Source organism: Rhinatrema bivittatum, chromosome 10 (genome assembly GCF_901001135.1).
Source record: "Rhinatrema bivittatum chromosome 10, aRhiBiv1.1, whole genome shotgun sequence".
NCBI lineage: Eukaryota > Metazoa > Chordata > Amphibia > Gymnophiona > Rhinatrematidae > Rhinatrema > Rhinatrema bivittatum.
Genome location: NC_042624.1, coordinates 120,451,762 through 120,523,193, shown reverse-complemented (window position 1 = coordinate 120,523,193; position 71,432 = coordinate 120,451,762). Strand labels below are relative to the sequence as shown.

The window sequence follows — 71,432 nt, the reverse complement described above, 5'->3', positions numbered from 1 at the left end:
TGACCAGCAGGATCGTCCACCGCCTTCTGTACCAGCACTGGCAGGGATTTATGAATAAGAAGACTCCCCGTCCAAATGCAGCTTTAAGTGCTCTTGGTCTGGAAGGGGCGTTTCCTGAACAAATCTGGGCCCCTCCTTCAAAAGCTCTTGGGCTTAATGGGCGAAGGAATGCCCCACATTTTAAGGACGCCATTTTGATGTTCAAGTCACCCCTAACCACATACGTTAACTTGGTTATAGAACACGCTACTAACCGGTAAAACGTGCAAGCTTGGACTACAAACTCTTTGAAACCTTGAGATAAACTCTACCCACCCTCCGCTGCCCGGTGAATAAATGGAGAGTAACAGCAACTCTCCGTCACCCTTAAATCCACCACCAAGCCGATCACAGCCCACCCACAAGCTTCCTAGCTTTTTATGTATTTCGATTGCTATTTTTGCTGTTTTGTAAGCTGCTCTGGATCCTTTTTGGAAGAAGGTGATGCATAAATTGAAGATTATGATGTAACAAAAATTACTGGACCAACTTTCATGCAAGGAAAGACCCAAAAAACTAAGGTCCTTCAGCTTGGAAAAGAACGAACTGAACGCAGCCAGGATGAACGAGAGAGAGTGCAGGACGTAAGCAGGGGATGATTGTTCCCTGCGTCTCATAAAACACAGAATGGGGAGGGGGCAGGTTTCTTCTCACCACGCAGGCTGCCAGAGGAGGGGGTGGAGGCAAAGGCTACAAGCAGCTCTGAAAGGGAGGCGAGGGGAGTATGAAAGCTGGATCAGCCAGAGGCTGTCACCCCAGGCTTAGGGTGTCCCTAAACCATGACCGCTCACGTCCTCTGCTGGAGGAGCCTGGCAGCTGTCCAGGGCTGGCAGAAAAAGGAACAGGGGATAATGAGACTGGACACCAATTTTTCTTTTTTTAAATTATCTATTTTTAGCCAGCAGATTCCTCCTGCTCCTTTGCGGTTCCAGCTTAATTGGAACAAGTCTCCACTGGGCTACAATGAGCCTTCATGCACAATGCCCCTTGATTTTTCCCCTACTTATAGAGTCACTGCACAGGGGGCTACTTGGCTGGGGGCCGTGCACCATGACGTCCTCTGGGATCCTACAATCACAGGCCCTACCCTCTGGCGATGACTCGGAGTCCCTCCCAAGGACTGGCTAGCATGGGGTGCAGAAAAGAGTAGCCCGAGCAGCATGGAGTGCTGACTTCTCAGCCCAGGGCAGGCCCTAGCTATTTTGTTTTTCCATTTGATCCATTAAAAGGTTTTGTGGCATCTATGTAAAAAGCCCAGAGCTGAGAGACAGCTCTGTGTGCTCCCTAACCAGCCAGCAGCTCGACGTGATGAGACAGCCCTCTGCGCACTCCCCATCCCCTGGCTGCTTCTAGATCCCTACTACAAGGCTGTGTTATGGGGGCTCACCTCGTACCCAAGCATCTTTGTGAATCCCTTTTATACCTGCTCTGTAAAAGGAAGCACCCCAGCATAACCTGAAAGGGGCCTTACCAGTACCTAAAGTTTGCACCGTAAACCTTCCTCAGCCTAATGAGGGCAGATTGTGAAGGTGTTCCTGAGCTCTCTGTGAATGCGCCAGCAACAAGAACGCCGAAAGACTGGGGGAGACAGCGAGGGACAGGACACAGCGCATGTGGAAGCCAAGGCTCTCGTTTTCATACTGACAGTCACAGTGCAGAGCAATAAGTGAAAGATAAACCAGTGGAGACAGGGACGTGAAGCTCAAGAGCTTTAAGCACAGGAGGGAAAACACAGCACTGACAAATCACAGTCAAGTTGTTATCAGCAGTGCCACAGCGCCAAAGCCCATGGCATCTGCACAGAGTGCACTGTTTCCCTGCCTCGGGGTGCGGAGGCCTGGATTGGTTCTCTTTTTGGAAAACAATGAGTCACATTTAGCGCTGGAGATGGAGGAACGGCTTAAACCACTGCTTCTTCTGATCCCCGTGACACGAATTTGCTTTTCCATGTGCAGGGTTGTGTGTACAGGAGCCAGCACATTCCAGAAGGACGGGCCTGGCAGCCCTTCAAAGCCAGGGCCACAGATAGGTTTCAGCGCGGCGGGAGGAAAAAACAAGAGAGAAACAGGCAGACTTATTCTTGAGCCGGCCTCTCTCTCAGCAGTGCAAGGTCCCCGCGTCTGTTTGCCACTAGAAATGCACAGCAGGGCTCCCTGTTATTCCCAGCTGTACTGCTCGTGGGGGCACTGTGAGCCGAAGGAATAACAGAAAACCTTGCTTCATCAGACTGAAGGATGCAGCTCAACACCCAACACTGAATCCCTCCTCCGTTGCCCGCAGCCGGGCCAGTGTTGAGGTGATGCGGCCGTCCACTTTGTTATCCTCTTGCGGGTGGGCGTCAGGGCTTTTTTACCTTCTTGATAGAGGATGAGCTGGAGGCAGACTCCCGTCGCTCCTCTGAGATAGGGAAAGGATGGAAAACAGAACATGAGTTATAATCAGGACAAAAAAAACATCATTCCAGGTTCAGTGCTGGCCTGAAGGTACAATCAGAGGGTGGGGGGAAGGCTGGCACTAAGGTGTGATCATTTAAGAGAAACGTCCCAGACATGCACAGGGGTGGGGATCAGAACAAAAGGAATGCTGTATTAAAGGAAAGGAAGCTCTAGGGGCCAGGTACCCTGCTATCTGATGGCCTCGTGTGGCTCACCCAAGGGGACTCACTCAGTACGGACCAAGAAGAGCATTTAGCTTGTAGGGAGGATTAATAAAAAAAGGGTAACATGATAAGACACGCACTCCCCTCTCCCTAAAAGCTGAGTGCTGCAGAGAGCGTAATGGATAGGTAAAGGCCAGGCCGCTGTGCGCCATTTATCTGTGCACTAACGGGAAAGCAATTCCTTACCAGCCATCCCTGGCCCCTGAAACGCACAAAGGGTCAGGACAGAGACCGGGCCGGTGCCGACGGACAGACAACTTTCCTTGCTTCGTTTCGGCACCGATCCTGGTACTGTCGGGGACCCCCCCCCTCCCCTTCAGACGCTCTCTGGCCACATTCACGCTGCTGTGCACCGCACCCTGCTACCCAGTCCCATTCAAACAAGAGATCTCCTAGCAGGGCAAATTCTTCTCAGCATGGAAAGCCACAGAGACAGGGGACGGAAGACATCAGTCTACTAAACTAAAACCCGCTAAGTGATCTCTAAATGCAAAGAACCTCCACCTCCGTCTACAAATTACTGGCAGAGGAGCTGCCCCCATGCCGAGCTGAGGTGTCGGCAGACTTCCTGCCTTCCGCAGGAGTTCCATTCTTCCTAGCAAGGCTGCAAAACAGAACATAATTTGCCAAGATAAAGCGAAAAGGCTTTTTTTTTTTGTTGTTATCAAAACCCTTAGTGGAGTAATCTGATGAGGAACCTATTAGGGAGGGAAGAGAAAATGCAGAGGGCAGGTAACCTGCCGGTTAGTTACAGATGCTGTATACCAGCACAGGATGCTCTCATTACGGAGACAATTATAAATAATGCTGTCTCGCAGCACTCGGGCAAAAACAAGAGAGCGAGCGGCAGCTCTAAGAGAAGAGGGCTCCGGCTGTGTGCGTCTGATAATCTTTATCAGCACAGGGGAGAAGAGAAAAAAAAAAAGAGGAAGGCAGAAAGAGACATCTTTCAGATACGTCGCCCATTCTAATTAAGCACCTTCCCAGCGCCTTCGCATCGATGCCACGGCTGGTGCCCTAGAGGCAAAATTAGAAACTGTCTAGTTAAAAAAAAGAATGTTTTACATTAGAATGCAGGAATCCAAGCCATTCTTCTCTAATAGGGAAGAAAAGACAGACAGAGAGAGAGACTGCACAGAGAGAAATAGAAAAATATATTCCGATTTCATCTGCGAGACAGAATTTTTTGATCTTAACAATGTAACTTCTAGGTTTCAAATAAGCTGCAAACCCAGAAGTCAGCGGGCGTTCGGATGAAGGCGGCTTTTAAAAGTCCAAAGATTCTGACTTCTTACAAGCAAGGGCCTTTTCCTCTGCCTGCTAATGGGCTGACTTCTGAGCCGCACAACAAAGGCTCAGCAGCGTGAGGGATTCTGGGAGACTCGACTCATTAGTCAGCGCTGAGTGGAGTTTGAGTTTCAGAAATCTGGAGCAAGCCGCAAAAAAAAAAAAAACCACACAAAAACCCTCTGCACTCACCTCATCTGCTCACCACCTCTCAACCTTCTCGGGGTCACGGGCAGAAACATGAAAACCATCCAGCCAGTCCATGAACATCCGAGGCAGAGAGGGTGTCAGATCGCCAGTGGCTGCCTCACAACCCGGGCATGAAACTTTTATGGCCCAAAGAGCAGAGGACCTGTAGATCGCCGTCGTCCTGGTTTACTCACGTCACCCTCTCCCAGCGTGTCACGGCAGAAGCTGAATCTCAGATATTGTACTGGATCAATATATTCGGCTAATGGCTCAAATAAAAATCAAGCCAGAACAGCGCCAAAGTGGCAAGTGCTTAGAAGTGCCCTGTGCAGGCAGAGTCCCCGGGGTGAGGGAACCTCAGGCCATCAGTAAGTGGCAGCGGCAGTAGCCAGTTGTAGGGCTGTCATTAGCCCAGGGAGCTGAGGGGGTGGCCCCTAACCAAGGGACCGTCACTGCTAGGACCTGGCTGAGGGACACAAACAGCGACGGAGGCCAGCTCGGAGACAAACCCGCCAGGCCAATGATGCCAGGATTTCAGCATTCAGTGGCTTTCCCAAATTCCTGCTGCTAATAGATCCCCGGCAGCCATCCTCAGGGCTAGTGGGGCCTGGGTGCATGCTCAGACTCCGGTTGGACAGACAACTGCAGCTGTGGTGAACCCTACCGAGTGGTGCCGAGGGTGCCTGTGAGGGCCCCTGAGCTACCTGCAGACAAGTGGGGGGGGGGGGGGGGGAGAAAAAAAGGATTTTTATAACCTTTCCCTCTCTTAAGAATTGGAGACAACATTCAGTGAACGTAGCTCTGTTTAGTGGCAAAAACCACAAATCAGGCAGTCTCCAATTAACCTTCCTTGGTTCTGCCGGAGCTGCAACAAAGACCATCTCTGCTCCTCCAGAGTCTGTGACCAGGCCCGGCCAGGGTCATCAGCCTCCAGCGCGACACACGACCATGGGGTCTGAAAAAGGGGACGAAGGTGACGCAGTGCATGAGATGATGCGCTGCTCAGGCTCAGAGAAAGAGGAGAGCGTTCTGCTTCAGCCCGACCTCGCCACGTAAAGCAGCAACGCTAGGGCAAGGGAAGGAGCCATGAACATGGGGGTAAGAGGAAATAAGGAGAGCGCCAAACACGCATCCCCGCTCTGGGTAATTTCTCTTTCAAGGTAGTGCAAAATGGTCACAGTGTGAATGCGCTTGACCTTTTGTCTTGGACTAATCTAATTGTGTCGTCCTTGTGTAATCAGCCAGTAAAAGGTCAGTGCTGTATTTAACATGGGGCCCTTTAGGTACTGAATTTGCCTTGCAGTGAATTAACTTGATTATATTTCTTTCAAATATGCCAAAAGACCAGGTCATTTTAACCCTTTCGGCTCCGTCTGCACTCACCACTACCTCTTCCAGGCAGGCGCAGCGTTATCTGCCGACGATAAATATTTCACATTATCGCCTTCGAAGGAAGACAGAGCTTCAGACAAAGACCCAAACTGTACTGTGCTGCTGCTGTAATACACCCTGCGCCAGTGTTTCCCAAATAATTATTATTTCTTTTAAGAGTAACATGAAAGCGACTCTGCTCTCCGCCAGAAAGGTGCGCGCCACGCCGGCTCCCAGCTCGGCAGAAGAGACGAAGGCTGACCATCTTCTTTCTCTGTCCTCCAAGCCTGCCTGCCTGCCTGCCTGCCGCTCTCCAGTGTCCTGCACGCGGGTTTTTCTCCTCTCCTGGTTTATTCCCCTGGGTGCTGCAGTGTCAGCCCTGCTCCTGCTGCCTATAAAAGCTAAGGCTGGTCAGGCCATGTGAAAATAAGTCCCGTAACAAGTTAATCAAACTTCTCATTAGACAAAATGGCATTCATAAACAGCATAAACAGGATACATAACAGCTGTCCATTAGATGAATGCTTTATGCTCCTTGTTTCCTCATGAAAGGAGCGGGAAGAGTTGCCCTAACTCGCAAGCGATGAGAATGAGAGTTAATTATGGAAACCTCTCCCCTCCTGAGTACGCAGTCAGAATAAATCCTCCATTTAATGGACAACTATCATGCACTCTGTTTAAAGACGTCAAATTAACTGGTGAAGGGACTATTTTAGGTTAATTTGGTCTGGATACAATTGTCACAGGGCCCACTTGATATCATTAGCTGCTGTGAAAGCTGCTTCCTTGAGCTACTGCCTGGATGACCTCGATGCCGTCAGACTGGTCAGGGATGGTGACGGTGAGGCAGGCTGAAAACAAAGACCTTATGGTTTTATATGAGACTTGTGTGTGTGTGCAAGGGGTAGGAAATGTATCCTTGCTACAGTTTATTCCTAAAAGCTCGGTGCACAAGGGGCACCTGCAAAGTTGGCTTACAGTGATGCAAGGGATCTTCGGCAGCAGAAAGCCGGCTGAAGACGAGGGAGGCCACGCAAGCCAGGGTGAAGGGAAAATGCACTCCAGTGCCTCTGTCAGAGCCCTTCTGCAAGGAAGAGGACACCCAGGCTGATATCAGGTGCGCGGGATGTCTCACATGCTGGAAATGCCAGTGCTACACTAACTGATCCTAACTAAAGCACACATGATACTGCTTTCTGAGCCTTCTTGCACCCCTTCTGCGCAGAAGAGCAGAATCAACCAGACAAGCTGGGTAAGGTGCAGCCTGTGCTCACATAAAGCAGCTCTGCACATCTGCCCTCTCACTGCTGGGTGGTTCTTTTCCTCCGAGGAGGAGACATCCCTCCTGGACCCTCCTCCGTGGATGTCACAGATGACTCTTCAATTACAAGGCAGCTCGTAAATATCCTTTCATCTTTTAATTTCTATTCCAGCCTGATACACGGATGCCCAGTCGTGTCTGTGCGCGCTCCTTCTGGGAAGCCGAGCACCTCTTGTGCTTTTTGTGAAGGTTGCTAATTGGCTGCGCAGTGTGTGTGTAAAATTACAGGTGTATGAAGAGCAGAATCCACAAACTGCATCCTGGGAAAAACCAAAGGGGAAATGCTGGAGTCTTCTCCTGATTCTGACCCAGAAACGCCAGCAGCCAGGGATGGATTCCCATGTCGATTCCTTGCCTACGATGATATATATATATATATATATATATATATATATCATATATATATATATATATCATATATATATATATGATATATATCGGGCACAAATCCGGAGTAAGATTTTCCACCGCCGAGGCGGCTGCATGCATGTTTCTGAAATATTACTGCTGCCATTTACCTAACAAACAGTGTCGACATCCAAGGAATTATCTATACTGCTTCCTACATGTGGGGAAAAGGCAGGGGAGTTTATGGCGAGCCACTTTCAGTCAATTATCTTTCTCAGAAAGATTTCTGCAGGCAGGAGACTGGGAGGAAACCGCACAGATTGGTGCCCACCAGCGAGAACCGCGCCTCCCCGCAGGCGTTCCCATCGGCGCCTCAGCCATGGGAAATGAAGCGTCTGGGAACCGCGCCTCAGCCATGGGAAATGAAGCGTCTGGGAACCGCGCCTCAGCCAGGGGAAATGACGCGTCTGGGAACCGCGCCTCAGCCAGGGGAAATGACGCGTCGGGGAACCGCGCCTCCCCGCAGGCGATCCCATCGGCGCCTCAGCCAGGGGAAATGACGCGTCTGGGAACCGCGCCTCAGCCAGGGGAAATGACGCGTCTGGGAACCGCGCCTCCCCGCAGGCGATCCCATCGGCGCCTCAGCCAGGGGAAATGACGCGTCTGGGAACCGCGCCTCAGCCAGGGGAAATGACGCGTCTGGGAACCGCGCCTCTCCGCAGGCGATCCCATCGGCGCCTCAGCCAGGGGAAATGACGCGTCTGGGAACCGCGCCTCCCCGCAGGCGATCCCATCGGCGCCTCAGCCAGGGGAATTGACGCGTCTGGGAACCGCGCCTCCCCGCAGGCGATCCCATCGGCGCCTCAGCCAGGGGAAATGACGCGTCTGGGAACCGCGCCTCCCGCAGGCGATCCCATCGGCGCCTCAGCCAGGGGAAATGACGCGTCTGGGAACCGCGCCTCCCCGCAGGCGATCCCATCGGTGCCTCAGCCAGGGGGAAATGACGCGTCTGGGAACCGCGCCTCAGCCAGGGGAAATGACGCGTCTGGGAACCGCGCCTCCCCGCAGGCGATCCCATCGGCGCCTCAGCCAGGGGAAATGACGCGTCTGGGAACCGCGCCTCAGCCAGGGGAAATGACGCGTCTGGGAACCGCGCCTCAGCCAGGGGAAATGACGCGTCTGGGAACCGCGCCTCCCCGCAGGCGATCCCATCGGCGCCTCAGCCAGGGGGAAATGACGCGTCTGGGAACCGCGCACTCAGCCAGGGGAAATGACGCGTCTGGGAACCGCGCCTCCCCGCAGGCGATCCCATCGGCGCCTCAGCCAGGGGAAATGACGCGTCTGGGAACCGCGCCTCCCCGCAGGCGCTCCCATCGGCGCCTCAGCCAGGGGAAATGACGCGTCTGGGAACCGCGCCTCCCCGCAGGCGATCCACATCGGCGCCTCAGCCAGGGGAAATGACGCGTCTGGGAACCGCGCCTCCCCGCAGGCGATCCCATCGGCGCCTCAGCCAGGGGAAATGACGCGTCTGGGAACCGCGCCTCCCCGCAGGCGATCCCATCGGCGCCTCAGCCAGGGGAAATGACGCGTCTGGGAACCGCGCCTCCCCGCAGGCGATCCCATCGGCGCCTCAGCCAGGGGAAATGACGCGTCTGGGAACCGCGCCTCCCCGCAGGCGTTCCCATCGGCGCCTCAGCCAGGGGAAATGACGCGTCTGGGAACCGCGCCTCAGCCAGGGGAAATGACGCGTCTGGGAACCGCGCCTCCCCGCAGGCGATCCCATCGGCGCCTCAGCCAGGGGAAATGACGCGTCTGGGAACCGCGCCTCCCCGCAGGCGATCCCATCGGCGCCTCAGCCAGGGGAAATGACGCGTCTGGGAACCGCGCCTCCCCGCAGGCGATCCCATCGGCGCCTCAGCCAGGGGAAATGACGCGTCTGGGAACCGCGCCTCCCCGCAGGCGATCCCATCGGCGCCTCAGCCAGGGGAAATGACGCGTCTGGGAACCGCGCCTCCCCGCAGGCGATCCCATCGGCGCCTCAGCCAGGGGAAATGACGCGTCTGGGAACCGCGCCTCCCCGCAGGCGATCCCATCGGCGCCTCAGCCAGGGGAAATGACGCGTCTGGGAACCGCGCCTCCCCGCAGGCGTTCCCATCGGCGCCTCAGCCAGGGGAAATGACGCGTCTGGGAAACCGCGCCTCAGCCAGGGGAAATGACGCGTCTGGGAACCGCGCCTCCCCGCAGGCGATCCCATCGGCGCCTCAGCCAGGGGAATGACGCGTCTGGGAAACCGCGCCTCTCCGCAGGCGATCCCATCGGCGCCTCAGCCAGGGGAAATGACGCGTCTGGGAACCGCGCCTCAGCCAGGGGGAAATGACGCGTCTGGGAACCGCGCCTCAGCCAGGGGAAATGACGCGTCTGGGAACCGCGCCTCAGCCAGGGGAATTGACGCGTCTGGGAACCGCGCCTCCCCGCAGGCGATCCCATCGGCGCCTCAGCCAGGGGAAATGACGCGTCTGGGAACCGCGCCTCCCCGCAGGCGATCCCATCGGCGCCTCAGCCAGGGGAAATGACGCGTCTGGGAACCGCGCCTCCCCGCAGGCGATCCCATCGGCGCCTCAGCCAGGGGAAATGACGCGTCTGGGAACCGCGCCTCCCCGCAGGCGATCCCATCGGCGCCTCAGCCAGGGGAAATGACGCGTCTGGGAACCGCGCCTCCCCGCAGGCGATCCCATCGGCGCCTCAGCCAGGGGAAATGACGCGTCTGGGAACCGCGCCTCCCCGCAGGCGATCCCATCGGCGCCTCAGCCAGGGGAAATGACGCGTCTGGGAACCGCGCCTCTCTGCAGGCGATCCCATCGGCGCCTCAGCCAGGGGAAATGACGCGTCTGGGAACCGCGCCTCCCCGCAGGCGATCCCATCGGCGCCTCAGCCAGGGGAAATGACGCGTCTGGGAACCGCGCCTCCCCGCAGGCGATCCCATCGGCGCCTCAGCCAGGGGAAATGACGCGTCTGGGAACCGCGCCTCCCCGCAGGCGATCCCATCGGCGCCTCAGCCAGGGGAAATGACGCGTCTGGGAACCGCGCCTCAGCCAGGGGAAATGACGCGTCTGGGAACCGCGCCTCCCCGCAGGCGATCCCATCGGCGCCTCAGCCAGGGGAAATGACGCGTCTGGGAACCGCCCCTCAGCCAGGGGAAATGACGCGTCTGGGAATATTTCACATTGGTTTAGTGAGGCTGTGCACTTTGAGGATATTGTTCACTGGTTTGGGCAATCGATGCAAATTATTGTAAATAAACAGATAAATATGTGAGGGAGTTGGAAGCTCGGCGGGCCACACTGCCAAGGCTGAAATGTGCCTCCAGTTGCAGTGCATTAGTGGAGCTCAGTGAGATTGCCCAGTCCTATTTGTTACCTCAGAGAATTTAGAAGTCCATGTTCAAAAGCATTTAGCCAGTTAACTCAGAAGTTCGCCAGCCAAATGAATATTTGGGCACTTATCTGGCTGGATTCTAGCAGCTAATAAGGTAACGGGTTAGAATTTAGCCGGCTAAGTTAGGGGCGTTGAGTTAGCTGATTAGGTTAGCCGGCTATCTCCGATACTCAGAGTTAGTCGGATAACATAGCCGGCTAAGTCTGGTCAGGCCTAAGAGCTATCCTAAAGGTAGGAGGATAACTTTAAGATAGTGCGGCCTCTCTATTGAATATGCCTCTAAAGTTAGCCAGGTAAGTTTAATTGGCTAACTTTGCTGGCCGGACTGTGTCTGAATATGGGCCTTACATTTAAAGCTGTATACGGCACTTTCTTTCAGAAGGTTGCCCAAAACTGATCCAGTCACACTGAAAACGTTTACATGTCTCTGCTTAAGAGAAACTTACTATTTTATGTCTCTGCTTGAATCCCTTTCCTCTGTGCTGCAGCCACAGAGAAGGGCAAATGAACGCAGGACTTGCCAATATTGTTAACCTGCAGCTGAGTCACTAAATGTTCGTCTTTAGCAGTCCCCAGGGTAGCCCCAGGGAGAGCCAGCTGCTGTGTCCATCTTGACACGTCCCCAGTAATATGATGCCAGGGGCAAGCAGGGAAGCTAGAAACTTCATACTTACAGGACTTTCACTGGCCTAACTTCACAAGGCTGAGGAGGTATCTGATGAGCTCAGATGCATCCTCGCCCGGCACAATCCTGGGATGGATCACAGCCTGCCGGGAATCTCTACTTCTCAGGACCTGCAAGACCGCTAGCATGGAGCATTACTTACAGAGTTCGGGGTCAGGGGCGCTCCCACCACATCAATAATTGGATCCTTGCTGTCTCCCTTGCCTTCCTCCAGGGCAATGCTGGAGTGGCCGTCTGTGCTGGCACCTTCCCCGCTCAGGGGTCCCACACTCCCAGCCTTGGCGAGGGCCTCGTAGCGGTGCCGTAGCATCTGCAGCTCGTACTCGCAGTTAGCAAAGGCCTGCTTGAGTTCGTAGAGCAACACCAGGTCACTGCGCAGTTCGTTGAACATCTGAACAATCTCTTCCGTGGGCATGGGGTTCAAGTCTGCAGAAGACAGGAGGGGAGAGTATGGAAAAAAAAAAAAAAAGAAAAGATTGCTCCTTGATTACAAAGGGATCTCATCTCCCGAGCCCCCCCCCCCCCGCGGCCCTGCTCCAGTGAGCGTCACAGACATTCAAATAGTGACCGGGATGAGCAATGGCGGCGCTGGTGATCACAGAAATGGTCATCAGTTTCTGTTCTTCATCTTCCTAGCAGCCACAAATTGCGGAGGCCCGGCACAGTCCTCGCCTCACTACTTGTGCTGTAACTGGCATGCACGGACATTTACGAGCGGATGATCTCAGGCAACCTCCAAGGCAGGACCCACCGATGGGGCCCACATTTCGGCAGAAAGGGAGCCGGAAGAGAAAGAAGGAAATCTCTCAGTGCTGTTCTTAGCCTGCAGGCATTGAGCTGGGTTATTACCCTGACCCCCGAAACAGCACATTCACCTCGCATCTCTGTCTGCGTTCAGATTTTAGCTTTGTCTTTTGGTTTTATTCCCCATATTTCTGCAGCATCGGCAGGACGACAGAGCTCCACCTGCAAAGCATGCAGCTATCCCGCCCCCCAGCTCAGATGGTCAGTAGAGGGGCCTAGCCTGGCTCTGGGGGGGGGGGGTATCACACACCAGGACCCCCCACATGTTGACAGCATCGTGTAAACATGACGCTAAATTAGACAACACCACTTCCAGGGCTCCCAACATTCGACCACCACTTCACGCTTCCCAGTAGCAGAGTCTTTCTAAAACCTTCGATTTTTTTTTTTTTTAAAGGAAGGAAGAATAATACAGGCATCGTTTATACCAGCCGGAGAAAGTGGCTTTTTTTTTTTTTTTTGAACGTATGAACTATTATTCCAGAAAAAAAAAAAATTCTTGCAGATAAGTCGCTATTTTATGAACAGAGGGAAAGATAAAACAAACAGGCCATCACGAGTACAAAGGCCTCCTCTCTCCGTGCGTGCATTTCTCTGCTTCCACCCCCTTTACTCACCTACTCCCAGTTCCGTCAGCATCTGCTCCAGGGCTTTAATCTTCTTCTGTCCCACAGAGCTGGGCAGCTTCATCTGCAACACAAAGAGAGAGAGAGGCAGGAAGCTGGGAGTTAGCCCTCACTCGTGGCTGCCTAGTTCAAAAGGCAGCAATGGCTTGCTTTTTCTACTTTTCAGGCTGGGTCTGAGTGCATTCACTGACAAAGCAGAGGGGAAAACACTATTGCACAGTTCTCTAGTGTCACTAAATTACCAACAAAACTTCTTCTGACTTCAAACTCCTCTCTCCCGCCGCGGAGAGCAGATCAAAGCTCTCCTTCCTAGCCAAAGCTGAAATGACCTATTTTATTCATTTCCCCCAGCTTTGTTATCCGTCTACACTGACACACTTACTCTCCTTTATTCTTTTGTTATTTTCTTTTTTTTTTTTACCTGATAAGCCCCGGAGCTGTGAGATTCATTTAAACGGGAGCTCTAACAAAGCAGAAAAGAAATTAGGGGTGAGCAGGAAGCAGCCGATGGTGCAGGGAGCTCGCTGGCAGGAAGGTAGTTTAGAAATCTTCAATATGGTGGACACAGGGCAAGGGTGGATGGCAATGGCAGGATCACCGGGCATATTATACCATCTCCCGACTAACCTAATGGCCGCACAAACTCTCACCAAATGCTAATTAGGCAGCAGGGTCCTAAGTTTCTTCAGATGCAGGCAGAACAAACAGAATCATTAAAGGTTTCTCCTTCTTTCTTTCATTTGAAAAAGACGTGAAAACTCCTATTTACTACGTCCCTAACAGAGGGTGCCGCTGTGATGCGTGTCATCAGAACACTATGATTCTTCTAAAGAATGAATGTGGCGCATGCGGTGTGAACAGAGAACACGGGAGACAAGGTAATTTTCAAAAAGGATCTACACATGTAAATCTGCTTTTGAAAATTGCTACTTTTAATGGCGCAACTCCTTTGAAATTTCACCAAATTTTCAAAATATGCATGTAAATGAGCTTTTGAAATTACTACAATATATCCTACTTTTACGTACCTAAATCCCTCTGAAAACTCCCTCTCCTGTGTTCTCTGTTTCCTCTCCATGTAGATATCTCTCTCACTCTGTATAGGAGTGGAGCAGCAGGCTGAGAACCTGGGAAGCACCAGCCATCGCTGCAGGTACAAGCTTACTAAAGGTTCTCTCTCATTTTGGGTCTATGGGAAAAACATGTAATAAATAGGAGGCTTAGGCTGTAAACACTCTAGGGCAGGGAAATATCTTCTGTACCAGAATATAACTTGCCTTGAGTTACCATTTCATTCTCTACACAAAAAGGTAAATATTTATAATATTAAATCATACCTAACTATAATAAAGAAGAAAGTTGCCCTGTGCCTGCATTGTGGGTATGCAAATTGAGTTTTTGCAAGCTCTTCCTACTTAGCCATTTCTAAGGGCATGAATATAAGTGGCACTGCTATGCTATGGACCGGGAGACACAAACACTTCCCTCCCTTAAGACAACAAAAGATGTCCCTCTTAGCCTCTCTCGAAGATATCCTAAAGCTGCTACCTGTACGCGAGGCGAATTGTAGGCCAGTCCCGTTGCAAAAAGGCTAAGATCTTAGAAATGTCCACTTGTAAGGGCTTTAGGCCTTCCACCCAAAAACCACGACTCACTCGGAAAAGTGGCTGGACTGCTAGCCTGGAGAAAAGTAGCAATCACCAGCTCAGAGTACCCCCTTTAAATGAAGCTACAGAGGAGATCTGCCTGATCCAAAGAGATTCGTCCTTGTCACTGCAGCCCTTCAGATGAACCAGACAGGACTGTCTATTGCTAAATGAACTAGAACCGCAAACCACTGACGTTGTGACCCCTCTGGCGCTACAAGGATCACCCATCCAGGATGCTATTCTATGCGATGCAAAAACTAGCCCAACGAGGGGCGACGGCAAACACACATACAAAAGGAGTCTTGCTGGCCAAAGCTGAACTAGAGCGTTGACCTCCTTGGACTCTATCTCCCTCCAGTGGCTGAAGAACCGCCTTGCCTTGGCATTCCCTCGTGACATCAGAAGATCTAGGTGGGGAAGGCCCCACCCAGTTCGAAGAAAGGCCAAAGCCTCTGCGGCCAACTTCCACTCCCCCAATCCAGCTGCTGCCAGTTGAGATAATCCACCTGCACACTGTCCACTCCAGCCACATAAGCCTCCACCAGTCCCGCTAGATTTTTCTCAGGCCAGAGAAATTGCTTCTTGGCCTTCAGAGCTACAAGTCGGCTCCTTGTCCCGTCTTGACGTTATAATATATGCCACTGTAGTCGCATTGCCCAAGAACATGTATAATGTCCGCCCTTGAATCTGCAGCAGAAAAGACCAGTAATGCCCTGCAAACTGCCCTCATTTCCAAAAGATTGATTGACCAGGATGTCTCCAGAACTGACCACTGAACTTGGGCCACTCGTCCTTGACATACAAACTTTGAGGCTGGCATCCATAGACACTACCACCCTTTCTGGAATATCCAGCTCCACTCCTCTCTCCAAAGTGGGTCACGACAGCCACCACGAGAGTGTGAACCTGGAACCCCCTTGAAGTGGTAAAGGAAACAAACTCCTCCAACAAAAGGACTCCAACAGGACAAAATCACCCTCTGAAAAGGCCACACACGTAAGCAAATGCCCCTGGAACCAAATCCAGTATAAATTCATAGAACCCAGGACCTGCAAATCATCCCAGACCCTGGGCACCGACAGATGCAGTAGCCACAGCAACTTCATGATCATGTCAAAGGTAAGGAACGTCTTGCCTACACAGCTATGGACCCGCACTCCCAGATAATCCAATGACTAGGATGGCTGTAGGAGAGTCTTCACTAGGTTCACCACCCAACTCAGAGACTGCAACCTCTCCACAAGCTACTGAATTGAACACTGGCTTCACCCAGATGAGTTAGTCATTCAGATACGGATGAACTAGAATCCCTTCCTTTCTGAGTGATGCCACCACCACCACTATTCCTGAACATCTATGGCGCTGTTGTCAACCCAAAGAAAAGAGCCTGAAATTGAACCGCAGAAACCTCTGATGGTCCAATCATATGGGGAAGTGCAGATAGGCCTCCCCAGATGCCAGAAACTCCCCTTTGCGAACCACTGCCATAACCATCCGCAACGTCTCCTTGTGAAAACATGGAACCCACAGAGTCGCCTTGACCTCTTGCAGATCAAAAATGGACCAAAAGTAGCCTTCTTTCTTGGGAACCACAAAGCACACCGAGCACATTCCTTGTTCCCTTAGAGAAACTGTGACAACTGCATCCAGTCGCCGTAGCCGGTGAAATGTCTCTTTTCTGCACTGTCTCAATAGGACATTCTCTAAGCGGACAAGACATTTCTAAGGCATAATTGGCTCTTATCACCTCCAGAACACTTTGATCTGATGTGATCTTGGTCCACTCCTTGTAAAAGAGGGCCAGTCTCCCCCAGGAGCAGCCGCCTGCCTTCCTTGGGAGTTCTTACTTCCTCTCGTCCCTTGGCCAAAACTGTCCTGGGAAGTTCTATGCATCCCACGAAACGCCTGCCGCCTTGCATTGAAGCAGTAGCTTTTCTGTCAGAGCAAAGTCTCCTCAAGTGCTGAAGGGAGCTTATGTCAAAATGCCAGCCTTCTTATCCTCAGGCAACATATTGCCCTTTGATTCCCCCAAATGCATCCCACACTGCTCCAAATCTTCACCGAACAACAGTTTTCCTTTGAAAGGGAGAGTAGACAGCTGCTACCTAGACCAGATATCTGACGACTAATAATGCCACCACAAAAGACTGTGTCACCACCATGGAAGACCATGTTCCTCGCCGACCTCTGTCATACAGCGCATCCGCCACATAGGCAAACCCTGCTTCTAACGGGGCTACCCACTTGGCATCAGCTGCCTCTTTGTCCTGCGCCTTTTGCCCCCAGCATAAGCCCGCTCATTGCATTAGACTAACACAGACCGCCACCCAAAGGCTCAAGAATCCTCTTTAACCGAATCTCCAACTTCCAGTGCTGGACCTCTTTAGCACAGCCGACCCTGCACCGGGATGGTTGTCTTCCTGGTAACTGCTGATAACGCATCTACCTTAGCTCCAAGGTCTCTTCTGGCAAGGAATATGACTTGGTCATCGCTCTGGCTACTTCAAGGTCTACTTCAGGAGTATCCCACTCCCGGACAGCTTGTTCAGTAAAGGGAAAGCGCTTGGTGACCCACCCAGGACTGGGTCCACCTCTTCATTGCTCAAATCCTCCTGTGTTATCCTGATCCCATGCAAGACATAGGGAAGAAGAGGATACAGTTCCTCCTTCTGGAGAAGTGCACCACCTTATGTCATCTCCTCCTGTGGTGGGAACCTCATCTGAATCTGACAATTCCTTATCTACATCAGGCACCCCATCCACCATTGTGTCCGCAGGATCGCCTGAAATATCTTTTGGATCATCCTGTTCCACATCCAAATCCTTCAAGGCAGCCTCCTCTTCTGATGGCCATCCAGGCCCCAGGAGATGAAGAAGCCCCCCCCCCCCCCTTTGCGCTTGCCAGCGTAGGCAGCCTAAGCTTCTTAGATGGGCAGTGGGACTTCTGGGAGGACGATGCTTGCCCCTGCTCCCCCTATTATCAAATGGGTCTTATGGAGAAACCAGACAAAACTCAGAGGACACCCTCTCTGAAGCACTGGACTCATCACCCCGCATGTCCTCATCTGGCCCCTCTGTTCCTTCCCGGTCCTCCAGCAGGGAAAGACGCACTGGAGAAAGCGGGGAAGGAGGAGAGTCCCTGGCTTCTGGATATGTGGAGGCAAGATGGCCAGCATTTCCTCAGCCCGCTCAGGGCTCGCTGAAACCAGAACCTGCCAACCCGGTAACCAGCTTGCCGATTACAGCCTCTGCGGAGGTTCCCTCCTGGGCTAGGGTGGAGAACAGCGAGGCTGCATGGAGGCGCAATAGCCTCACTCCACAGGCCTGACACAAACATCACTGTGCAATTGCCCGCACCACTCACCCCAATGTTGGAAGCACAGATAACAGTAGCTAGCTCCCTGCCGGGGCAAAAACATTCTCCGGTCACTGCCCCAGAGATAAAAGTGCCTGCTTCTCACCCCTGCTGCTGAGCTCAAGGCATCCAATTAGCCCTGCACTGCTCTCTCAGCTTTTTTTTTTTTTGAAGAAGAAGAAGAACGGTTCCAGCATTAAACCAAGGACCCAGTGAGAAAGGGAGAGAAAACCTCAGAGTTAGGGAGGGAACCAGGACCCCAGGCCTTCACCTCCTCCGGAAGCTGAGAGTGAAAACCAGCTCTGGGGTACGAACAGGAACCCCCCTTTTCCCATCTCTCTGCGACAGGCTCTGTCTGCACCCTTCTCTGAACTGCTGATGAAGAGGTTTCCTCCTGAACTGCACCCAATACTCATCGTTACCTGCCTTTTCCTGGGGCGATGCCCTCTCCTTATGAACCCAGTCAGGCAGCTTTCAGCTCATCTGAGGGAATACTTCTAGATCCCTTTCCTATTTACCAGTTCTTGTCCTTCTAGCTGATAAATGGTTTATGGATTTTCTCACCTGAGGTAGAGATTTTACACTTTTATGCAGTGAAGCACCTTACAAACATGGCTCCCGCTACGCTGTGCACGTGCGCTCACAGGTGGTGAAACCTGCGCACAAGAAATCCTGGTATTATTTTCATTAAACTGGTTTGTAGCGTACAGATCTGATCTCAGCTTCTCAAAGTTGCACAAAAGAAACTGCGCATGTAGCCTTTCAAAAACTAGAGGGAACATTAAAACCATTCATCATCTTCCTTTGATTATTCGGCCCCTCACGGTACGTTCGCTGTTACAGATTTGTGCGTTACCTGCAAACAAGCACGGCTCCCTGAGCCCTTCATGCAATAACACTAACAATGCAACTGCAAAGAACCAGCCCAAGTCCTGAGCCTTGAGGTATCCATGCGTAATTTTACCTTCACCAAAGTGAATTAACATTGAGAACACGGCACAGAGTGAATCTTCATCAGAGCCCCCAGAATTGGCAACTGAGAAGTGTTTCATGGAAGAAAAGTTTTTAAAAATAAGCATTACTACAACAAAACCTCCATGCTTTTCTACTCTATTAAACTATGATAACACAGGCAAACACAATAAATGCAGACAAAGAAAAGAAAACAGAGCTAGGTATAAAAGCAGGGTGGCAGGCAGAGGGTGAATAAAGAGATATCTGGATTGGAGTCCGGGCCGGCTAACTGAGGCACTCATTCCAAGGAGGTCAGTCCTACTATTCCTGAAACATTTGGAACCCCAACCACTTGCAAACAGTGGAGTAGAAAAGCAGGACTGGCTCAGCCTGGCCCTGTTGACATGGAGCTATCTGGTGCCCTTAATATAATGTTCTATGCCTCGGGGGAGCATTTTTCTGACTTTCCCACTGAGGAAGAGAAGAATTCTATCACTGCTGGCCACTTCCCAGTATCCTTTCTTTCAATCTCTCAGCCGTGTGCTGGTTTCTTGGGGTATTACCCCAGTCTAGCTCAGTGTGCGTATTTTGAGGTGCACGGATTAGGTAAAGGCAGTCAGGAAGAACACATTGAAATTAGGGCTAATGGAAAGCAGAGAACGAGAGAAGCTTTTGTGCAGCAGTCACTGCCAGTGCAGCCATTGTGGCTTCTCCCGATAGGAGAGCAGTGCACTGTGCGGGGAGCCTGATCCCAGTTCCTGCTCCTAAGACTAGCAGGACCTGGCAGTGCTGCGCAGAGGTGGATCCAGTGGCAACGAGGAATTGATGAAGAGATAAGCCAGGGGTGGGAGAGGGGGGAATGGGGCAGGAGGTACTGAAGCAGAACAAACAGCAGAAGCACCTAGGCAGGATAAAAAGCACGTGGGCACATTTAATAAACGTCCCCCTGTGACGGACTTTGGACATGATCCCTTCCCAGCCATCAGGAAAATGGACTACGCACATCACAAATCCACTGCGATAAATCTTTCCTTTAATTTTGTGTGTGTGAGAGCACACTTCATAGTGCTGTGAAAACCAGAGTATATTTTAATTCTACTATCATTAAGAAAATGTTATGATTGATGTGGCTGCTATTGGACTAATATCTTTAAAATGTAGCTGGGCAAACCGATTCATCTTTAAGACTGATGAAGGTTGATTGCTCTCTATGCAAAATGTATTAAAAGTAAATGAGGAGTCTATTACTCACACAGCACTGATGATCTGTTAGCGAGGGCTTTGTTAGCTAAACACATTTAGAGGTGCCATTGCCAACAACTGTCCCAGGCAGCAGGACTGCAGGGAGGCTGACCACTCTCTGCACTTCTTTTAATTGCACCTGGGCATTGAGAAGTGCTGCAGTGCCCTCCTGTGGCCAAGCTGGAGCATTCAATAGAGCCACTTCAGGCTCAACTCCTGGGCCAGCCCCTAGGTGTCGCCTTCAGTTTATGTGGCCAGCGGTGAATGAGCACAATCATTCATTCTTTTTTTTTTTTTTAATTGCCTAACGTTCTGGATATGGAAATGAGCCTATGGGCAACCACTGATTCATGACTTGTCCCTATCATATCCTAACATCTGGGTGAAGCACAGGGAAACAGAAAATAGCAAAGGTTACCTGTGTAAATAACAGATTCACCGCTCTGAAGCACATCAATCTCTCTTCCTAATACAGTCTTTTCTCTTCTTTCTGCAAATATCTTTGAGGTCGCTCTTAAAATGACAACGTGACTACAAAAATTGACTAGCTGGTAATTTTTATGATTAATATATTTTGGATGCTCTCCAGCCCCTGGCAGGCTGTTCCCACAGCCCTCTTCCATAACTGCAGTCTTGATTTAATGACTACAGGCCCCCAGTGCACTGCAATGAATGACAGCAACTATGTGCATCAAGAGAATTAAAAGTGCAAGAGTACACAGGCATGCAGTTCCAAGCTGCGCCACACGAGGGCCTACAGAGCACCAGGAACTAGAGATGTGAATCGTGTCCTCGATCGTCTTAACGATCGATTTCGGCTGGGAAGGGGAGGGAATCGTATTGTTGCCGTTTGGGGGGGTAAAATATCGTGATATATCGTTAAAATCGTTAAAACCCGCTAAAACCCACCCCCGACCCTTTAAATTAAATCCCCCACCCTCCCGAACCCCCCCCAAATGACTTAAATTACCTGGTGGTCCAGCGGCGGTCCGGAACGGCAGCGGTCCGGAACGGGCTCCTGCTACTGAATCTTGTTGTCTTCGGCCGGCGCCATTTTCCAAAATGGCGCCGAAAAATGGCGGCGGCCATAGACCAACAGGATTCGACGGCAGGAGGTCCTTCCGGACCCCCGCTGGACTTTTGGCAAGTCTTGTGGGGGTCAGGAGGGCCCCCCCAAGCTGGCCAAAAGTTCCTGGAGGTCCAGCGGGGTCAGGGAGCGATTTCCCGCCGCGAATCGTTTTCCGTACGGAAAATGGCGCCGGCAGGAGATCGACTGCAGGAGGTCGTTCAGCGAGGCGCCGGAACCCTCGCTGAACGACCTCCTGCAGTCGATCTCCTGCCGGCGCCATTTTCCGTACGGAAAACGATTTGCGGCGGGAAATCGCTCCCTGACCCCCGCTGGACCTCCAGGAACTTTTGGCCAGCTTGGGGGGGCCCTCCTGACCCCCACAAGACTTGCCAAAAGTCCAGCGGGGGTCCGGAAGGACCTCCTGCCGTCGAATCCTGTTGGTCTATGGCCGCCGCCATTTTTCGGCGCCATTTTGGAAAATGGCGCCGGCCGAAGACAACAAGATTCAGTAGCAGGAGCCCGTTCCGGACCGCTGCCGTTCCGGACCCCCAGGTAATTTAAGTCATTTGGGGGGGGGGGGGGGTTCGGGAGGGTGGGGGATTGAAGGAGGTAGGATTTGGCAAGGAAATGTTTAAGTTATTTGGGGGGGGTTCGGGAGGGTGGGGGATTTAATTTAAAGGGTCGGGGATGGGTTTTAGCGTGCCGGCTCACGATTCTAACGATTTATAACGATAAATCGTTAGAATCTCTATTGTATTGTGTTCCATAACGGTTTAAGACGATATTAAAATTATCGGACGATAATTTTAATCGTCCTAAAACGATTCACATCCCTACCAGGAACTGCAGTGCTGAGTGACCATTCCTCTCTCTCTAGGCATCCAAGCAGCTTTCCGGCTTTTGCTGTCGCCTTATCCACCTGTTTGGCTACTTTGAGTTCATCACATATGATCACCCCCTTACTGCTCCCTTGGGTATTTGCTGAAATTTTTTTTAGCATTAAATCTTAGCTGCCAGACTCTAGACCCATTCCACAAGCTTTGCTAGGTCCCTCCTCAAGTGTTCCACACCTTCCTGGCTCTTTACCCTGTTGCAGATTTTGGCAACATCTGCAACAGGGTAGGCAGCCAGAAGAGTGTTCATTTTTCATAACTATTCAGCCTGTGTGCTGCTCTCTCCTTTGTACACAAGTTACAGCCAGGGTTGATTAACCACTGTGATGAGATATCCAGGCCCCTGGATGAGAGCAAGGCCAGTACGTGGAAATCTGGGACTCTCAGTGACTGCAGAGTCCGTCCAGGGCTAGCGGCAGCGCATTAGGCAGTCTAAGTGAGCCTCCAGGCCCATAGGCCAGCCACCTCCCTCTCTCCCACCTCAATTTTAATAATTCAAATCAACAATCGTTATGAGGCCATCACCCCTCCCAGAATAATCCTGTAAAAAATCACCTAATCGGGAATAAGGAGGAGAATTATCCAAATTCATTTACCTGGGTAAAGATCCAGGCAAAAGAGGGTTTTTTTGGAGAAATGTCCACCCTAAAAGCAGCTAAACTTAAGCATGGTTTAAAGGGGATGCGTGCTGAGACTATCGTGCGAGTCAGAGTACTCACGTGTTTGCACCCCAACACACAGTTCTGAAAACTACCCCCATAAACATATATTTTACATAGGATCGAATGCAGGTGCCGAGACCTTTACTGCTGGCCTTTTTTTTTAAATGTATTTTATTAAATCTTTCTTTTGTTACTTTTTTGATTATGAACATTTTATTTTGTAAACTGCTCAGGGCTTTGAATGTGCCCTCTAAAAGAACTTTTAAATAAATAAATAGAGAGAGATAGAAGCCACATAACACAAACTCTACAAATATGTTTCAGAAATCGTGTCACAGTGTCTGATGAATGTGCCAGCTGTGATTTTTGTGGATGGACTGGAAAAAAATAAAAAATATATACATACAATGTGTAAATTAAAAGAAATCCATACCAGAATGGCTAACGTACTCTGAAATGATCGGCCGGCTTGGCTCAGCCAGGATGTTTCTCCTTACTACTATTTAGGTTACTGTAGTGCTTTTGAAAAACGTTTTACCTCAGGTAGTTTGCTTTTTTTTTTTTAATTATCCCCTTACCACTCACCATACAAAAAAATGTCACCTCAATAACAATGACACAAACTCCCTCCATTACCAGGCACATTGCGAAGTAACACTAAACAGCACTAACTCCCAGGACGCCTCCTAAATAAAGGCAACCCTGCAGATGTTGTACTGGGCCTTCCCCAGCAGGGAAAAGATGTGGACCACTGGTTAAAGCAACGGGCTGGACACCAGGGTGACCACTCCCCCCCCCCCCCGACACTGATGGTGACCTTCAAGTCACTTTATTTGTTGCATCAGGTACCCACTTTTATTGTAAGCTCTTGGGAGAAGGGATTCACTATACCTGAATTCTAAAAATGCTGTAAGCCACCTTGGGCATCATTGGAAAGGTGAGCTAAAAATCCAGATGTATTATTAGTAATACACCTCCTATTGGGAAAAGAGAACACAGAACTGCAAAGAAACTACAAGTTAACAGAGTATCTCATGCTGGGCACACAGAGAGAGAACTAGGAAATAAGTGACCATGAATTATAGATAGAAATATACAGCCAAAAACTCAACTCTGGTCCACTCCATCCTCAGCCACATCCCCTCCTGTCCCTTGCAGGGTAGGAGTGGAGGGGTGGGGATGGGGGGGGGGGGGGCTGGCTTAGAGAGCAAAGCTTGTTCATACCTCACCCCTTCCAGTCCCTTGCACACTGCCTGGGAGGGGAGGGGAGGGGCTGGAGCAGGAAGCAGAGGACTGTTCTCTGTTGCCAAAGATGGGCGTTAGCCAATAGAGGAGAGCCTTGTGTGCTTATGCATAGCTAAGCTCCTGCTGCTGCCCCCAAAACTGCCGCACTATAGGCCAGGGGTGGCCAACTGGCACCTTGTGAGCCGCATGTAGCTCTTTGGAACGCAAACCGTGGTTCAGAAGAAAGATCCAGCCAATGCTCCCATCAGTTGCGGCCCTCGGTCCGTCGCGATCCTCCCCTTTCTTGGCAGCCGGCTCATGAGCGGAAGTTGTAAATCTACGTCTTCCACCTGAGAAGGAGGGGATTGCTGCCTGCCTTCAGGGAGCCCATCCCACAGCAGCCAAAGACAAGGCCCTGAGAAAGCATGTGGGAGTGAGAGAGTGCCTGGGTACACAAACGAGTGCGCCTTTATGTGGGAGAGTGTGTGTCAGAGAGAGAGAGCGCGCACTCGTGTCAGAGAGAGAGCGCGCACTCGTGTCAGAGAGAGCGCGCATTTGGTAACCGCAACGTCAGTCCCGGGACAGACGGGTCCTTTGGTAGCCGCTGGGATCGGTCCCGGGACAGACGGGTCCTTTGGTAGCCGCTGGGATCAGTCCCGGGACAGACGGGTCCTTTGGTAGCCGCTGGGATCGGTCCCGGGACAGACGGGTGCCTTGGTAGCCGCTGGGATCAGTCCCGGGACAGACGGGTCCTTTGGTAGCCGCTGGGATCAGTCCCGGGACAGACGGGTCCTTTGGTAGCCGCTGGGATCAGTCCCGGGACAGACGGGTCCTTTGGTAGCCGCTGGGATCGGTCCCGGGACAGACGGGTGCCTTGGTAGCCGCTGGGATCGGTCCCGGGACAGACGGGTGCCTTGGTAGCCGCTGGGATCGGTCCCGGGACAGACGGGTCCTTTGGTAGCCGCTGGGATCGGTCCCGGGACAGACGGGTGCCTTGGTAGCCGCTGGGATCGGTCCCGGGACAGACGGGTGCCTTGGTAGCCGCTGGGATCAGTCCCGGGACAGACGGGTCCTTTGGTAGCCGCTGGGATCGGTCCCGGGACAGACGGGTGCCTTGGTAGCAGTATTGCCACGACTGAGTCACATCATTTCCACAGCACTAAGCTTGTCTGCACATTCTCCTCCTCTCCCCCTTACCTCACTACATTATATATCAGCTCTGCAGCCAGGCTCAGCACTCTGGGAGTTTTCACTCCAGGAAGAACTGCCAGGAAAAACGACAGAAGTCTTCCGTCTCTCTAATCCGCCCCAAGTTTCAGCGCTTCCAAAGCACATCTAGTCTGCAGCTAATAAGGATGTGCGGATTGCTATCTGCTTATCTTGCCAAGACGCCTCAAGAGCAATCAATAGTAAACAGGTGAATTATTAATCACGCCAAGTAATTACATTTATCACATCCAAATAAACAAGAGTGATATTTTATAGAAGTGCCTTGAAAGGCAAGGCCTCTGAAGGAATGATATTGATCAGGGGAGATGGGTCATGGCTCTGGACTTGCATTAATGCCCAGGAGAAAGGCAGAGTGGAGACGTAGGAAGGGGGGTTGCAACTTTTCTAGAACCCGCCCTCCTTCTGAGTCCATGACGCACCTGGGAGCAGCGTAACCTGACCCGCACCCTCATTGTGAGCTGCCCAATCTGAGTAACCGAGACGGCTTCGTTTAGGGGACGGGGGGGCTTGTCGACTGATAGCACAGCAAGGGCCAGGTACACGCAGAGCGTCTGCTGTGCCTCCCCCGCACCTCATTCCTTGCTAGTCCAGTACTAAGGTCGCCCCCTCCACCTCCTCCCTCCCATAGTTTGCCAATGCATTTCACTCCTGCTCGGAGACCTCCTCATTCCTGCCCTCTTCACTGTATCTGAAAGTGCTGGTGTTCTGCTGGGAACAGGGTAAATTGCCTACATATGTGACTTGCAACAGCCTTTAGGTCGTAGTCTCGGGACGTGAGAAATGGCTGCAGTCCCTCACTGCATCCCCTTAAATCTCCACTCCTTTCGTTCCTTCCTTTTTTATGGAGCTGGCTGGTAATTCATCTGCTGGCTGTTGTCAGTATGTTTCATGTCTGAATCCCAGCCTTGACGCCTTATCTATTTTTAATGCTGGGCTGTGAAATAAAAGTAATTTTAAACTACTGAGCTATGTCATCCTGACTGTATTTTCCATTTTTCCCCACTTCTGCTGTCATTATGCAGATCCACCTTGCTTGTCTTTGATGAGATGTTCCTCCATCTGTTATACTTTCAAGCTCAGAGCTCAGGTGGAAAGTGGGTGGAGAAATCTGCTGTGCCGCCTTCATGAGGTGGAAACCGAGCCACGATCCCAGGCTCCAAGCTTCACAGGAAGACGGTCACCTTCCCCTCCACTAGCAGAAGGTCACAGGGATTGGGACTCGCTGGTGCCTCATCAGAACCTGCACCACAGAGAGGGGATCTGCTCTCTCTACTAGACATTGCCCCTGGTCCCACAATCCCTCATCCTGAGCAAGGTCTTTTTCCTTCTTCATTGTCCTTACACCTTTCCATCTCTCTCTCATCTGGAAACCTGCATGCCTAGCCACACGCCGCTCCTCTTCTCTGCCGGGCTCTGATCGAGGAACCGCTGCACACAGCCTCCAGTGCATAATGGCATTAGCCTTCCTCTCGCCTCTCTTTCAGTGCAGCCCAAGTGAACCCTTACTCTTGCTATCTTCAGGGTTTGCGAGTGCTCGCAGCGCTGGTCTGCTTGCTGGGCACGAAGCCTCAGATCAGCCGTCCTCTTGCCCGTCTCGGACACCAGGGCAGCCTCTTTACATGCCAGGGCTCTGCTGCCAAAAACTCACAGGTAGAAGGGTTAGAAGAATCGAATAAATAACAGACAAAAAGGATGCATTTTCATTAAAAAAGTTTCAATAAAGCAGAGTTGCTTATCTACAACAGGTGTTCTCCGAGGACAGCGGGATGTCAGTCCTCACAGACGGACGGATACCATCGGATGGAGCCCGGCACGGACGTTGGACCTCAAAGTTTCTGGCCCTACTGGGCACACGCAGCGTGGCAACCCACCACACATCCATGTGGGGGACCCCTTCACGTCATGACTTAGCTTCGACCTGGAGAAGCCTCGTGAGGACTGACATCCTGCTGTGTCCTCCGACGTCGTCTGTTACAGGGTAAGTAACTCTCCTTTCTCCGAGGGCAAGCAGGATGGCAGCCCTCAGACATGGGGACTCCCCAGACACAGACTGCCCCGGATGAAAAAAATGGGGAAAAAACAAGAAACAGCGACAATGGGCAGAAACTGGTTTTGATGGCAATGGATACCCCGGGACTGACCCTGCGGTTACCAGGGCACCCGGATATCCCAGGAAGAAGCCTCGTTAACCAAGTCACCCCCTCCCCATTAGTTTTGATGGCAAAGGGCCATTTTAGCATTTTCTCTCTCTTTTTTTTTTTTTTAAATGGGCAGACTGGAACCAAAATAACAGGCCTTGGGGGTTGGAGGGAGGGTGGAGGCTCCAGGACAGACTGACCAAACCTCTTGTCATGTAGGGAGTTCCTGTCCAAACAACATGATGTGAAGGTGTGGAGAACGCCACGTCGCAGCCTTCGTGGTGGCCAATCTTAGGTGGGCTACGATGCCACCTTGGCTCCGACACTATGAGCCTTGATATGACCCACCTGGGCATAACAGAAGGAAATACAAGCTGCTGTGCAATTAGAAAGCATGCACTGGGCAACTGCAACTCCAGATTTCTTGATGTCACATGAAACAAAAGGCTGGGTGGCCTTTCTAAGGGCGTCAGATAGAAGACCGAGGCTCTCCCGTGTGGTGCGCATTCACCCTCGTGGGAAAGAACGCTAGCAGGATGATTGACCGGTTAAGGGGGAGTCCAACACCAGACAGGAATTTCGGATGTGTAAGCAGGACCACCCCCTGCTGTGAAAAAAAAACTTGGTGTAAGGTGCATAAGTCACACTGACTCTGCACGCCGAAGTTAGTGCCACCAAAAACGTGACCTTTCAGGTACTTCAGCTCACAGGAAGCCTATAGGAGTAAAGCTGGGTCAGTATCACGTTGAGGTCCCATGACAGTGGGAAGCAAGCCCCAAGTGAGATGGGTAACTAAAGGCAGTACAGAGATTGGTTTGCCTTCTGCACTACAGGGAGCCCTAATGTGAGACCTGACTCAGAAAGATGAGGAAAGCATTTCAGCAGTTTTAAACCCCAGGACTTCTTGTGCCGAGCTTCCTGGAAGCCAGAAGAATACAAGAGACATCCTCAGGAAGATTCAGGGATTGCAGAGCTACACTCTCAACCTCCAGGCAGTGAGGGCCAGGAACCCAATGCTGGGACGACAGAACTGCCTCCTTGTCTTGAGTGAAAAGAGCTGGGGATTTCCCCAGCCTGGTTGGATTCCTAATGGACAAGGCTGCAGAACTGGAACCCAAATCAGTGTCAGCGAATAGGGAGCTGCTCTCTTCTAGAGATGTGAATCGGAACTGAAATCCGAACAGATTCTGGTTCCGATTCACATCTCTAGTCTCTTCAGAGTTTCAATAAGGCCTTTGCCACTGGAGGTATTGGAGAATAAACCCCCAACTGAGGGTGGGAGAGCTTGTCTTTCATCTTTCACCTCAGGAGCTGCCCTCTACATTTCAGTCTTCCTATCTAGCCTGATCAGGCCTTAGTCTACATCAAGGGATGCTCTCCTACCTGCTGCGAGAGACAGGGAATACTGGCAGGCTGAGGTAAGCACAGATGCCTATAAAGCATATTAGTGAATTGTTAGTCTCTGTCTCCATCTGCTGGTCGGTGGGCATAACCCGTTTGTCTGACTTGATGAGAAGGAATTTATGGCTCCATCAATAATGGCAAGCTGCCCAGCAACCCTACACCATGCTTGACAATTGGGATGAGGTTCTTATTTTGGAAGGTAGTGTTTAGTTTCACCAGACAAAACATTTATTATTGTGACTGAAAAGATAAAAGTTTGTGGGTCATCCAGATGCTCTCTGGTGAAGCCGAGGTGAGCAGCAGTGGTTTCTCTTAGATATACTCTCACACACACCATTCCCATTCATTTTTCTCTGGATGGTGGATGGTGTGGTGCAATGAATCCTCACATCAGCTGTAGCGAGAGGCCTGCAGATGTAAGTCCAGGATTTTTTGTGACTTTTGTGAATGGTTTTCCAGTTTGTTTTTGGGGCGACCTTGGCTGAACAATCCTTCCTGGGTAGAATGACTGTAGTCTTCAGCTTTTTCCATTTGTAGACTGACAGTGGATGAATGAATGCCCAAAAATTTAGAAATGGTCTTGTAACCAGACAGATAACTACATTTTTTTGTAGTTCCTCTGAAATTACTATTGATCATGGCAAGATGAATTCCCGCTAACTTTTATGGTGAAGATCAAACTCAAAACCTTTTGGCCATTTATATAAAACAGGATACCTAAACTCAGTTGTGCAGATTTACTCGCTACTCAATTATTGAAGCATCCGATTCTAATTAGCCAATTAACTGTGCTAAGGAAACTGGGGTTTACTTACTCTGCACTTGGGCAGAGTGGGCAGTCTTTTTCTGAACGAGCCTTATAGTTCCTATTCTGAACATTATGTTGTCTCCAGAAGCACTGAATTGTTTAATTTACAGCCTTCTGTTCCAATTAAACAAGAGTACCGTGGTGAGATCCTGTAATTCTTATTCTACTTGGGGTTCATAAACTCTCTGGGCACTATGAACAGAAATTGGTGCATAGTTTTACGTTACTTAATGTTGAGTATCGTGTGGGTTATAATTATTATTAAAGTAAAGTTCACCATTCAGTTTGGTCTCCTTTTCCTCTCTCTCTATAGCCCATCTTCCTCCTTCCTCCCCCGTTGCCCTCCCACACTCGTCCTATGGGCAGCAGGCAGCTCTAGTGTTCCCTATCCCACAGCTGACACCACACGGCCCTGCTCTTAGGGCTGCCATCCCCGGGATGTGCTTTCTACCTCCTCCCCCCACCCAAACAGAATCAGAGTCTGCATAGTAACTCTTCCTCTTGGGAGGTTTAGAAAGAAATTATCCTTTATACAGTTCAGCCCTGCCAATTACCAGCACTCACGTGCTCGGGTCAGTTTGTGGTAATTATCACAGCCGCGGAGGGTGCACGCACACTGTGGCCACAGAGCAAGGGAAGCCCGTCCCTCGTACTCCCCTTCCTCCCAGGATGCACTCCATAACCTCGCTAACCAAGTCACCCCCCTCCCCATCAGCGAAAACCGACTGCTGAGAGAAGGCAATGAACTTAACTGCAGGGAAATTAAAGCAGTAAAACAAGGAACTGGCACTATCAGTGAGGTTATGTAAGTTATTTCCCCTGCACTTGCGAGATCTGATTAACAAGGATAGGCTGAGCCGCCTGACGAGGCCGCATGGAGTTTCTACTTCCCTGCCAAGGAAAACGGCTGCCCAAGATGCAGGCTATAAACCCCAAAAATAACCCTGAACCATAAAACACTACTTATGAAAACAAAACAAACCCAAAAAAGTGAGAATAATGAACCTGATTTATAGAGCACGAGTGACCTGGCCCTGTCTTCCTGCCCCATCCCTCCCTATGAGGGGCATTTACTACCAGGATTCGCCCTCCCTTTTGATAAGGCTGGATCCTGGTCCCCAAGGCACTTGTAGAACCCTGCACCGTGCATCTGCACCGGATTCCCCTAGCGGCAATGCTCTTCAGGCTTCAACCCGACTGCTGGCTGAGCTCACCCGATATTCTGCCCTCCAGCTTTTGTTCAGGGCTGGAGCTTTTTCTAAACTCCAAAGAAAAAGACAGCAAGGTGGACAAACCTGTCTGTCTACCATTGCATCCCTGTCCGAGACTTGTGGGGTTAAGCCTGCTTCTGACGACGGGCCGAGCTCAGATACGCAGGAGGCAACCAACCCTTGCTAACTGAGCCTCTGCAAAGGCTGTGGAAGAAACCACGCAGGTACTGCCATTTACACCTGCGGTGCCAGCCACTAGCGGGGATGACCGAGGCCTTCTGGGCTAATCTAGAAAATCCCACTACGCCCATACCCACTGCCCCTTCAGCATTTTGATGACAACATGGGCCACCGTGTATTTGGCATTTCCTGATGTTCCCTGAATATTTCAACAAGGACTTCAGAAAAGCAGGCCGAGCGCTAAGCCTGCTCATCAGCAATGACTTAAACTGGGCAGCTCTGTTGTTGGGAGCAAAGCGGCCCCCGTGCGTAGACAAAACAATGTTTCTCCCAGAGACTTGTACCGGCTGCCTGTAGCTGAAAAGGCGCTTCAGACGTGGAGACAACGGACGGGTTTGGAAAATGGGAGACAGGGAAGTGGAGCTCTCCAGAATTCAGGAATAAACGGAGAGAAGCTCGCAAGCCAGATGACATGGTTTTACCGATCCAGAAGGGGACACATGGGCCAAACTCAGGCAATTCCGAGAGGAGATCCACGGCGTCCTGCTCACCCACAAATAATACACCAAACGCAACATGTACCAGGGCTACGTTTTCCGAGAGGGCAGCTCTTTACAAGGAAGGAAGGCCCGGCCGCTACACAAACACACTGCGCCAGAGAGAACGGGGGGCCTAGCCACTATAGGGCCGGGGTCTGGGACCCCATGTTCCAGGCTGGGCTCAACCTGGGGGAGCAAGGGAGAGCCGATAGCACAGACTCAGGACCAGGCATCACCGGAGTCCAATGAAAAGGAACTGACTCTGCCAGACTGTGGGTCCCCTGGCAACATGCAGAAGACCCGTTCTCCTCGAAGGCCAGCCGGACTGAATTCTGCAGCAGGACCTGTCTGTGCTTAAAGACGTTTTTAAATGGGACGCTGGTAGGGTGGTACTGCTGTTTCTTTTTCATACTTAAAGACCCTGCCTTCTGCAGGTAACCGTGGACAGTGCTGATGAAATTGAGCCAGGGGTCATCAGGGCAGCTGGGTGTCTCCTGTGGGGGATGGGAGGATGTAAGGAGCGGGAAAAAGTTGTGGCAGGCTCTGAACCTGCGGCCTGATTGGTCCAGGGCAATGGCGTCTCTAGACAGAGGTATTTTCTGGGGGTATTAGAGGGGCAAGCTAGGAATGGAGGGTGGCACCCCAGCGTGACATTCCCATACATCACCCCCACAGCACAGTCCCTTGCCTCTAAATTGCCTGCAAAAGAAATTACAAGAAAAAGTCCCAAGGGCCTTCTGTGTAATAAAGAAACCCCTGGCCAGTTTCAACCACCTGGTAAATGTACCATTAAATGATTTGATGGCCTCAGTCAACCGAGTCTTCTATATTAGAGCGAAGTGTGGACAGAAATGCAATACAAACCCTGCACCTCCGCTTCTCTAATACACACAGACAGCATCCGCAGAAATTTCCCACAACGATGGGTGCAAAGCAGAACTTACAACTCACCAAACATAAAAACATATATTCAAATTCTGGGGTCACCTTAGTTAAAGCAACACAACTTGCCTCCACCGCAAAAGAACACTCAAAGGCTACAGCAAACTTTCCATACCATAACAGCAGTAATGCTCATGACTCAAACAGCAACAACCCTATCTATGAAAAGACAACACAGCAATTTTGCACCAGGCCCTAGAACACCAATACACCTCCTTACTGGGGAAAAAAATAAATAAAAAAAAAATGATCACACTGGACAGCTATAAATCTCTACACAAACTACATGCTAGCAAAATCCCTCACCCAGGCAGAATACAGACCCACTCTAACCTAACAGAGAATAAGGAAACATGCAGACAAAAACTGAAATGGAAACCTTGAAAAGCCAGACCCTGCATGCAGAGGAAGAGAAACGCACTTCCCCCTAGGCTGAGCAAAATACAAAGATAAGAAATGCACATTCCCAAACACTGAAAACTGAAAATAAAATGCTCTTTTTTGCCCCTGCCGTTGGGAATTTTGAGATCCATAATGCGTAACCAGCGAGCAGGAAAATTACCCAGGATACAAGTACCTGGAAAGCTTTACAAAGAAATTCAGGAGCAGACAAGTGCTCCGCTGAGTATTTGAGGAGCTTTAGAACTGGCACTTTTTCAACCAGACTTACCTGGCTAACTCTGTCCGGGGAGTGTGTGGACCGTGGGACATCCCCAGTACTGCCTCTTCTTATCCTGGAAATGATGTGCAGGAAACAAGGTGCCTGGCCAACATTTAGCCAGAGTGTGGCAGAAAATGTTGAAATCATGGACTTTGTCGAGTTAACTCCAAAAGGTTAGCTGGACAAACCCTTTGGATATGGACCTAATTGGGGTGGGCCTTTTCTCTTTTTCATTTTCCTCTTATTGGTCTTCTTCTAAGTCTTTTTCCAGGGTCCCCTTTCCATTTTCTATTTCTCTCTTCTCCTCCCTTCCTCATGTTGATCTTTTCCTTTCATATTTTATCAGTTTTCTCTTCTCTGATTCTCTGTCCACTCATAGTGAGATTTCAACTTTCCTTTGCCCCATTTTTCAGTCCTCAAATCTGTCTTTTCACCACTCACATACTGGTTTTCCATCTCCTACTCTCACCCCCCTTTTCCCCTCTCTCTCCAAAACCTTTTTATTCCCCTCTTTCATCCACTCCCTAGCCCAGGGGTGTCCAATGCTGGTTCTCAAGCGCCACAAACAGGTCTGGTTTTCAAGATATCTACAAAGAATTGGTATGGGATAGATATGCATGCACCGCTTCCATTATATGCAAATATCTCATGCATATTCATTGTGCATATTCTGAAAAGTTTTTGCAAGGTACAATCATAATGTGGGATAAACTCCGACAGTGATCGGTCAGAGAAAAACCCACTATTTTATTCAGGGCCCCAGCTTTTTCATGCTTAGTGCTCCCTTATCTGTGTGCCGCATCTATTTTCAAATTATAAAAAATGTTTAACTTTTCCCTTATTTTTCCAGTATTTTGGGGATTTTTTTAGTGACATGGGAATAATGGGGAGATGGTAGAGACTGCAGCAGCAGCGTTTGGAAGGATTTGTAGAAGGCACACAGATGTCAAGAAGACCAACAAGCAGTCAGGTGTAAAGAATACGATGGCACCGAGATGCTGGCAGGAGAGGAAAGGAAAATTAGTTTCTTACCTGATAATTTTCGTTCCTGTAGTACCAAGGATCAGTCCAGGACACCTGGGTTGTGACTCCGCACCAGTAGATGGAGACAGACTAAAACTTGTGGGCGGAGCATATATGCCCCTGTGCCAGTCACAGCCCCTCAGTCATACGTAATGTCAAAGTAGAACACAACCAGAGAACTAAGCTAGCTAGAAACCGCTAATAGAACGGGGAAAACACCCCTCCTGGAAACAGACTCTCCAACCAAGAGCGTTAACAAGCGGAACAGAAGAATTCAGAACAAAGAGCGGACTCTCCATTACTTCAGCGTAGCACTGCGGGCGGGATCCTGGACTGATCCTTGGTACTACAGGAACGAAAATTATCAGGTAAGAAACTAATTTTCCTTTCCCTGTACGTACCAGGATCAGTCCAGGACACCTGGGATGTACCAGAGCTAAATTACCGAGGGTGGGAAGCAGAGAGTCCCGCTCGGAGTACCCTCTCTCCAAATCCTCCGGGGTCGGTAGCCCGGACATCCCCCGTACTGCCTGATAAAGGTATGCAACGACTTCCAGGTAGCCGCCCTGCAAATCTCTTGAGCGATACCGGAGAAGCCTCCGCTCACGATGCCGCCTGCGCACGAGTCGAGTGAGCCCTCCGGCCCACGGGAAGCGGTTTTCCCCGCACCCAGTACGCCGAAGCAATGGCCGCCTTAAGCCACCGCTGAAGCAATGGCCTCCTTAAGCCACCGGGCGATCGTTGTGCGAGACGCTGCGGCCCCTTTCTTAGGACCAGAGAACAGGACAAACAGATGATCTGTGACCCGAAACGGATTACTGACCCCCAGATATCGGAGGAGGGACCTCCGCACGTCAAGCGTCCGCAATTCTCTCGCTTCCGGAACAGAGAACTCCCCGGCCGCCAAAGCGGGCAGTTCCACTGATTGATTCATACGACAAGACGACACCACTTTCGGTAGGAAGGAAGGAACTGTGCGCGAAGAAGAAACAACTGTGCGCAAAGCAACTCCGGAATCGGAAACACGCAAAAGGGGTTCACTACAGGACCGGGCCTGCAACTCGGAAACACGCCGCGCTGAGGCGATCGCTACCAAGAACGCCGTCTTAAGAGTGAGATCCGTAAGAGTCGCGCGTTTCAAAAGCTCAATAGGCGCCGTGCATAGGGAGGAGAGAACCCAGTTGAGGTTCCAAGCCGGACAAGAACCCAGTTGAGGTTCCAAGCCGGACAAGGAAGACTCAAGGGAGGACGAAGGCGTTTGGCACCCCGGAGGAAGCGAGCAATGTCCGGGTGGAACGCAAGGGACGTGCCACGGACCGTACCCCGCAAACAACCGAGCGCTGCCACTTGAACCCGAAGGGAACTGCACGCCAGGCCTTTGGCCAGACCAGCCTGGAGGAACGCCAGAATGTCGGAGACGGAAGCCGAAGTGGAGACCACCCCACGCTGCACGCACCAGTCCTCAAAGACCACCCAGACACGGACATATGCCCGACGGGGCCCTGATGGAGCAGGCCCGCCATTCCGTGAAACCGAAGGGGCGCCGTTACCGCCAGCTGGGCGAGGTCTGCAAACCACGGCCGGCGCGGCCACTCCGGTGCCACCAAGACGACCTTGGCCGGGTGCAATTCTATGCGCCGTAGAATCATGCCGATCATCGGCCACGGGGGAAACACGTAGAGCAGCACATCCGTCGGCCAGGGAAGCACCAACGCATCGACGCCTTCTGCCCCCCGTTCTCGACATCGATTGTAAAATCGCGGGGCCTTCGCGTTGTGCCACGTGGCCATCAGATCCATGTGGGGCACCCCCCACGTTTTGCAATGAGCAGAAAGCTTCGTCCCCCAACTCCCACTCTCCGGGATCCAGACGATGACGGCTGAGAAAATCCGCCTGCACGTTGTCGACTCCCGCAATGTGAGACGCTGCTATGTTGCTGAGATGTAGCTCTGACCAGGCCATCAAGCGCTGAGCCACCTCCACCACCTGGGGGCTCCTCGGTCCGCCCTGGCGTTTGATGTATGCCACTGTGGTCGCATTGTCCGACAACACTCGAACTGCCTTCCCCCGCAGCAACGGCAGAAAGGCTTGCAGGGCCAGACGGACCGCTCTGGTCTCTAGGCGCGCTCTGGTCTCTAGGCGCGCTCTGGTCTCTAGGCGATTGATAGACCACTGGGCTTGCGACACGGACCATAGGCCTTGGACCGAGCTCCCCAGGCAGAGCAGGCTGGACCTCGCGTGTCCCTTGAGTGGAAGCGGTAGATGGAATTCCTCAGAGACCGGCTTCCAGCGGGATAGTAAGGATGACTGTAATGGACGCAGATGAGCGAATGCCCAGGGAACCAGTGCCAGCGTTGAAGCCATAGACCCTGGGACCGTAAGGTAGTCGCAGACCCGCGGTTGGCGGAGAGACAATAAGCGACGTACTTGAGCTTGCAGTTTGCACCTCCGTTCGTGTGACAGGAACACCTTGCCCTGCTTCGTGTCGAAAAGAGCTCCCAGATATTCCAAGGTCCGCGTGGGTGTCAGATGACTCTTGCTGTAGTTGACCCCCCATCCTAGGGACTGCAGAAGGTGGAAGGCCCTGGCTACCGCCATCCGACACTGATCCTCGGACTTTGCCCGAATCAACCAATCGTCCAGGTAAGGATGGACCATGAGACCTTCTCGGCGCAGAGACCTTCTCGGCGCAGCTGCGCCGCCACCACGACCATCACCTTCGAGAATGTACGTGGGGCCATCGCGAGCCTGAACTGGAGCGCTCGGAACTGGTAATGCCGCCCTAGAACGCAGAACCTGAGGAAGCGTTGGACCGATGGATGAATGCCTATGTGAAGATATGCCTCCGTGAGATCCAGGGAGGCTAGAAACTCGCCGGGCCTTACCGAGGAGATGACTGAACGAATCGCCTCCACTGTGAAGTGAGGAATCCGAAGGCATCGGTTCACCCCTTGAGATCCAGAATGGGTCTGGACGCGCCGTCCTTCCTTGGGACGATGAAGTAGATGGAGTAACGGCCCTTGCCGTGTTGGCTGACCGGGACTGGAGAAATAGCTCCCAAGCCTTCTAAGCGTTGGGTGGTGTCGCGCACCGCCGCCTTCTTCTCGGGAGCCTTGCAAGGCGAGACCAGGAACTTGTCCGCTGGGGTGTGAGCAAAATCCAACGCGTAGCCGCGTCCTATGACCGTGAGGCCTCACTGGTCCGCCGATACACCGGCCCATCTCTCGGAAAGACATCAACCGTACCCCGCCGTTGGAACCGGCGTGCCGAGGCTGCGGCGAGAGATGGGCCGACCCCCTTTCATTGCGAAGACTTGGGCGCCGTGATTGCCAGGCACCTCCTTGTCTACCGAAGCGCCTACCTCGAAAGGACTGTTGCTGCCACTGCGGAGTACGGGAGGAGGAAGACCTATACGAACGCCCGGACGCCCTTTGAGGACGCGACCTCCTGGGACCCCGAGAAAGAGAACTGGCCGAAAACGAGGACCTCGCCCCAGATCTATCCTCGGGAAGCTAGAAGGCCCTGTTTTCCCCCCCAGGGAACTCGTTAACTCGTCCAAGTCCTTGCCAAACAGCAAATGGCCTTGAATGGTAGTACCCCGAAATGAGCCTTGGAAGAACCATCCGCCGCCCAGTTGCGCAACCACAAAAGTCGGCGTGCCGAGACAGCCGCTACCATGGACCTAACCGACGTGAGCAGCAAATCGTGCAGCGCATCCACGCCATATGCTATTGCAGCTTCCCAACGATCTGCCTGCGCTGCCTCGTCTGCGGAAAATCCGCCTTGGCTTGAAGAACCTGGGCCCAGCGCAGACTGGCCCGCATAGCGAAATTCGTGCAGATGGCGGCCTGCACTCCCAGCGCGGAAACCTCGAAATCTTCTTGAGCTGCACTTCCAGCTTCCTGTCCTGAAGGTCCTTGAGAGCTGCCGCGTCCGTGACCGGAACTGGTAGATCTCTTTGTTACCGCGGAGACCGCTAAGTCCACCTTGGGGAATATGAGAAGGTCCAGCGCATCCTCCGGAAGCGGGTAAAGCTTGTCCATGGCCTTACTGACCTTCAAACCTAACTCCGGGGTGTGCCATTCCCGGAACAGAATATTCGTCGAGGAGAAAGAAACGGGAAAACCACTGCCGGAGCCGAGAGACCTAACAGGACCGGATCCATGTTTGCCTCCTGACGGGCTACCACCGGAGGAGCTTCTATTCCCCGCTCCTGGAGAATGGCCGGAATTAAGGGTGGCAAGTCCTCCCTGCGGAAGAGCCGGACCACCTTGGGATCATCATTTTCCACTGCTTGGGATCCCTATCCGGCGCCTGGCTGAGCGGATTCGTCCGTCCCATCTCCGTCGGCCCCTTTCAGGGGCTTCTCCGGGGAATCAGAGTCCACCGCAGGGGGGAATCGGAATCGGCTTCCTGTGGGACGCCACGAGGAAGCCGCGTACTTCGGGAAGGGCCCCGGGACCCCTCCGCAGCGCCCTTAGGATTGCATGACGTCTTCCCTGGGGGGGGCCTTGCGGGTCCCCCCCGGCCGCGCTTACTGCGCTTACACTTTAGGACTTTGCGCAACAACAGCGCAAAATCCTCCGAAAGGGACCCCGAGGCTGAAGAATCATCCTCTGAAAACCCCCGGGGACCAAGGGACCCCCGAGGGGACCCCCCTGTATCAACCCGCTGAGGAGAAAAGCGCGGGAGGCAGGCCCGAGGCTCCCGCCGTTTCCCGCGCCATTTCACGGTCCGAGGCCAAAATGGCCGCCACTCCCGCGCTCAGCGGGAAAAAGTCTTGGGGCCGCTCTGCCGAGCCCCCCCCTGCGCGGCGGCGATCGTGCGCTGCGGGATCGAGCACCCCCGAGGCGCCCCGGATGACCCCTCTCCGCCCGGGAAACAGGCCGCACACAGACCACCGCGGGGAAGCCGTGCGCGCGCGCTGAGCCGCAGGCCCTACAGGCCGAGCCACGAGGCCTGCCGGCGAGCCGCGGCGGAGAGCGCACCGGGAGAAAAAATTTTAATTTAGCGAAAGCGGCCCCCCCCGGCCTCCCCCCTGCCAGCGGCGCCCCCCCCGGAGACCCCACGGAGCGGCGACGCAAAGCAGCAGAGAGCTGAAGCCAGAGAGACCGAAAACAAAAGTAAAACATTTTTTTTTTTTTTTTTTTTACAAAACAACGCTTGTCGCTGTCCACGGTCCTGGAGCCCTAGTCCAGCAGGGGTAAGTGAACCGGGCTCCCCGGTGTCACCCCTGACGCTGCTACTGGGAAAGCCGGGTCCTCGACCCTAGCAGCGGCCTCAACCAGGGGGGGGTAGTCCCCTCAGGACCTCACAACCCCCCTGGGAGACAGGGCGGACGGGACCTCAGGAACAATTTAGCAAAATCAAAATCCCAATTGAAAAACACTAAACTGGCCTAAAACCAAGAAAAAGAAAAGAACCGACCCTGACGGAGTACCAGAACCAGGGCCGGAAGGAGCTGTGACCTGACCTGCACCACCTACTGGAGACAGAGTAAGACTGAGGGGCTGTGACTGGCACAGGGGCATATATGGCTCCGCCCACAAGTTTTAGTCTGTCTCCATCTACTGGTGCGGAGTCACAACCCAGGTGTCCTGGACTGATCCTGGTACGTACAGGGAATGGATTTTGTAGGTATTATGAAGAGGGAAATGGAGGGAAGACTCAGGCTGTTAGCAGCGAGGGATGATGAGAGGGGACAGGAATCTCTTCATTTATTGGAAGGTGAGGAGCGAGGTCTTGTTGCACTGAAGCTGAGTAAGAGCCACTGCATCCAGGAAGAGAGCTGGGGTGGAAGAGAGACAGACAGCAGAAAAGGTGGAAAAGCAGTGGTAAGAGCCAGCAATGACGACTGCTTCTAGCCATGGGCAGGGATGGGACCTGCAAGCTGGGGTTTTGTTTAGCCCTTCTCATGTGTCTTTCATCAGGAAGTCATCATGGATGGCCTCTCCTTTTACGCTCTTCCATCAAGCTATCATGCGCAGCTTCTCGACTTTTTCATCTCTATCGAGCTCTCATCAGGGAAACATCAAGCACAGCATCCCGCGTTACTTCTCCCCCCCCTCATCAAGCTTGACATTACTGTAACACTAATCAAAACTTGTGGCCCTACGTCCCTGAGGAGCCATCGCTGCGCTGGCACTTTCTTGTACTGAGCTGTTTTAAAGAGCCAAACCAAGCAGGAAGTGAGGGGAGAGAGGAGAGGGCGAGGACCGGTAAAGCTCTGAGACGTACCCTCTGGCTGCGCAACGTGACTCCTGCCGATTTGAAGTCAGGAAACTTGATGCCTGCGGTCTCAGGAACAGCCTGCAAGAAAGGGGAACAGGAGGGGATGAGAGAAGGGAAAGGCACTGAGCACGCACACAGCGCTCCAGATCCTGCGCAGAGTCCAGGGGCTTTCTAGTACCTTGCAAATTATTTCATCTGCTTGGGTTTGGACTTGCTCGGCCCGGCCTCAGCGTTGGTCTCCCCAGGCATAAGATGAAGACTAGAGTAGGAGTCAGACAACAAAGTGCTACGAGGGACCATCAAAAGCAATTAGGAGCCCAAGGGCAGAGTGAACTTTATAATAAAACTAAACTATCAAGTGTAGGAGAGCAGCCTGGGGCGCAGTGTGACAAGTGGAGGGACTGCCACTCATGCACGCCTTCTGCATGCTGAGGATAGCATCAAACGTCACGAGGACCTTTACACATGGGAAAAGAGGGGACCCTGACGCCCCCCTTACCATGCACTAGAGTTGGGAAAGCTTTCAGCAGAAGGAAAACAAAAAAACAAACATTGTTGGCTAAGCAAAAGCTTTTCCAGCTGTGAATCACAAGTACCCCATCACGGATTTGCAGCTTAGAAGATCATAACCAGAGGTTCATTCTCCTTGTCCCTCTGTAACAGACGCCTGGTATCTGCCATGAGGACAATGGGTGGGGGAAAGGAATGAGATTTGGTGATCAGACTTTGGTTATCTGCAGGCGTCACCTTCTCAGATTTTACCCTGCGCGTGTGTCAGGTTCCAGACCTCTCGCACATTCATATGCAAACATGGGGTTATACGGTGCATCCATGTGCATCTCATTCTGGGTTTTACCCTGCGCGTGTGTCAGGTTCCAGACCTCTCGCACATTCACATGCAAACATGGGGTTATACGGGGCATCCATGTGCATCTCATTCTGGGTTTTACCCTGCGCGTGTGTCAGGTTGCAGACCTCTCGCACATTCACATACAAACATGGGGTTATACGGTGCATCCATGTGCATCTCATTCTGGGTTTTACCCTGTGTGTGTCAGGTTCCAGACCTCTCGCACATTCACATGCAAACATGGGGTTATACGGGGCATCCATGTGCATCTCATTCTGGGTTTTACCCTGCGCGTGTGTCAGGTTGCAGACCTCTCGCACATTCACATACAAACATGGGGTTATACGGTGCATCCATGTGCATCTCATTCTGGGTTTTACCCTGCGCGTGTGTCAGGTTCCAGACCTCTCGCACATTCATATGCAAACATGTGGTTATACGGTGCATCCATGTGCATCTCATTCTGGGTTTTACCCTGCGCGTGTGTCAGGTTCCAGACCTCTCGCACATTCACATACAAACATGGGGTTATACGGTACATCCATGTGCATCTCATTTTGGGTTTTACCCTGCGCGTGTGTCAGGTTCCGGACCTCTCGCACATTCACAATCAAACATTGGGTTATACGGGGCATCTCATTCTGGGTTTTACCCTGCGTGTGTGTCAGGTTCCGGACCTCTCGCACATTCACATGCAAACATGGGGTTATACGGTGCATCCATGTGCATCTCATTCTGGGTTTTACCCTGCGTGTGTGTCAGGTTCCAGACCTCTCGCACATTCATATACAAACATTGGGTTATACGGTGCATCCATGTGCATCTCATTCTGGGTTTTACCCTGCGCGTGTGTCAGGTTCCAGACCTCTCGCACATTCACATACAAACATTGGGTTATACGGGGCATCCATGTGCATCTCATTCTGGGTTTTACCCTGCGCGTGTGTCAGGTTCCAGACCTCTCGCACATTCACATACAAACATTGGGTTATACGGTGCATCCATGTGCATCTCATTCTGGGTTTTACCCTGCGTGTGTGTCAGGTTCCAGACCTCTCGCACATTCACATACAAACATGGGGTTATACGGTGCATCCATGTGCATCTCATTCTGGGTTTTACCCTGCGCGTGTGTCAGGTTCCAGACCTCTCGCACATTCACATACAAACATTGGGTTATACGGGGCATCCATGTGCATCTCATTCTGGGTTTTCCCGACATGCGTCAGGCACCGGGCCTCCCATGTAGCGCTGGGCCTCCTGTGTTTCTGCACTAGGTCTTGTCTTGTGAGGAACGAGAATCAGATGCAAGGAAGCATCCTTACCGGTTTCTCTGTCTCCTTTTTCTGTGGGAGTTTCTTCTTGGTGGCTTTGCGTTCAGCCCGCCTCATCTCAGTGGTGGTGTCGGCGGCGGTGATGAGTTTCTGCAGGTCTTGGGCTTTCTTCTCTCGCTCTTTCTTTCTGCTCTCAATTTTCCGCAGCTCTTGGATTAGATACTCCTCTTCTGACACCTGCAGGTGAGAGGAGGAATGGCGGCCGAGTCAGATCACAGCAATAGCACCGCACTGCCCCAGTGTCTGCCAGACAGCCTAATCCCCATTCATACAGCTGGATTCATAAACTAGGGGGGGCTTGGAAGTCCTATGACTAGCTGGGGTGAAACTGGCAATGGCGCGTGTCCCTTTTACTGTAAAACCTTTTATTAACCAAAGTTACCAAATACAGAAACCTTCAGCCTGCAGTGACTCTTATGCACCCCACAGGCAAAGCAGCAAAACAATCAAACGTTTGCCATTTTCACCTTCTTCTGTCCTCTCAACCCGCCCCCCCCCTCGCAGCCCAGAACAAATCCACCTGACCCCCTATCCCATCTTTAACACCCCCCCCCACTTATGTGATGGAAGTGGGAAACTGGACCCATTTCAGCACTGCCGGAAGCCGCTTTAAGGTCCATGGCTCTACCTGCTCCGGGGTCCTGTTGTACAGGCGTTCCAGCTGCTCCTTCCTGCGCCGCTCATGCCCAGCATCAAACACTGGCATCTTCAGGTCTGTTCCCGGAGTGGCCCGGATGCTGGCCAGCTTGGAGCAGATACTGTAATAGCGCTCTTTCAGGTCTTCCGCGGATCTTTTCTACACATTGCATCACAAAACAAACAGCAGGGGAAACACTTAGGCCTGGATTTATCAAAACGCACTAAATATCGCATGCAAAAGGAAAAGGGTTCGTGTTTTAGGGTAATAGGCAGTTTATCACAATTTGCACTAAGTGCCAGAACTGATGTATTTCCTACATACAACCACTGGGGGGGGGGAGAGACGGACCATGTTTAGTAGGTTTAAGGAGAGAGGGAGAAAGAGAGCGCGAGAGAGCACCTCGCCACAATGCCCTCACCCTAGATAGGTATTTGTATCCCTATGGGAGGCCCACCTAATCACGAGAGGTGAGGTTTAGGTATTAGTGTAGGGGTTAGGGGCCACTTTGACATTCAAAGTGAGACGTACGAACAGAACAGTGCTCTCTTGTGAAGATTTGATGTCCTTCGGAGTGAGGACACTCACTCCAAGATGAGATTTGGGCAATGTTCTCTCAACCTAGCTTGATGTTACCCAGGTCTCTCTCTCTCTCTCCCCAGAGGGCCCTGATAGCTAGGCTGGATCTCCAGGAGCTTAAAACCGATGAAAACAGCATGTGCGAAACACATCGCAACCGCGATAAAGCCCTATCGCACAGCTTTACACAAATGAAAAAGGTGTAGTTAAAATTCGCGTTAAAGCCGTGCGATATGGCTTCGCAAAACCGTGAGCCCAGCCCACTTGGCCAAAATTCCCACCCCAATATCCTCCCCTTTTTCTCATTTGCATTGCACCAAACGTTATGGTGCTTTAGCATGCGTTAATGGTGGGTTTTTCATGCGAAAACGCCATATAGCACTTTGATAAATGACTCCCTTAGAAAGATACTGTAGCTCCGAGAGTGGCAAACAGCGAGGCACCTGCTGATGAAGGAGAGAACATCATACACTCCTGAGAGAAGTTGGGCGGCCTCTGTCGCTGCAAACAGCAGGAAGGCACTGCCACGTAATGAGTACGCCTGCAGGCTGGCATAGTCTAACCCTGGAGCTCTCAGCCTGGCTGGCTATATTGTCTAATGCTGTGCATTAATTGATACTGAGAGATGCCTTTTATTGAATAATAAAGTCACTTTGTGCATTCTAGGCAAGAGAACAGCAAAGGGAAGCTAAAAATAACATTTAGTTGTGAACTATGAATTCTGCTTGCGTTAGTTTCCCCAAAGATCTCTGATAAGGCAACAGCAAACCACTGCCCTAGGAGAAGAGAGAGATCCTGGGGAGTTCATTGGCCCCAGATCAGTAAGGACTGTGCTGTCAACCACAGGACAATTCATCTTGGGACCTTAGCATGCTTGGCGACTCACCTTGAACTGCTGGTGGTCATAGCGGTCATGGACGACAATGAAGCGGAGGTCAAACCGTCGGCACAGGTCGAAGAGATGATCTGTTTCGGCCTTGGTCCATCCATCATCATGCAGGTACATCTGGTACTCCTGTTCCGAATACACAGGCACCTGCACTGTCTGGGACATTAACATGCAGGAGGGGAAGAGAGAGGGAGGGAGGCATATTCATCTTATTCCTGCGTCACAGTGCCCCTACCTCGCCCAGATGTGCAAAAATGGCTCGAAACCTCCGGGAGCACTCTAACAGCTCTGGCACAAGAAGATGAAAACACATTCGTTTCAGGCTTCTCAGCTATACGAACAGAGAATCGAGTCCCAGTCACACGCTGCAGTCACAGGTGAGCAAAACCAACCCCTTGGGGCTTTGAGGCTGGAAGGGCACGCGGGGATACACCCTGGGCATTCTCCATGCCCCGACACTGCAGGAATGAAAGGTCTGAATCCCATACAAGGCATTTTATTTTATCGCTACCGTCGTTACTGTGTCATCTTTTCTCTTTTTCTTTGACTTTAGTCAATTTATACATCACTTTGGCAGCACATGCACACACAGTCATGCCAAAAAAAGCTTTGTGAATCTGAATTTGTGAGGGACTAATTATAACCCCTATAAGAGCCTAACCCGGGTTCCAGGATTGACCCTGAGCAGAGAGTTCCTATTTTTTCACCATGCTATGCAGCATTTATGTTCACTAGGCCTGGGCCAAGACAGGAAAATTGGTTCTTATCTGCTAATTTTTGTTCCTGTTATACCACAGATCAGTCCAGACCAGTGGGTTATGCACTCCCACCAGCAGATGGAGGCAGAGGCACTGCTACATAACCTAGGGTGCCACCTGCAGTCCCTCAGTACTGACCTGTACCCAAGCTGAGATACTTTAAAAACGTTTTACACAGACATAGGAAACTAAGGGTTAGATACCCCTGAACCATAAACCTTGTTCATCAAGAAGCAAACAAGACATGGAAGTGAATCCCATAATTGTCCTCTGAGAGAAAAATTGTTTATGAAGCAGAAAAATTCTGAACTAAGCAGCAAATCTTGGCAGTAACTCAGTCTTTCAGCATCAGGCTCACTGGTCTGCAGTTTCCCGGATCAACCCTGGAGCCCTTTTTAAATATTGGGGTTACACTGGCCACCCTCCACACGCGCGGCAGGCGGCCATGTTAGGTTTTTGGCGCCATGGTCCCGATCATGCCCCGCAGCACTCCCCCCATGAGGTCTCCTGTGCGGAGATGCTCGCCGAGCCACTGCAACCCCCACTGGGGAGTTCCCAGGAACGTGGGCAGAGTCCAGGGGACCGTACAAGGAAAGAGGCACCGCGAATCCCCGGGTTAACAGCCAGTCGACCGCCGCTCACTCCTGCACCTCCCCGCCCTGGCCAACAGCTCCCGCTTTTGAGGCCGAAGCTCCTGCTAAGCTCTACTTTTTTTGTTTTTAAAACAAGGAACTTAAAAGAAACTTTATTAAGCGGGAAGCTCCCTGTCCAGAGGAAGGTGGTCGAGAGGTGCCTCGGAAGGTAAAGGGAGCCATGACCCCTGGCTATTGGACCGTCCGGTACACTGCGGGCGAACCCAGTCAGGGGGTATCCAACCCCCCCCCCCCCCCCCCCCCACCCCAGGCGGCCCGGCTCCTCCTGAGGGATGGCCCACGAAGACGCCCAACACCTCAGGAAGCGTCCGCAATCCGGAACCTAAAACATAAAATCTCGCACAGCAGATCAGAGGCACTGCTGCTGAGAAAGAAGGGGTTAACAATTAGATAAGAGCTTTCCGAAGCAAGGAGAAAGCGTAACAAATGCAGAAACATGTAGCCGAGTACCGTACTTTCTATGGGTGCTACAGTAGGATAAGGCTGGTCCGTCATGAGATGCTGTCCTTACTTTATTGAACCTGGCGAAGGGGTAGTCCTTGCCCTCCTCGGCTGCTCGCCGCCAGTGGTAGAACATGGCCCCATCTTTCCTGGCTGGGTTCGTGAAGGGCATCCACTTCCAGGGCCGGACCTTCTTGCAGCCCAGCTTGGCCTTCACAGTGCGGTAACCCTGCGTGGTGTCGCTGGGCAGCAGGGGCGGAGCATCCCTGGGGGAAGGAACACATAGGGCCTTACCCGCAGCCAGCACAAAGCAAAATGGAATCGCTTCCCCGAGAAAGATTAGCATAGGACCTGTCTGCTGCTCCCTTCCCACCCTCTCTCCTACCTCTTCTTAGCCAGCAACAGCAGGAGATGTTTCTGCATATTAATCAATGCATGCAATTAACACGGCTATGAATGTAACTAGAGGCTGCACACAGAAGTAATGGACAAATTACCTGTGCCCGACTCCTTCTGGCCCCCTGACATCTCCTGAAAATTTGGTGTGTCAGGTGGCAGAACTGCATGTGGGTATTCGTGAAATGCCTTGTCATGACCCTCACCCACCCCCATCTCCTGAAAACGTGACACGCATTAAGTACACACCAGAGAGTCACATGCACATAGCGGTGGAATATACCCCTGTCATGAACCTCATGCACTCTCTGACATATCCTGAAAATTTGGGGGTCGATCAGATGGAAAACCAAAACGGTTATTCAGTTTCAGAAGTGGCTGGGTGGAGCAATTGCATGTGCACATTTGTGGAATATGCGGATACAAAAATAAGGAAAATTGGTTCTTACCTGCTAATTTTCGTTCCTGTAATACCACGGATCAGCCCAGACTGCTCGGTTATGCCTCCCTTCCAGCAGATGGAGACAGAGAAAAACTTGAAGGTGCACCACCTGCAGTCCCCTTCAGTATAAACAGTACCAAAGCAGAAATTAAATTCTAACAGGTAATCCAAAAACGGTCAAATTTAGTGGCTAAATCAAAACTAAGTATAGATTAAGAGCACTGAAGTCCTCGTTCTGGTATAGTCTGTCAGAAAATGGAAAAAATCTCGAGTGGAAAGAACCTCTACTCTGGGCTGATCCATGGTACTACAGGAACGAAAATTAGCAGGTAAGAACCAATTTTCCTTTCCCTGTACGTACCCGGATCAGCCCAGACTGCTGGGATGTACCCAAGCTGCCTTACACGGGTGGGACGTAGAAAGCCCGCTCGAAGCACACCGCTTCCAAAACTCTCGGAGTCAGGAGCCTGAACATCCAAACGGTAATGCCGAGCAAAAGTATGCAAATATTTGCAAGTCGCCGCTCTACAGATCTCCTGGGGGGAAATCAACTGACTTTCTGCCCAGGACGCCGCCTGAGACCGAAGTGAATGAGCCTTAAGACCCTCCGGAACCACTCGCCCGTGACATATGTACGCCAAAGCAATAGCAATAGCCTTGGAAGCCTTATGCCATTTCTTAGGACCGCGCCACAAAACAAAAAGATGGTCAGACAAACGAAAAACGCAGAAGGACCCGCTGAACATCCAACCTCCTCAATTTGCGTGCATGCAGAGAATTTGGATCCAAATCTGGAAAGGCTGGCAACTCAACCGAATGGATCATGTGAAAAGCCGATAAGACCTTAGGAAGGAAGGATGGCACCGTTCGTAGAGAGACACCAGAATCTGAAAACCTAAGGAAAGGCTCACGATAAGATAGAGCCTGAATCTCCGAGACTCTCCGAGCTGAGCAGATAGCTACCAAAACGTTTTGAGCGTAAGGTCCTTTAAAGTAACACGCTCAAAAGGAGGTTCACACAACATCCAAACTCCAAGATGGACAAACAGCCCGTCAGGGAGGATTCAAGTGCTTAGCACCTCTAAGAAAGCACACCACATCCGGAGGAGCCGATATGGACACTCCTTCCACCTTCCCTCGTAAACAGCCTAAAGCTGCCACTTGCACTCTTAAGAGAACTGAAAGCCAACCCCTTTGCCAAACCCTCTTGTAAGAAGGCAAGGATGTGGACTATTGAGGCGTGCTAAGGGGAAACTTTCGACCGACTGCACCACGAATCAAACACTTTCCAGACCCGGACATAAGTAAGAGAGGTTGAGGTTTTGCGAGCCCACAAAAGAGTGGAAATTACCGCATTCGGATAGCCCTTCTTTCTCAACTGCCGCCTCTCATAAGCCAAACCACTAGACAAAAGCGATCCACCTGGTCGAAAAATACTGGACCATGCATCAGGAGATTTGGAAGATGACCCAGATGGACCGGGCCGACCACTGTGAGGTTGATGAGATCCGCAAACCACGGCCTCCGTGGCCATTCCGGATCCACCAGAACCACTGGACCCGGATGGGCCTCTATTCTTCTTAAAACCTTGCCCACCAGGGGCCAAGGAGGAAAGACGTAGAGCAGAATGTTGCGGGGGCCACTGAAGGACAAGAGCATCCACTCCTTCCACAACTGAAGAAGCGAGGCGCCTTGGCATTCACCCGAGTCGCCATTAAATCTAAGCGAGGAATCCCCCACCGATGAGTTAATAACCTGAACGCCTTGTCGGACAACTCCCAATCTCCAGGATCCAGTTGCTGATGGCTCAGAAAATCGGCCTGAACATTGTCCATCCCAGCAATGTGAGAAGCCGCTAGCTTGGTCAGATTTTTCTCCGCCCAGGACATGAGAACATCCGCCTCCAATGCTACAGGATGGCTTTTTGTTCCTCCTTGCCGGTTGATGTAGGCCACCGTCATCTCGTTGTTGGATAACACTCGCACTGACTGATGCCAGATGAGAGGAAGGAACTTCAGCAAGGTCAATCGTATCGCTCGTGTCTCCAGATGATTGATGGACCATTGCACTTCCTGCTGTGTTCATTGGTCTTGCGGTGCTTGAGATTGGCAAACTGCTCCCCAACCGGAAAGACTGGCGTCAGTCTTCACAATGATTCACTGAGGGACTTCCAGGTCTAAACCCCGAGACAAATGTTCAGGTATCAACCACCAAGCGAGACTGGACCTGGTGGGCTCCTGGAGTGGCAAGGGAATCTGGAACTCCTCAGATTTGGGATCCCAATGTGAGAGCAATGCCCTCTACAACGGCCTCATATGAGCAAAAGCCCAAGGAACCAACTCCAGTATAGATGCCATAGAACCAAGCACCTGCAAGTAGTCCCACACCTTGGGAAGCGTCAGAGCCAAGGGACGACGAACTTGAGACATCAGCTTGCTATCCGCCGTTCCTGCATAAGGAAGACCTTTTCGATCCGAGTGTTGAACCGCGCCCCCAAGAAATCCAGGACCTGGGTGGGACACAACTGGCTCTTAGTCGGGTTGATGATCCAGCCCAGAGAGTGAAGGGTCTGCACCTCCTTGGCCACCTCAGACTTGCATAGTTCCTCTGACTATGCTCGAATGAGCCAATCGCCCAAATAAGGATGACACAGGATCCCCTCCCATCGGAGGGCCACTGCCACCATCACCATCTTTTTGGTAAAGGTGTGGGGAGCGTTAGCCAGACCGAAGGGAAGGGCCTGAAACTGGTAATGTTTGCGAAGGATCATGAACCAGAGATACCACTGATGGTCCTTCCGAATCGCTATGAGTAGATACGCCTCCATCAGATCGAGGGAAGCTAAAACTCTCCTCCCCTGACTGAGGCAATTACGGACCGCAGAGTTTCCATACGAAAACAGGGCACTCTAAGAATTCTGTTGACCTTCAGATCCAAAATCGGACGGAAGGACCCATCCTTCTTGGGAACCACAAAATAAATTGAATATCTGCCGGTTCTTTGCTCTTCCGAAAGAACCAGGATCACCGCTCCGAGGTCTATCAACCGACGAAGTGTTTGTTCTACCTGGCGCCATTTCCCTAAGGACCCACAGGGAGACACCATAAACAGATCGTGCAACGGGTGAGCAAATTCTAAGGCGTAACCATGTTCTATAATGCTTAGAACCCAGTGGTCCAACGTGATCTTGACCCACTCCTCATAAAACAAGGACAGCCGTCTCCCGACCATCGGAACAGAGGGGTGGGTCGACGCTATTTCATTGGGATGATTTAGGGCCTGCTGCACCTGAAGCACCGCTGTCTCGGGGAGGCCTCCAGCCTCGAAAGGAATGAGACCAAGACTGAGACTTCCTAGAAGGCTGCCTTTGGCCAAAGGCGACTGGCTTGGACTGGCAAAAACAGCGTTGAGCTCTAAAATGAGAACGGGAAGGACCGAAACCGCTGGAGGCCTTCAGCTTATCCTCAGGAAGCTTATACACCTTATTATCCCCCAAGGACTTAATGAGCTGCTCCAAATCATCCCCAAAAAGAAATTTTTCCCTAAAAGGAAAAGCTCCCAACTGTGAGGAGACATCCACCGACCAATTCCGTAACCACAAAAGTCTGCGGGCCGAAACCACTGTACTGTAACTTTACACACTGGAATTTGTTAGAATAAGTTCAAAGTAACCAACATATAATTAAAAAATAATAATAAGATGAAGTGCATGGGCTCACAGGTCTCGTTCTTGCAGGGGATCTGCACTCTTATCTCCTAGTGAGAAGTCAGCAGAAACGGGGGAAGGGAAAGCCCAGCTCGACACACCCTTGGGCAGCAGCTGGGAGGAGCATGGGCTGGTCCCGGCGGCAGGGTCTCTCACTTACTTTTTGTCCGAATACAACAATGCATAGACTTCTCGATGCATCCCTTCCGGCCTCTTGAAGGTCAGAGTTTCTGCAGACTTCTTGGATTTTTTCTGTAATGAAAGAATCGGTTTGCTACAAGTCACTGACAAACAGAACTGCTGCATGTATCCATATATTTTTTATTGAATACTATTCCCATGCTGTGAACACAACTAATCCCTCTGGAAGAACTCTACCATCATATGGAATAAGAGGGGCCACAGATGTATTTACAAATGCATCTCATGAATATTCAGCGTGGATAACTTGAAAACACGACTGGCTTGTGGGACCACCAGGACCGCAGATGCCAGTCCCTGCTGTAAAGCATAATTTATCTAATACGATACCATCATCAAATTGCATTTAAAACTGCCACACCACTTACAAAGTGCTCAGGGCAAATACGTTGCAATTACAGCACCCGGGACACAGAACACTCCAAAGGGCTCCAGATTTCCTGCTATATTTGTCATACTAATGTTTAAAACGATCCAGCCTTACTTATGTGTCTAAAGCAGGACCATATCCAATAATATTTCTAAAATGAGCTTCCTACATGGAACCTGATGCTCATGCGGACGCGGCCTGCTACTGGCAGTCCCCATCAGGCTGTCATCGTTTTTGCATTTCTACTGCACATGTGAGCGATGCGAGTTACCCCTGCAAGTCATGACTGGCAATTCTTGGATTCATCCCACGGCTCAATATACAACAAAAGTTTAGCAATCGCACTAATTCTCTGGTTATGTTTTGCAATGTTCTTCCCCGATGATTTATTCTGGGCGTGCAAAAAGAACTGGATGAAGTAGATTAACCGAACACCACAGAGTTGCCTCAAGACTGAAAAAATACAGGCAGTCAGAGCGCAGCATTGTCTGAAGGGTAATCATACGTTTCAGCAAATGAAAAGGACAAGCGCTGAACAAATCCCAGTTACGAGTCGGGAGGCAGGTGACAGGGACAGGCAGTTCAGTAAGCGAGAGCAGTTTTGGATATCCACGATGAATGCCCCTCTGTTGAATAACGGGAGTGGTCTGGTCCATGGGCGAATATAAATTCTCTCCCCTCACTGTGCGGGGCAACATCGGGATGATCAGAATATAGTGCGTCCCGATGCAGAGAGCCACTCAAAGCATGGAAACCTAAGGGAAGATGATGAATTTTGCTAGCCTACAGACTGTTGTACAAGTCAACGACGTTATTTTTTCAATTGTACTAAGAAAGCACTGCAAATACAAAAAGGATTGCAGACCAATGATTACAGTGAGGACTGACAATAGCAGGCTGTATCTGCATGAGTTTCATGCTCCACATATAAATATTTTTAGATATGGTCCTGGCTGAGACATATTGAATAGTTTTCTCCCTTCATTTGGTTTGGAATATTAGCATATTTTTCATAGTAGCACAGCACCCACCTTTCCCATGACTAATCACAAGCCTCTATAATAACCTAAATAACCAGCAAACATCCGGCCTCCTAGATGGACCAGACTACGTGAGCGTCTACGTTCCTGCTCTTCCAATAGTTTCATATTTGTGAGAGAGATGATATTCCACCCAGTTTAAGAACCATCCACCCAGCTAGAGAACAAATAACAGCACCCAAGCAACTCTTATCATGCATGAGCAAATTCTAACCAGAGAAATACCCGTACTGTTAGTGGTACAGAGAGAATTAGCACTGCCATGATGTCATTCAGGTCTCTAAATGTACCAGCTTAGAAAATTAATCCTTCTGGATTCATCTGCTGGATAAATAAATAAACGAAGGCCGAGTGTGTTCAAACGTCTCAGACTTATTGTGGCAACCACAAGAGAAAGAGCCTTTTCAATTGCCTCCCCTAAACTGTGGAACCCCCTACCTAAAGCCCTGAGAACCCAGCACGACCTAAAAACATTCAAAAAAGACCTAAAAACACTAATGTTCTGCAAATTCTACACTGACCCTCAGACGTCTGATCATCCCAACTCTCAACTGATCTCGCACCTGCTCTCCACCCTGAACCTCCTTCCCCTCCCCATCCAACCTATTAATGCTTTCTGGACTTGATAGGTTTTATTTCTGAAAATGTTCACATTGTTTTACTGTTGCACAACTGCTAAGAAAAATACATACTTTGTAAAGCGTTATGATGGCTCTACCGAATGACAGTATATAAAACTCAATAAATAAAGGCAGAAAGCTTCTCCATTAAATGCCTTCCAGGATGAGCTTTAAGACCAAGGATACATTTCTTATCAAGTATCTTCCAAATAATTATATGAAATGAAAGCTGACACTGAATATTCAGTACATCCTTACAGTGTTACAGAAATAAATAGCTGGGAATGACCCCCTTGATAGATTGTCCTTACTAACCAGAGCTAAGTATTTTTGTAAGAGATCAGAATGACAAGAGTTTTATCTATTGCTGGCTCACAGAAGTTTTATTTGCAAACAACTATCAAAAATCCCGCCCAAAATATATAGCAATTTGGACCTTGAGTTTGCCTTAGCTGTAAGAGCAGCGGCCCTACATGCTCAGGGGCCAATTTAAAAGCATTGCTCACACCAAAAGACCCATACACATGAGTATGAAGCTTGTGCATGAGCAATGCGTATTTTAAATCCACAAATTACATGCGTGCCTGAGCAAAAAGAAGGGGTGGGTCTAACATGTAGTAGGCCAGATTGACAAACTAAAGAGTAGCAAATCACCTGGACCGGATGGTATGCATCCTAGGGTACTGAAGGCACTCAAAAATGAAATTTCTGATCTATTAGTTACAATTTGTAACCTATCATTAAAATCATCCATTGTACCTGAAGACTGGAGATTGGCCAATGTAACCCCAATATTTAAAAAAGGCCTCAGGGGCGATCCGGGAAACTACAGACCAATGAGCCTGACTTCAGTGCCGGGAAAAATAGTGGAAACTATTCTCAAGAACAAAATTGTAAAGCATATAGAAAGACATGATTTAATGGAACACAGTCAACATGGATTTACCCAAGGGAAGTCTTGCCTAACAAATCTGCTTCATTTTTTTGAAGGGGTTAATAAACATGTGGATAAAGGTGAACCAGTAGATGTAGTGTATTTGGCTTTTCAGAAGGCATTTGACAAAGTCCCTCATGAGAGGCTTCTACGTAAACAAAAAAGTCATGGGATAGGAGGCGATGTCCTTTCGTGGATTACAAGCTGGTTAAAAGACAGGAAACAGAGAGTAGGATTAAATGGTCAATTTTCTCAGTGGAAAAGGGTAAACAGTGGAGTGCCTCAGGGATCTGTACTTGGACCGGTGCTTTTCAACATATATATATATATAAATGATCTGGAAAGGAATACGACGAGTGAGGTTATCAAATTTGCAGATACAAAATTATTTAGAGTAGTTAAATCACAAGCAGACTGTGATACATTGCAGAAGGACACTGGAAGACTGGGCATCCAAATGGCAGATGAAATTTAATGTGGATAAGTGCAAGGTGATGCATATAGGGAAAAATAACCCTTGCTGTAGTTACACGATGTTAGGTTCCATATTAGGAGCTACCACCCAGGAAAAAGATCTAGGCATCATAGTGGATAATACTTTAAAATCGTCTCAGTGTGCTGCAGCAGTCAAAAAAGCAAATAAAATGTTAGGAATTATTAGGAAGGGAATGATTAATAGAACGTAAAATGTCATAATGCCTCTATATCGCTCCATGGTGAGACCACACCTTGAATACTGTGTACAATTCTGGTCGCCGCATCTCAAAAAGATATAGTTGCAATGGAGAAGGTACAGAGAAGGGCTACCAAAATGATAAAGGGGATGGAACAGCTTTCCTATGAGGAAAGGCTGAAGAGATTAGGGCTGTTCAGATTGGAGAAGAGACGGCTGAGGGGGGATATGATAGAGGTCTTTAAGATCATGAGAGGTCTTGAACGAGTAGATGTGACTCGGTTATTTTCACTTTCGAATAATAGAAGGACTAGGGGGCACTCCATGAAGTTAGCAAGTAACACATTTAAGCCTAATCGGAGAAAATTCTTTTTCACTCAACGCACAATAAAGCTCTGGAATTTGTTGCCAGAGGATGTGGTTAGTGCAGTTAGTGTAGCTGGGTTCAAAAAAGGTTTGGATAAGTTCTTGGAGGAGAAGTCCATTAATGGCTATTAATCAAGTTTACTTAGGGAATAGCCACTGCTATTAATTGCATCAGTAGCATGGGATCTTCTTAGTATTTGGGTACTTGCCAGGTTCTTGTGGCCTGGTTTGGCCACTGTTGGAAACAGGATGCTGGGCTTGATGGACCCTTGGTCTGACCCAGCATGGCAATTTCTTATGTTCTTATGTTCTTAACAATTACAAAACATAGGTTTATAAGAACGGGCCTGCGGATTACAAGGTAACTGTGGGAGGGGCTAAAACAAGAGAATATATGAACCATCATACTATGTATGTTAATACAGCAGGGTATTGTCATGGTATTTATGACATCTACTATTAGTGGTTTCACAGCACGGCGATGTCTCGTGTTGAGTATAATTTACTATTGAGTAACAGCAATTGGATGTAATAGGCTCAACTGGGTATGATGCTAGGTATTCAGCTTGGGAGGTGTTTGTTGGTAATAAAGTGCTTAACGGTGAATAGATTTCTTGGGAATGGTAGAGTAATCGCTTAGCCTATTTTCCAAAGATTCATGTGATTGTCAAGATAAATATTGCAGGCTTTATACACGTAGATCGTATTTCAAACTATATGGTTTTCAGTTAGGTTTGTATTATGTGCTTGCATGGTTCAACATGGTTTGCATAGGGTCAGTAGGAGGGAAGTAATATCTGAGAGTCACTAGGTGCTTTGGTGAACATCCAGGTTTTTAGTTCTTTTTTGAAGGTTTTTAAATTTTGTTCTAAGTTCGGTTGGGAGGGTGTTCCAGAGTTTGGGACTTCCTAGGGAAATGGCTCTCTTCCGAGTTGAGGTAAGTTGTTTGGAACGAGTAGGTGGAATCTTTAATAGACCTTTGTTGGCTGAGCAGAGGTTTCTGTTTGAGGAGTGAAGTTTTATAGATGTACTTAACCAGTTTGTTTGTTTTTCGTATATTATTTTGTGTATTATGGATAGTATTTTGTATTCTATCCTGAATTTTATTGGGAGCCAGTGTAGTGAAATAAGCGTAGGAGTAATGTGATCGTGTTTTTTTAGTTCCAGTGAGTATTCTGATGGCTCTATTTTAGAGGATTTGGAGTGGTCGGATGATGGTGAGAGGTAAGTTGAATAGCAGGGAGTTGCAGTAGTCCAGATTGGAGAAGATGAGTAGCTGAAGGACTGTTCTGAAGTCGTTGGGAAATAGGAAAGGTTTTAGACATCGTAGGGTTAGGAGTCTGTGATATCCGTCTTTGATTTTAGAGGTGATGTGGTTCTTGAAGGATAGCTCATTGTCAATTATGATTCCTAGGTTGTGGGCATGGGTGGGCATGGGTGATAGGTGAGATAGCAGCTTTTTGGTTCATTAGTTTGAGAGGTGGTAGTTGAGGAGCATTGTTCTTTCTGTCCAGTATGATTATTTCTGTCTTATCGAAGTTTAGGATGAGTTCCATGTTGGTTAGTAGTTTTATTTTGGTGAGGTAAGTGGCTGTTTTTTTGTAGGTGTCTTCCAGAGTGTTGTGTGAAAGGACAGAGAGCGGCATGATTCGCAAGCAACCCCCCGAGGCCAGAGAACCGGCAGTGAGTGAGACTGCAAATGCAGAAGCAGTGATCTTAGAAGCTAAGTTTGAAAACCTTTACAGGAAGTTTGATGAGCTCCATATGCTGCTTCCTGATGTACTGCAGGAGGTAGAAGCCTGGGTGTCTGGCTCAGAGTACGTTAGAAGCTGAAGTTTCTGCTTTACATTTGCTCGAGATGCACACAAAGCTAAGCTGGAGGATCTGGAAATGGATCAAGGAGGAATAATCTCCATTTTATCGCCATTCTAGAAAACATCTCAGACTGCGAGCTAGCAGAGAAACTGGCAATGGATGCCACGTGTGCTTGCGGTGCATTCTACACATGGTGACAAAGTTGGGAGGTACGTACAGGGAATAGGTCCTCCAAGCATACCGCTGGGTTAGAAATCTGAAATTTGATGGGGAGGCCATCTTACTTTTTCAGGACGTCTCGGTGGTGGTAGTAGCATAAAGAAAAGCATTTTTATCCATGTGCACCCGTTTAATTGAGCAGGCACACCCCGTTTGCTGTATTGTATCCAGCATGGCTCCACATTTCTCACACGATCAAGCCTGCTATATCTGAGTCAGCAGAGAAAGCCCAGGGATTTGTGCAATCTAATGCTGAGCCAGGTACCAGGGGATCTCATGGCCCTTAGAGACGCAGGGTAAAGCTGGCTAGTTGAAACGTTGCGTTTGCTACCGTTGTTTATCCATTGAGCCAAGGACTCATTCTGGTTGTTGCGCAGAACAAACGCATTCGACCTACCCACAGAATTCAAAATTGGTTTGCACTGGAGGTTGGACTGACTGCCCTATTCAGATGGAGGAGTTGGTTAATGGCACCTGTCCATATGTGTAAGCCGTGGTCATTGTGCCTTCCAGCTGTCTTTGTTCACGGCTGATTTACAACTCATCTCATCAGAGATATGTCAGATCGTCAGCATCAAAGAGACTCACGGACTTGAGTGAACTTAGGTGATTATTACAGACTTGGTTTACCTCCATTCGGTGGGTTGGGAGAAGGGGGGAACCTGCACATCTTCGTGACCATTGTGCCTTTGGAGAGGTGATGTTATATTTTCAAACGTAGAAGGTTTGGGGGCTTCTCATGGGCGGGGGAGGAGACCATCATGGGTTTTGGAGAAGGGATGGAAATAGGTTCTTCAGAAGCAAGTATGAGGAAGCAAATTAGGAAGGTCCCTTGGGTTGGGGTTTAGGCTGGGAGTCCCGATCCCTTGTATCGATGTCAGAGATCCTCTTGTCACTTGGGCTGGTAAGGGCTAAGTCTACATTAAGATGCACCAATCACGAGCTAGAAGACTGCACAGGCTCTGCAGAGGTGCGGTATGCAATGCTGCAGGGGACTCAGAGCATGCGAGGGGGGAGTTTTCTTGGCCCAAACCTCCAACAGGAGAGTGGGCGTAGCAGGAACATTTCAAGCCACTAAGGTGACAGATGATGGAGAGGGTAGGTCCCTGATTGTAGAGGGCTCTCGCTACAGAACATTGGTGATTGGCACCAAATCATACAGGCCTGGAAACGGCTGGGCACCAAGTTGCATCTTAGCAGCAAAATCTCACATATTTTGCCAGTAGCGGGGAATGGGGATTTTCCTCTGGGATTATGATCTCTTTTTTTCCCCAATGTGAGCGGCTAAAGGGGTTCAAACTATTTCAGAAATGTCGGGAGCAGGAGCAGTCCCATTGTCTTTTAGTGAGATACGGTTTGCGATTCCACAAAAGCATTTTTTGGCCTATTTACAGCTGAAGCTTTACATTCTATCCTTAGACAAGAGAAAATTGCAAAATGAAAACCGAGAGCTCTTGCTGGAATTCTCCGATTGCAAGGATCCCTCTAAACAAAGCATTTCCTACTTCTGTAAATTTATGAAGAAAAGGAGAAGCCTCTAGATTTTACCAGAATCTTAGAGGGGTAGCAGGTGGAATTGGGCTTATCCATGGTCCCTGTTTCTCGAGGATTCGTTCTCTCACTACAAAGCCCTCTTTACGAAAAACTCAGAATAGATTTCTTATGCAAGGTTTTTACTCTCAAAAACGTGCCTGTCGTATGAGGCTGACGCAGTCAATGTTGTCCACAGAGTGCCAGCAGATGGACGGTGCTCTGGGACATCAATTCTGGACATGTCCAGTGCTGCAAACCATTTGGAAGGCAATGCAGGCATATATTTATCAGGTTACAATGGGACCATTACCTTTGGAGGCCTGGTTTTTTCTTTTTGATGATTTGGTGGGGGGGACACCATTTCCAGATTCATGCACTAAAGTTTGGGGGGAGAAAATCTCTATCTTAAAGAACTGGTTGCTTCCGGAGCCTCCGAATGTGACACAGTAGAGAAATGAAAAATATATTGAGATTATAGTAGACGTAACGTTGAAGAAATATGTCTTCCTGAAGATCTGGAGCTTGCCATATAGAGCGCGTAGTTCTATCCTGAACAATTTTTCATAGATTATACATTAGAGCTTGGGTCCTGAAAACTGGGTGGACCTTCTCGTTTCTCTGGAACAATGCGATGGATGCTGGGGAGGGAAGGAACTAGGGGTTAGTTTTGGAGATGTTACTGAAGAATAGATGGGTTCCTCTTTATCTCTGGGATACCGGGGGTGGGGGGTGCAGAAAACACACATCACCTTAGGGACAGTATACATGTAATGTGTATATAATAGTGAAACTCAATAAAAAAGATTGAAGCGTTAATAGGTTCTAGCTCCCATACAGAAACAGAGAAGAGTCGCTGGCGTGCACAGATCATCTCTGACATCCCAGCCCCAGAAGGATGTGCTGGAGCTGCTTATGCTGAGAAGGAAGCAGCCGCGTGGTTTTGATTTTTGCATGATTCTCTGGCACAGTTAAGGAGGCTGTGAGGGAGAATTAGCAAGGCCGAAGAGTCAAGGAGTGACCAGCTGTCAGCTCCACTGCTTCTGCCATTTACTGAGGCTGCTGGCTTCCTGGCCCCAATGCTGCTTATTGCTCTGGATTCCCAGTCCTTTCTGCCTCTGATGACCACACTTGGGGAACAGGAAGGGGGAGTGACGGAGTATAGCAACTCCTCCCTCATTCTACCTTAAGAACCCCAGATCTCTTTAAGGCAGAAGGCTGCAAGGGATTCTGGGTGAAGGTCGGTTCCCTTCACCCTGCCATAAGAGCCCAGGCCTAGAGAGCTTGAGGAGGCCTCAGAGGAGCTGGTAGGACCTTACGAGATATCCAAATGCCGAATGTCTACCTAATATGCGTGTGCCTGATGCAAGGTGAGCTATTATTTTGATTTATGCACTGTAAATAAATAATTGCACCCAAACCAAGTTAGTCAAGTCCTGTGGTATTCCTGAAACGGTTCCTATGGCTGCAGCCGGCCCAAATACGCTACAAGGGGATATTGGGGAAGGGAAGAGGTGGGAAGAGTGAGTGAAGGGATCAGAAAGAGGAGGAGAGTGAGTTGTCAAGAAACAAGGGAGTGAGTCAGGGGATCAAAGGTGCTGTGGAGTGTAAGTGAGGCAACCGGAGTGAGGCAGGGAAAGAGTGAATGAAAGGAGGGAGAGAGGAAAGAATGAACGAGGAGAGCATGCTCTCCTGCTCTTTTCCTCCTCCACCATCCAGCCAAAGACACAAAGAGCAAACTGCACCTCTGAATTCCAGCTTTCCGCCCACGTCCAAGGAGGCTGAAGAGATCTGGCAGTGCCGCATCCCAGCCCGAGGAGGCAGCCTGTGCCTTACTGGCCAAGGAGGGAGAGGAGGAGAGTTGCTGGGGAAGGCAATGAGTATAGTGGAGAAGGGATTGGGGGCTCTCGATCCACTGCAGATGGGAATGAGGACCATTGAGGGAATCATGGTGGGGGGGGGGGGGCTAGGGATGGAGGACAAGAATCACCAGCAGGAGGAGGACGACAGTAGAGAGAAAGGCCCCCATTCTCTCTGCCCTCCTCCTTAACCCAGTCATCCTTTGGTGGGCATAAGCAGCAGGGGCTGGGGGAGGAGGAGGAATAGAGCGCATTCACGTATGGGTGTGCGAGAGAGAGTGTGTGCACACATCTGGAAAACGGCCCCCACCATCCACTTTACGTTTTAATTTCTGTTCTCTCTACAAATGAAGCTCTGGAAAGATGCATGGGCTGCCACCATTTCTGCCTGACCCCCCTCTCCCACTGCAATTTACATTACAACAATTAATTGGATTTTGCAGCCCTAATCATGTTATTGCAGGAAGCTGTGGGCACCACCTACAAGAGAAATACATTATCCAATCTTTCCTTCCCACACCCTGCATTTCCCATGAAAGACCTTCCTTCCTGCCGGCAGAGGTTTAAAAGCAGAGATCTAACACTATGGGTCCGATACTCAGTGCCACTTAGCGAGTTAAGTTTGGCCTTAGCTGGCTAACTGGTGCCATACTAGTCAGGCAGGGCCAGTCACGTGGCACCACGTTTTTATTGGTCTAAAAAGTTACGTAAAGGGCAGGACAGGGGCGTCCTGGAGCGGAGCCACTTGTCTGGCCAAGTTAGATGGATAAACCCTGATATTCAGTGTTAGCCAGATAAGTGTAGGATTGCTGTTTGGATGTCCTAAAGTCAGCTGGATAAACTTTTCCAGCTAACTATAAGACAGCAGAGTACATTCAGCAGCCTGGTCATGAACCAATTAGCTGGATAACTTGTGCAGCCAGACAGCAAGAAATCTAACCTTCTCTTATTGCTTGCCCAGTCTCACCATCTCCCTTCCCTTCACACTGCCTCCCAGGGGCTGGGCGCCACTTACCTTATCCGAGTTGATGATGTCCTTCTTGCTGATGATACCCGTGTTTTCACAGTCCCCACCTCCCAGCTCCAGGATATCCCGAACATCCGCACCTGTTGCCATGTTGCCTTCTGGCAAGAAACCGGGATAAACAGTAAAACTTGTGTCACAAATCTGCCTCCTTTATCAACACGGACATGTCCTTCCACTGAGAATTGTTTCTGGGGAATAATGAGACCATGTGGGCCTCTCATATGTGTTCAGTCCACTTACTGGCTAAAATCCCCTTTTTGCAGACTCAGTTACTGCTCCGTGGAATTGGAATACAAAGCTCTACGTGTCCCTACTATTACCAGATGAAGCACTAGCACCCAGCTCTTGCCTTTATCACTCAGTCGGTAAGAAGAGCTGAGCTTTAGCAATGGTGTACAAATGCAGTTCCATCTCCAGGCATGGGAGACCCCTGAGCACCCTTACGTGCGCTTACCATAAACTAGTGTCTGTAAGAGCAGTGGATTGCAGATGGGACAGGGGCACACACGTACAAATGTGTCACATTCTCAGTATATTTGGTTCTTATTTGATTCTGTAAACACGTGAAAACATGAATCCATTCTATTGCTTTTAAAAATTAAAGTGTAGGTTTGCAAGAATAGGGGATTCCAAATCAGGATTTTGGTGAGGCAGCCCTGGCTCTGCTACCAAATCCCGGGGAATTTCCCGCTCTGTGCCACCACTTATCCACCGGATTTCTGTTCACCTCCTCGCAGGCTAACATCCACTTCAAGGCCCAATATCAGCTGCTGAGACCTCTGCTCTGGTAGGGAATGTACAACATGAGGTTCTTTTGGTGGCAAATCCTAAAGCATTAGAGATTTGAGTCACCTTGACCCTTCTCCCCAGAAGTGGTTATGCTGAAGGGAGATGTTACCCAGGAGCATGAGCATAATGCATATATCACAGCAGCAAATAAGCCATTTCCTACTGAAACATTTGTGCTGTAATTTGCAGGCTGGGGTCTATAAAGGAAAACACTCTTTCTTCATAGCCAGAACATAACAAAGCCCATGATGTAATTAGTGCAGCACCATCAAAAGCCTTAAAGCATCACAGTGAAAAATGAAAAACCACACACTGCAAAATCTTTTTTTTTTATATAAATTGTTGATCCTCTGAAGCAGGAGAGTTTAACATTATACATCTGAGTTGGGAGGGACCATTTTAGCCTAGTCAATTTTCAAAGGAAAGGAATGGTCAGCACACTTTAGGTGTGACAAGCTCCAGTAGGCTGGACTGCTGACCCACACACATTAGCCCTGATGTAATAGGATGTGCTGGTCTATGCTCACATTAGCATGCTGTTGTGTGCACATTTTTCTGCATACAGCTAGGCTCCTGATTTAACAAAGAGTTTAATATACCAATTAGTACTCCTTTATTCAAATCCCATGTTAATCAAGGCATTAGCTATTACTTCCCAGTGCAGAGGTGTATAGCATTAACTCATGCTGTGTGCACGTTAAATGTAATTTAGGGATGCTATTTATTTTTTTTGCATGCATTTTTTAGGTTTACATGATTTTTAACTCCAGATGCATATGCATTATATTAGCTTTCCGCATCAGGAGTTAACTTTTTTAGCATACAAGCAAAGAAAATATGCACTAAAGTTCAATACACATTTTTAACTCCTATCTTACATCAGACCCACTGTGGGGGTTGAGGGCAATGCTAGATAGTAAGTTGCACATCTCCAACCACTACATGCGGGGCAAATTACAATGGTTGAGATACTCACATCTCTTATGCAACACATGACTAAAACCAAATTACAGGACTAGATGGTAAAAAGAATCAGTATGAGGAAGGAATAATTGGCAGGTTTTATTTAATGTGACTTTGTGTTGTCGTTATGCCTAATAACATATGTAATTTATTTTCCTTTATGCTTATAAACCAAAGCAACTTTGTGAGTTTGCGGTATAAAAATAATTTTAAATATATTTTAAATAAAATAAGTACATAAAAGAGTGCTCATATCCAGGGCCATTAGAAGCAAGCAGGAGGAAAACTCAGGGTTTTTTAGGTTATACTAAATATTGCTTTTTTAAAAAAAATATCAGCCAGCCAGCTCAGAGGAGGACTTGAGTTGGCTTTCCAGCCCAGGATTGCTCATTGGGGCTGTTGTACTGAAGGACTATATGAAGGCTGGCAGGGGAGAGAACCAAGACAGAGGGTAGCTCCTATCCAGTCCTACATACAGAGTATAAAAAAAAAAGTGTGTGTGTGGCTTGGCCAGGTCTCTAACCAGTTATATACCCCGAGTATAAAGGGAGAGGGGCTCAGGATAAAGCAAGGTCCCTATGCAGTATAAAAGGGGAGAAGAGTCAGGATAAAGCACAATCTCTGAGCGGTGTAGAGAGGGAGAAGAGTCAGGATAAAGCACTGTCCCCATCCAGTTATACACCTCCAGTATAAAGGGAGAGGGGCTCAGGATAAAGCACTGTCCCTATCCAGTTATACACCTCCAGTATAAAGGGAGAGGGGCTCAGGATAAAGCACTGTCCCTATCCAGTTATACACCTCCAGTATAAAGGGAGAGGGGCTCAGGATAAAGCATGGTCCCTATGCAGTATAAAAGGGGAGAAGAGTCCGGGTAAAGCACTGTCCCCATCCAGTTATACACCTCCAGTAGAAGTGGAGAGGGGCTCAGAATAAAGCATGGTCCGTATGCAGTACAAAAGGGGAGAAGAGTCAGGATAAAGCACAATCTCTGAGCGGTGTAGAGAGAGAGAAGAGTCAGGATAAAGCACTGTCCCCATCCAGTTATACACCTCCAGTATAAAGGGAGAGGGGCTCAGGATAAAGCATGGTCCCTATGCAGTACAAAAGGGGAGAAGAGTCCGGGTAAAGCACGGCCTCTGTGCGGTGTAGAGAGGGAGAAGAGTTAGGGTAAAGCGCGGTTGCGATATAATACAAATATTTCTTACCGTCTCTGCCGCTGCGAGCACAAGAGAATCCGTCTCACCGCTGGTACAGCTCCACCTTCCGTCCGGTCGAAAACACTTCCGGTACAGGAAACGCCGGGTCTTGTTTCCGGTCGGACCTTTCTTAGCGCTGGACAGCGTTTCTGGCGCGGTTTCCATGGAAACGGCGGCGGGGGCACGGAGATGTGCCAGCAGACGAGGAGCGGCCCTACGAAGCGGGAACCGAGGGCGCTCTTGGTCCTCGACTCCTCCCTTTCCTCAGATGCATCTTGAGTTAAAAATGAAGTAAACCTGAAATGCATAAAAGACTGGGCTTGAACTACCGTCCTTTAGCGAGCCGCATTCCGGGCTCTGGGCCCGGAGCTGCGCGTGCTGGGTCTTCCCAGATCTTGTGTGCTGTTCAGTGGGGGCAGGGGAGGTGTAAAGGCTTCTAAGTCTTCTGTAACGATTTGTAAAGTCCTGATGGTGCCAGAAGGTCTTCGGGCTCATTCTGCTAGAGGAGTGCTGGCCTTTTGGGCTGAGTGTCCCTGCAGGACATTTGTAGAGGGAGCATGGTCCCCTTTCCATATGTTTGCCAGTCTTTACAGATCGCATGTCCGAGCCGCAGACATGGCTGTTATTGTGGCAGAAGTGTTAAGAGCAAGATCCCTCAGGATTTTTCAATTAAATGGAGGAGGCGTTATCAAAAAAGCCAGTGTATAAGATGTAATCGCTGGCAGTGGGCCTCAGGCAGTATCAGTGTTGCATAGACCAAAGATTTAAATCATGTACGGTCATACCTCCAATGGCTATACCTAAAAAGGTTTTTATTTATCACTCTAACTTTCACCTGTTATTTGAACTTTCGCCATCATGAAAATACCCACAAGACTATATTCTAAGAAATCAATATGCAATAAAAATCTCATACTGACATCATCTTTAACTGAATATCAATCATATGATTTCTCAAACAATAGCCCACTGAATAATTAGCTTAATTATAATTCCAACTCTACTAGACCTATTGTTTGAGAAATCATATGATTGATATTCAGTTAAAGATGATGTCAGTATGAGATTTTTATTGCATATATTTTATTGCATATATTTATTGCATATATGTACAGAGACTGTACATATGAGACACCATATTTATATTGAACTTTTGTAAATAATTATTCTCCTCTATCTCTTTCTATTTCTTACATTCCCAGTTCATTAGCCCTTGTTAATTGTAACTGCTTCTCTTCATCACGTTATTTATGTTTTTTGGTTGTATTATCCGCACCCCTGTTTTCTGTAAACCGACATGATGTGAACGAGTTCATGAATGCCGGTATAAAAAAACCTTAAATAAATAAATAAAATATTGATTTCTTAGAATATAGTCTTGTGGATATTTTCATGATGGCGAAAGTTCAAATAACAGGTGAAAGTTAGAGTGATAAATAAAAACCTTTTTAGGTATAGCCATTGGAGGTATGACCGTACATGATTTAAATCTTTGGTGTATGCAACACTGATACTGCCTGAGGCCCATTGCGAGCGAGAGACAATGGATTACATCTTATACACCGGCTTTTCTGATACAACCTCCTCTATTTAGTTTAAAAGTCCTGAGTAGTTTATATATAGATTTTTTCTGTGAATAATTTATAATTCCCTTTCTTTTTTTGTATTTTGTTTCATTTAGGGAGGTGTTGCACTTTTTTGTGATTTAAGACCAAGATCCCTCCCAGGTTAAGCGTGACTTAGGTACATCCATCTGGACTGGTCTGGTGGATGATAAGGAAGGAAAAATTAGTTTCTATTTGCAAATTTTCTTTCCTTGAGTCACACGAGACCAGTCCAGAGTCCTGCCTGGTAATTCTGTGGTCTGCTCTTACATAGTGTATTCTCTATTCAGTTTGAAGAGTGGTTATAGTAGTTGAGATTCTATTTTCTGGCCTTCCCAGTTGAAGTGAACAGGCCTGCTTTCAGTTCACCTAAATATTTGTTAATCCTTCTTGTATGGGAGTTAAGATTTGATATGCAAATACTGACTGACTGCAGGTGGCACAATGCATCAAGAAGATGGTTATAGTAAATCTTTTGTTCTTTGCTCCATCTGCTGATAGGGGAGATATATCCATTTGTCTGGATTAGTCCTGTAGGACTCATGGAAAGAAAATTAGCAGGTAAGAAGCCAATTTTTCCTTTCTGAGGCTGCTTTTAAATCTTAACCCCTGATTCTTCTACTTATAGTCATATTGATTTTAACCATTTTCTTAATAAATAAAATTCCCAACATCTCTCTTGCCCTGTATGTTTGTCTTAATTAGATTGTAAGCAGGTACTATCTAATGTGTATTTATATAGCACTATGTACATCAAAAGGCTTTATAGAAGTGATAAGTGGTTCTAGTAATAGGGTAGCAGGCTTATAGATAAGCTGGGAAGGGCTAGGAATCCTAAACCTTAGGATAGGAGTTGCCATCTCCAGTCCTCAAGGTCACAAACAGGCCAGGTTTTCAGGATATCCACAATAAATATAACATATAGATTTGCATGCACTGTCACCATTGTATTCAGGTCTATCTCATGCATATTTCACTGTGAATATTCAGAAAACGTGGTCTGTTTGTGGCTTTCAAGGACTTGAGTTGGCCACCCTTGCCTTTGGAAGGTCCATTGTAACTCGCCCAGATATTGCTTTATTTTGTCTCCATAAAGCCAGATGATTAGATGCTGATAATAGTTCCTTCGCCCATTGAAAAGTTGTGAATTTGCGGATGATACTGAGAGCTGCAACAGAGTGGATACACCTGAAGGAGTAGAAAGAATAAAAATTGATTTAAGAAAGCTTGAAGACTGATCGAAGATTTGACAGCTGGGATTCAATGCCAAGAAATGCACAGTCATGCATGTGGGATGCGGTAATCCAAAAGAGCTGTATGTGATGGTGGGTGCATGGTGGATGTGCACGGACTTGGAGAGGGATCTTGGGGTAATAGTTTCTGGCAATCTAAAGGCAGCAAGGCAATGCGACAAGGTGATAGCTAAATTCAGAAGAATTCTGAGCTGCATAGAGAGAGGGAAAACCAGAAAAAAGGAAGTGGTGCTGATGCCCTTGTACAGGTCCTTAGTGAGGCTTCACCTGGAATACTCTGTTCAGTTCCGGAACCCGTATCTCAAAAAGGATAAGGAGAGGACAGAGGGGGGTCCAAAGAAGAGGGTGGGGTCGGCATTGGAAGACTTATGAGGAGAGGCTGAAGGACCTGAACATGTATACCCTGGAGGAGAGGAGATGCAGGGGAGATACGATACAGCCTTCAGATACCTGAAAGGTCTTAATAATGCACAAACTTCAAACCTTTTCCATTGGAAAGAAAACTGTAGAATTAAGAGTCATGAAATGAAATTGGGGGGGCAGCACCAGCATCAGGAATTATTTCTTTATGAAGAGGATGGTGGATGCTTGGAATGCCCTTCCAGAAGAGGTGGGAAGGATGAAAACAGGGCATACACACTGGATTCCTAAAGGCTAGTGGTTAGAAATGAAGGAAAAGGTGCATGGAGCTAAGCTGTACAGAGGGGCAGTTATTACCCTGAACCAATCAGCCTTGATGCTTGTGATGCAACTGCAACATCATTCTCTGCTTTGACCATGAGGAAAAAGGGGAATTGGATTCAAATGTCAGCCAACATTGGGCCCCCAACGTTTACAGTCTGAGTACTGATATGCAGATATTAGGGATAAAGCATACGACTGCTTCTATGGCCAAGTTCAAAAGCAAAGCACAGTCAAGCTGCATTATCTGAATTATCATGAAGGCTGCTCACCCTGTAAAATTGTTTCTAACAATAATTTTGTAAATATTATTACCCTTGATATAAGGCTTAGGGGTAACCTACACAGAGCGGCAGTTACCACCATAAGAAACTTGCTGCACAGACTGGATGGACCATTTGGTCTTTTTTTGCCATCATTACTATGTTTCTATGTGTCCATGTCTGGTCTTCCAACTCTATAGTGAGTGTTTGTGAGCTGCTGTGATTTTTAGAGTGCATAACAATGTTGTTTGCATGAAAGGTGCATGTAAATGCAAATTATTTTACTTTTATCCATTTGTAAGAAAATAAGCTATGCCATACTGAGTCAGACCAAGGGTCCATGAAGCCCAGCATCCTGTTTCCAACAGTGGCCAATCCAAGTCACAAGTACCTGGCAAGTACCCAAATATTAAATAAATCTCAAGCTACTATTGCTTATTAATTATTAGCAGTTTATGGATTTTTCCTGTAGGAACTTATCCAAACTTGTTTTAAACCCAGTTATACTAAATGCCTTAACCACATCCTCTGGCAATGAATTCCAGAGCTTAACTATGCGCTGAATGAAAAATAATTTTCTTCGATTTATTTTAAATGTGCCCCATGCTAACTTCATGGAGTGGCCCCCGGTACTTCTATTATCTGAGAGAGTAAATAACCGATTTACATTAACCTGTTCAAGTCCTTTCATAATTTTGTAGACTTCTATCATATCCCCCCTTACTCGTCTCTTCTCCAAATTGAAAAGTCCTAACCTCTTTAGTCTTTCCTCACAGGGGAACTGTTCCATGCCCTTTATCATTTTGGTTGCCCTTCTCTGTACCTTCTCCATCGCAATTATATCTTTTTTGAGATGCGGCGACCAGAATTGTACACAGTATTCAAGGTGCGGTCTCACCATGGAGCGATACAGAGGCATTATGACATTTTCCGTTTTATTTGCCATTTCCTTACTAATAATTCCTAACATGCAAACTAAAGGAGCCTACACTTTTGGTTGTGCATGTTCATGGGTGCACAAATTGGATAGAAATCCACTCCTGCCAGGAACCCTTTGGATCCCCTGACGTACTGAAAATTTGGTGTGACTAAAACACTAAACACAAACGTTATTGGGAGTGGGATGCACAGGGACAGACCCAGTCTCTCCTGGTGATCTCAGAAGCCTCCTTCCCTTCAGAAAGTAGGCTAATCACCTAGGGAGCTTCCCTTTCTTACCAGCAGGTGGCACTCCTGCATTCCTAACCACCCACTGCACCTCCTGAAATTCACATCTGCAATTTCTCTCATATCCTGATTGTAGGATTGAAAACCTGGACAGCCTGCCTACTGGAAGCCAAAAATATCCCCCACCCTGCTTCTGTGTAACTGGCTAAGCCAGAGAAAACTATTTCCCTTTTAACAGGTGTCAGCCAGGCAGTGTCCTTGTACTGTAATAGCTGCTTTGACCTGTGCTCTTGCAGTGGCCCAGTGCTTGTTTCTGAAGTAGCTTGCTTATCGGCTGTATTTGAATTCTGTTTAGGTGAAAGATGTTTTCGTAATCCGCACTGCTATTCTGAGGCTGTATAAATGCACACACTCATTGAAACCAATCACTTCTCCAGTCTTAGTCTGTTTTTTCAGAACAAGCTAATCCAGTCCTGGTTTTACCCCTCTGTATGCATGGACTTCCTGTTTGATGAGTGATGTGCATTTGTTCTGTTTCATTTCATTTCTTTGTGCACGTAACTTGTTTTATGCACATGAAATAATATTTCCGCATATAAAATGTATGTTTATGTGTGTATGCAAACGCACGCACATGTAAAAGCACATTTTACATTCACGAGTAACAAAACATTAGGGGATGGAGGTGTAACAGTACAAGGAAGAGAAAAACAACAAGCTGGCAGTGAGATATAGAGCTGCAAATTGATGTATTGAGGCCTTATGTTGTTCTGTTAACTGACTCATGGATTAAGAGTTTATATCATGTATTCTCACTTGCTAATAAAAATTATTAATAAAAAAATAAATGCAACAATAAAAACCCAAGAAAACCAAAATGAAACAGTTTTTCCTCTGTGAACGCCTAAGTACACATTTGTGTATGCGGTCAGGTGAATCCTGGACTGGATTAGCCTGTCCTGAAAAAGAAAATGGAGCCCCTTGCTGGTAGGGGCTCATTGCTATCCATCTCGTGGAATTAAACGCAAGGCCTGTTCTGAATGTGGATGGCAGGACTGTCAGGCACAGTTGGTCCTTTCCCATTGCTGATCTTAGCTTGTTCAGCTTCTGAGCCTTCCTGCTGAGGATGCTGTCACTGCAGGAGGGGCCCAGCTTTCCAAACTGCTGCTGCTTCTGCCAGTCCTTTGGATTTCAGAGCAGCTGATGATTTAAATTTGGATTGCAAGATGAGAGATTCTATGTGTGTGTAGGTAGAGGCCAAGCCCTCAGCCTTCTGCTGCATTGGTCCATACTTTAATGTCTCTGACTGTATCCCATCTCCTGTAGAAGTCATCACACAGTGTGCGGAGCTGTAAGCACAGTGACAGGGAATAAAATGCATTCTGCAGAGATTTAAAGGGGGTAATTGTCAAACGGTCTGAGTAATTGCAAACTATGCAGATGGGTTTTAATGCAGATACTTTCCCTTAGAAAATTCACGTACGGTATGTTAAAATTGCCTGCATACTTTGTGTAGGCGGCCAAGAGGAGAGGAGAAGTGCGCGTTTTCCCCCTTCACCTAAAGCTGACCAGAGGAAGGCCCCTGATTTGTGAACCCATCTATTGACGGAGGGCACTTTTCATTCATGTCAGTGCCATCAAGTTATACCTGCATAAATGGCTTTGAAATTTGTCCTCAAACGTCACTTTTAAGTTATTTGTTAAATTTTTGTACAAATTGTCCTGCAGTTTACCTGAGTCCCTGGCCTCAGTCACACTTGAAACTGTGTCACCAGTAAGGACACACACACTAAGTGTCATTGGTCCACACCGACTATAATATCATAAAAATGCATCAAACAGCTGAACCAGTCATGCTCTTCTATGTGATGTGATTTGTCTCCACTGAATATGGTTCCTCCTGGCAGTTCCCCAAAACCTTTTGGTGAAAGCAAGCTAATCCTGGCTTTACCCCATTGCATTTATGGATCTGTGGTCCTGCCTTGGGATATCGGAGCT

General features: G+C 49.2%; 1 protein-coding gene across 1 annotated transcript; it reads right to left on the bottom strand.

The window, feature by feature from the left end:
• Positions 1 to 11,440: 11,440 nt before the first annotated feature.
• On the bottom strand, positions 11,441 to 64,612 carry LOC115100039 (DNA methyltransferase 1-associated protein 1-like). Its single transcript, XM_029618193.1, has 10 exons — positions 64,476 to 64,612; positions 61,507 to 61,616; positions 51,025 to 51,116; positions 46,391 to 46,586; positions 44,466 to 44,624; positions 42,992 to 43,159; positions 42,355 to 42,540; positions 40,186 to 40,257; positions 12,756 to 12,828; positions 11,441 to 11,760 (listed from the first exon to the last, which is right to left on the bottom strand). Exons 2-10 carry the CDS (start codon positions 61,606 to 61,608, stop codon positions 11,456 to 11,458), a joined length of 1,353 nt encoding a protein of 450 aa, XP_029474053.1. The 5' UTR covers positions 61,609 to 61,616; positions 64,476 to 64,612; the 3' UTR covers positions 11,441 to 11,455.
• Positions 64,613 to 71,432: the final 6,820 nt, after the last annotated feature.

Excerpts from the sequence above, each read along its gene's own strand:
- LOC115100039 (XM_029618193.1), bottom strand. The coding sequence starts at position 61,608 with ATGGCAACAGGTGCGGATGTTCGGGATATCCTGGAGCTGGGAGGTGGG. Across the intron at positions 46,587-51,024 it reads TTGTTGTATTCGGACAAAAA|GGATGCTCCGCCCCTGCTGC; the intron begins GTAAGTGAGAGA and ends TCCTTCCCCCAG. Across the intron at positions 11,761-12,755 it reads GCTGACGGAACTGGGAGTAG|ACTTGAACCCCATGCCCACG; the intron begins GTGAGTAAAGGG and ends TGTCTTCTGCAG.